The sequence below is a fragment of the Ambystoma mexicanum genome, chromosome 1p (genome assembly GCF_040938575.1).
Source record: "Ambystoma mexicanum isolate Mex_15411 chromosome 1p, UKY_AmexF1_1, whole genome shotgun sequence".
Classification (NCBI taxonomy): domain Eukaryota; kingdom Metazoa; phylum Chordata; class Amphibia; order Caudata; family Ambystomatidae; genus Ambystoma; species Ambystoma mexicanum.
Genome location: NC_090921.1, coordinates 31,065,782 through 31,136,886, shown reverse-complemented (window position 1 = coordinate 31,136,886; position 71,105 = coordinate 31,065,782).

Here is a 71,105-nt window from a genome sequence, read left to right as displayed (position 1 = left end):
TAGGCCTGGCATGGGAGTAATCCAGGTGTGAACTGAGGTAGTAGGCCTGGTATGTGAGTACACCAGGTGTGAACTGAGGTAGTAGGCCTGGCATGGGAGTAAACCAGGTGTGAACTGAGGTAGTAGGCCTGGCATGGGAGTAAACCAGGTGTGAACCTAGGTAGTATGCCTGGAATGGGAGTACACCAGGTGTGAACTGAGGTAGTAGGCCCGGCATGGGAGTACACCAGATGTGAACTGAGGTAGTAGGCCTGGCAAGGGAGTACACCAGGTGTGACCTGAGGTAGTAGGCCTGGCATGGGAGTAAACCAGGTGTGAACTGAGGTAGTAGGCCTGGCATGGGAGTACACCAGATGTGAACTGAGGTAGTAGGCCTGGCATGGGAGTAAACCAGGTGTGAACTGAGGTAGTAGGCCTGGCATGGGAGTACACCAGATGTGAACTGAGGTAGTAGGCCTGGCAAGGGAGTACACCAGGTGTTACCTGAGGTAGTAGGCCTGGCATGGGAGTAAACCAGGTGTGAACTGAGGTAGTAGGCCTGGCATGGGAGTACACCAGATGTGAACTGAGGTAGTAGGCCTGGCATGGGAGTAAACCAGGTGTGAACTGAGGTAGTAGGCCTGGCATGGGAGTACACCAGATGTGAACTGAGGTAGTAGGCCTGGCACGGGAGTACACCAGGTGTGAACTGAGGTAGTAGACCTGGCACGGGAGTACACCAGGTGTGAACTGAGGTAGTAGGCCTGGCACGGGAGTACACCAGGTGTGAACTGAGGTAGTAGGCCTGGCACGGGAGTACACCAGGTGTGAACTGAGGTAGTAGGCCTGGTATGGGAGAAAACCAGGTGTAACTGAGGTATTAGGCCTGGCATGGGAGTAAACCAGGTGTGAACTGAGGTAGTAGGCCTAGCACGGGAGTACACCAGATGTGAACTGAGCTAGTAGGCCTGGCACGGGAGTACACCAGGTGTGAACTGAGGTAGTAGGCCTGGCACGGAAGTACACCAGGTGTGAACTGAGGTAGTAGGCCTGGCATGGGAGTACACCAGGTGTGAACTGAGGTAGTAGGCATGGCATGGGAGTAAACCAGGTGTGACTGAGGCAGTAGGCCTGGCATGGGAATAAACCAGGTGTGACTGAGGCAATAGGCCTAGCATGGGAGTAAACCAGGTGTGACTGAGGCAGTAGGCCTGGCATGGGAGTAAACCAGGTGTGACTGAGGTAGTAGGCCTGGCATGGGAGCAAACCAGGTGTGAACTGAGATAGAAGGCCTGGCATGGAAGTAAACCCAGTGTGACTGAGGTAGTAGGCCTGGCATGGAAGTAAACGCGGTGTGACTGAGGCAGTAGGCCTGGCATGGGAGTAAACCAGGTGTGACTGAGGCTGTAGGCCTGGCATGGGAGTAAACCAGGTGTGAACTGAGGTAGTAGGCCGGGCATGGGAGTACACCAGGTGTGAACTGAGGTAGTAGGCCTGGCATGGGAGTAAACCAGGTGTGAACTAAGGTAGTAGGCCTGGCATGGGAGTGCACCAGGTGTGAACTGAGGTAGTAGGCCTGGCATGGGAGTAAACCAGGTGTGAACTGAGGTAGTAGGCCTGGTATGGGAGTAAACCAGGTGTAACTGAGGTAGTAGGCCTGGCATGGCAGTACACCAGGTGTGAACTGAGGTAGTAGGCCTGGCAGGGGAGTACACCAGGTGTGAACTGAGGTAGTAGGCCTGGCATGGGAATAAACCAGTTGTGAACTGAGGTAGTAGGCCTGGCATGGGAGTAAACCAGGTGTGAACTGAGGTAGTAGGCCTGGCATGGGAGTACACCAGGTGTGAACTGAGGTAGTAGGCCTGGCATGGGAGTAAACCAGGTGTGAATTGAGGTAGTAGGCCTGGCATGGGAGTAAACCAGGTGTGAACCGAGGTAGTAGGCCTGGAATGGGAGTACACCAGGTGTGAACTGAGGTAGTAGGCCTAGCATGGGAGTAAACCAGGTGTGAACTGAGGTAGTAGGCCTGGCATGGGAGTACACCAGGTGTGAACTGAGGCAGTAGGCCTGGCATGGGAGTAAACCAGGTGTGGGCGTGGCATGGAAGTAATCCAGGTGTGAATTTAGGTAGTAGGCCTGGCATGGGAGTACACCAGGTGTGAACGGAGGTAGTAGGTCTGGCATGGAAGTAAAGCAGGTGCACACTGAGGTAGTAGGCCTGGCATGGGAGTACACCAGGTGTGAACTGAGGTAGTAGGCCTGGCATGGGAGTAAACCAGGTGTGAACTGAGGTAGTAGGCCTGGTATGGGAGTAAACCAGGTGTAACTGAGGTAGTAGGCCTGGCATGGCAGTACACCAGGTGTGAACTGAGGTAGTAGGCCTGGCATGGGAATAAACCAGTTGTGAACTGAGGTAGTAGGCCTGGCATGGGAGTACACCATGTGTGGACTGAGGTAGCAGGCCTGGCATGGGAGTAAACCAGGTGTGAACTGAGGTAGTAGGCCTGGCATGGGAGTAATCCAGGTGTGAACTGAGGTAGTAGGCCTGGCATGGGAGTACACCAGGTGTGAACTGAGGTAGTAGGCCTGGCATGGGAGTAAACCAGGTGTGAACCTAGGTAGTAGGCCTGGAATGGGAGTACACCAGGTGTGAACTGAGGTAGTAGGCCTGGCATGGGAGTAAACCAGGCATGAACTGAGGTAGTAGGCCTGGCATGGGAGTACACCAGATGTGAACTGAGGTAGTAGGCCTGGCAAGGGAGTACACCAGGTGTGACCTGAGGTAGTAGGCCTGGCACGGGAGTAAACCAGGTGTGAACTGAGGTAGTAGGCCTGGCATGGGAGTACACCAGATGTGAACTGAGGTAGTAGGCCTGGCATGGGAGTAAACCAGGTGTGAACTGAGGTAGTAGGCCTGGCATGGGAGTACACCAGATGTGAACTGAGGTAGTAGGCCTGGCAAGGGAGTACACCAGGTGTGACCTGAGGTAGTAGGCCTGGCATGGGAGTAAACCAGGTGTGAACTGAGGTAGTAGGCCTGGCATGGGAGTACACCAGATGTGAACTGAGGTAGTAGGCCTGGCATGGGAGTAAACCAGGTGTGAACTGAGGTAGTAGGCCTGGCATGGGAGTACACCAGATGTGAACTGAGGTAGTAGGCCTGGCACGGGAGTACACCAGGTGTGAACTGAGGTAGTAGACCTGGCACGGGAGTACACCAGGTGTGAACTGAGGTAGTAGGCCTGGCACGGGAGTACACCAGATGTGAACTGAGCTAGTAGGCCTGGCACGGGAGTACACCAGGTGTGAACTGAGGTAGTAGGCCTGGCACGGAAGTACACCAGGTGTGAACTGAGGTAGTAGGCCTGGCATGGGAGTACACCAGGTGTGAACTGAGGTAGTAGGCATGGCATGGGAGTAAACCAGGTGTGACTGAGGCAGTAGGCCTGGCATGGGAATAAACCAGGTGTGACTGAGGCAATAGGCCTAGCATGGGAGTAAACCAGGTGTGACTGAGGCAGTAGGCCTGGCATGGGAGTAAACCAGGTGTGACTGAGGCAGTAGGCCTGGCATGGGAGCAAACCAGGTGTGAACTGAGATAGAAGGCCTGGCATGGAAGTAAACCCAGTGTGACTGAGGTAGTAGGCCTGGCATGGAAGTAAACGCGGTGTGACTGAGGCAGTAGGCCTGGCATGGGAGTAAACCAGGTGTGACTGAGGCTGTAGGCCTGGCATGGGAGTAAACCAGGTGTGAACTGAGGTAGTAGGCCGGGCATGGGAGTACACCAGGTGTGAACTGAGGTAGTAGGCCTGGCATGGGAGTAAACCAGGTGTGAACTAAGGTAGTAGGCCTGGTATGGGAGTAAACCAGGTGTAACTGAGGTAGTAGGCCTGGCATGGCAGTACACCAGGTGTGAACTGAGGTAGTAGGCCTGGCAGGGGAGTACACCAGGTGTGAACTGAGGTAGTAGGCCTGGCATGGGAATACACCATTTGTGAACTGAGGTAGTAGGCCTGGCATGGGAGTAAACCAGGTGTGAACTGAGGTAGTAGGCCTGGCATGGGAGTAAACCAGGTGTGAACTGAGGTAGTAGGCCTGGTATGGGAGTAAACCAGGTGTAACTGAGGTAGTAGGCCTGGCATGGCAGTACACCAGGTGTGAACTGAGGTAGTAGGCCTGGCAGGGGAGTACACCAGGTGTGAACTGAGGTAGTAGGCCTGGCATGGGAATAAACCATTTGTGAACTGAGGTAGTAGGCCTGGCATGGGAGTAAACCAGGTGTGAACTGAGGTAGTAGGCCTGGCATGGGAGTACACCAGGTGTGAACTGAGGTAGTAGGCCTGGCATGGGAGTAAACCAGGTGTGAATTGAGGTAGTAGGCCTGGCATGGGAGTAAACCAGGTGTGAACCGAGGTAGTAGGCCTGGAATGGGAGTACACCAGGTGTGAACTGAGGTAGTAGGCCTAGCATGGGAGTAAACCAGGTGTGAACTGAGGTAGTAGGCCTGGCATGGGAGTACACCAGGTGTGAACTGAGGTAGTAGGCCTGGCATGGGAGTAAACCAGGTGTGGGCGTGGCATGGAAGTAATCCAGGTGTGAATTTAGGTAGTAGGCCTGGCATGGGAGTACACCAGGTGTGAACGGAGGTAGTAGGTCTGGCATGTAAGTAAAGCAGGTGCACACTGAGGTAGTAGGCCTGGCATGGGAGTAAACCAGGTGTGAACTGAGGTAGTAGGCCTGGCATGGGAGTAAACCAGATGTGAACTAAGGTAGTAGGCCTGGCATGGGAGTACACCAGGTGTGAACTGAGGTAGTAGGCCTGGCATGGGAGTAAACCAGGTGTGAACTGAGGTAGTAGGCCTGGTATGGGAGTAAACCAGGTGTAACTGAGGTAGTAGGCCTGGCATGGCAGTACACCAGGTGTGAACTGAGGTAGTAGGCCTGGCATGGGAATAAACCAGTTGTGAACTGAGGTAGTAGGCCTGGCATGGGAGTACACCATGTGTGGACTGAGGTAGCAGGCCTGGCATGGGAGTAAACCAGGTGTGAACTGAGGTAGTAGGCCTGGCATGGGAGTAATCCAGGTGTGAACTGAGGTAGTAGGCCTGGCATGGGAGTACACCAGGTGTGAACTGAGGTAGTAGGCCTGGCATGGGAGTAAACCAGGTGTGAACTACTGAGGTAGTAGGCCTGGCATGGGAGTACACCAGATGTGAACTGAGGTAGTAGGCCTGGCAAGGGAGTACACCAGGTGTGACCTGAGGTAGTAGGCCTGGCATGGGAGTAAACCAGGTGTGAACTGAGGTAGTAGGCCTGGCATGGGAGTACACCAGATGTGAACTGAGGTAGTAGGCCTGGCATGGGAGTAAACCAGGTGTGAACTGAGGTAGTAGGCCTGAGATGGGAGTACACCAGATGTGAACTGAGGTAGTAGGCCTGGCAAGGGAGTACACCAGGTGTGACCTGAGGTAGTAGGCCTGGCATGGGAGTAAACCAGGTGTGAACTGAGGTAGTAGGCCTGGCATGGGAGTACACCAGATGTGAACTGAGGTAGTAGGCCTGGCATGGGAGTAAACCAGGTGTGAACTGAGGTAGTAGGCCTGGCATGGGAGTACACCAGATGTGAACTGAGGTAGTAGGCCTGGCACGGGAGTACACCAGGTTGAACTGAGGTTGTAGACCTGGCAAGGGAGTACACCAGGTGTGAACTGAGGTAGTAGGCCTGGCACGGGAGTACACCAGGTGTGAACTGAGGTAGTAGGCCTGGTATGGGAGAAAACCAGGTGTAACTGAGGTATTAGGCCTGGCATGGGAGTAAACCAGGTGTGAACTGAGGTAGTAGGCCTGGCACGGGAGTACACCAGATGTGAACTGAGCTAGTAGGCCTGGCACTGGAGTACACCAGGTGTGAACTGAGGTAGTAGGCCTGGCACGGAAGTACACCAGGTGTGAACTGAGGTAGTAGGCCTGGCATGGGAGTACACCAGGTGTGAACTGAGGTAGTAGGCATGGCATGGGAGTAAACCAGGTGTGACTGAGGCAGTAGGCCTGGCATGGGAATAAACCAGGTGTGACTGAGGCAATAGGCCTAGCATGGGAGTAAACCAGGTGTGACTGAGGCAGTAGGCCTGGCATGGGAGTAAACCAGGTGTGACTGAGGCAGTAGGCCTGGCATGGGAGCAAACCAGGTGTGAACTGAGATAGAAGGCCTGGCATGGAAGTAAACCCAGTGTGACTGAGGTAGTAGGCCTGGCATGGAAGTAAACGCGGTGTGACTGAGGCAGTAGGCCTGGCATGGGAGTAAACCAGGTGTGACTGAGGCTGTAGGCCTGGCATGGGAGTAAACCAGGTGTGAACTGAGGTAGTAGGCCGGGCATGGGAGTACACCAGGTGTGAACTGAGGTAGTAGGCCTGGCATGGGAGTAAACCAGGTGTGAACTGAGGTAGTAGGCCTGGTATGGGAGAAAACCAGGTGTAACTGAGGTAGTAGGCCTGGCATGGGAGTACACCAGGTGTGAACTGAGGTAGTAGGCCTGGAATGGGAGTACACCAGGTGTGAACTGAGTTAGTAGGCCTAGCATGGGAGTAAACCAGGTGTGAACTGAGGTAGTAGGCCTGGCATGGGAGTACACCAGGTGTGAACTGAGGTAGTAGGCCTGGCATGGGAGTAAACCGGGTGTGGGCGTGGCATGGAAGTAATCCAGGTGTGAATTTAGGTAGTAGGCCTGGCATGGGAGTACACCAGGTGTGAACGGAGGTAGTAGGTCTGGCATGGAAGTAAAGCAGGTGCACACTGAGGTAGTAGGCCTGGCATGGGAGTAAACCAGGTGTGAACTGAGGTAGTAGGCCTGGCATGGGAGTAAACCATGTGTCGACTGAGGTAGCAGGCCTGGCATGGGAGTAAACCAGGTGTGAACTGAGGTAGTAGGCCTGGCATGGGAGTAATCCAGGTGTGAACTGAGGTAGTAGGCCTGGTATGTGAGTACACCAGGTGTGAACTGAGGTAGTAGGCCTGGCATGGGAGTAAACCAGGTGTGAACTGAGGTAGTAGGCCTGGCATGGGAGTAAACCAGGTGTGAACCTAGGTAGTATGCCTGGAATGGGAGTACACCAGGTGTGAACTGAGGTAGTAGGCCCGGCATGGGAGTACACCAGATGTGAACTGAGGTAGTAGGCCTGGCAAGGGAGTACACCAGGTGTGACCTGAGGTAGTAGGCCTGGCATGGGAGTAAACCAGGTGTGAACTGAGGTAGTAGGCCTGGCATGGGAGTACACCAGATGTGAACTGAGGTAGTAGGCCTGGCATGGGAGTAAACCAGGTGTGAACTGAGGTAGTAGGCCTGGCATGGGAGTACACCAGATGTGAACTGAGGTAGTAGGCCTGGCAAGGGAGTACACCAGGTGTTACCTGAGGTAGTAGGCCTGGCATGGGAGTAAACCAGGTGTGAACTGAGGTAGTAGGCCTGGCATGGGAGTACACCAGATGTGAACTGAGGTAGTAGGCCTGGCATGGGAGTAAACCAGGTGTGAACTGAGGTAGTAGGCCTGGCATGGGAGTACACCAGATGTGAACTGAGGTAGTAGGCCTGGCACGGGAGTACACCAGGTGTGAACTGAGGTAGTAGACCTGGCACGGGAGTACACCAGGTGTGAACTGAGGTAGTAGGCCTGGCACGGGAGTACACCAGGTGTGAACTGAGGTAGTAGGCCTGGCACGGGAGTACACCAGGTGTGAACTGAGGTAGTAGGCCTGGTATGGGAGAAAACCAGGTGTAACTGAGGTATTAGGCCTGGCATGGGAGTAAACCAGGTGTGAACTGAGGTAGTAGGCCTAGCACGGGAGTACACCAGATGTGAACTGAGCTAGTAGGCCTGGCACGGGAGTACACCAGGTGTGAACTGAGGTAGTAGGCCTGGCACGGAAGTACACCAGGTGTGAACTGAGGTAGTAGGCCTGGCATGGGAGTACACCAGGTGTGAACTGAGGTAGTAGGCATGGCATGGGAGTAAACCAGGTGTGACTGAGGCAGTAGGCCTGGCATGGGAATAAACCAGGTGTGACTGAGGCAATAGGCCTAGCATGGGAGTAAACCAGGTGTGACTGAGGCAGTAGGCCTAGCATGGGAGTAAACCAGGTGTGAACTAAGGTAGTAGGCCTGGCATGGGAGTGCACCAGGTGTGAACTGAGGTAGTAGGCCTGGCATGGGAGTAAACCAGGTGTGAACTGAGGTAGTAGGCCTGGTATGGGAGTAAACCAGGTGTAACTGAGGTAGTAGGCCTGGCATGGCAGTACACCAGGTGTGAACTGAGGTAGTAGGCCTGGCAGGGGAGTACACCAGGTGTGAACTGAGGTAGTAGGCCTGGCATGGGAATAAACCAGTTGTGAACTGAGGTAGTAGGCCTGGCATGGGAGTAAACCAGGTGTGAACTGAGGTAGTAGGCCTGGCATGGGAGTACACCAGGTGTGAACTGAGGTAGTAGGCCTGGCATGGGAGTAAACCAGGTGTGAATTGAGGTAGTAGGCCTGGCATGGGAGTAAACCAGGTGTGAACCGAGGTAGTAGGCCTGGAATGGGAGTACACCAGGTGTGAACTGAGGTAGTAGGCCTAGCATGGGAGTAAACCAGGTGTGAACTGAGGTAGTAGGCCTGGCATGGGAGTACACCAGGTGTGAACTGAGGTAGTAGGCCTGGCATGGGAGTAAACCAGGTGTGGGCGTGGCATGGAAGTAATCCAGGTGTGAATTTAGGTAGTAGGCCTGGCATGGGAGTACACCAGGTGTGAACGGAGGTAGTAGGTCTGGCATGGAAGTAAAGCAGGTGCACACTGAGGTAGTAGGCCTGGCATGGGAGTACACCAGGTGTGAACTGAGGTAGTAGGCCTGGCATGGGAGTAAACCAGGTGTGAACTGAGGTAGTAGGCCTGGTATGGGAGTAAACCAGGTGTAACTGAGGTAGTAGGCCTGGCATGGCAGTACACCAGGTGTGAACTGAGGTAGTAGGCCTGGCATGGGAATAAACCAGTTGTGAACTGAGGTAGTAGGCCTGGCATGGGAGTACACCATGTGTGGACTGAGGTAGCAGGCCTGGCATGGGAGTAAACCAGGTGTGAACTGAGGTAGTAGGCCTGGCATGGGAGTAATCCAGGTGTGAACTGAGGTAGTAGGCCTGGCATGGGAGTACACCAGGTGTGAACTGAGGTAGTAGGCCTGGCATGGGAGTAAACCAGGTGTGAACCTAGGTAGTAGGCCTGGAATGGGAGTACACCAGGTGTGAACTGAGGTAGTAGGCCTGGCATGGGAGTAAACCAGGCGTGAACTGAGGTAGTAGGCCTGGCATGGGAGTACACCAGATGTGAACTGAGGTAGTAGGCCTGGCAAGGGAGTACACAAGGTGTGACCTGAGGTAGTAGGCCTGGCATGGGAGTAAACCAGGTGTGAACTGAGGTAGTAGGCCTGGCATGGGAGTACACCAGATGTGAACTGAGGTAGTAGGCCTGGCATGGGAGTAAACCAGGTGTGAACTGAGGTAGTAGGCCTGGCATGGGAGTACACCAGATGTGAACTGAGGTAGTAGGCCTGGCAAGGGAGTACACCAGGTGTGACCTGAGGTAGTAGGCCTGGCATGGGAGTAAACCAGGTGTGAACTGAGGTAGTAGGCCTGGCATGGGAGTACACCAGATGTGAACTGAGGTAGTAGGCCTGGCATGGGAGTAAACCAGGTGTGAACTGAGGTAGTAGGCCTGGCATGGGAGTACACCAGATGTGAACTGAGGTAGTAGGCCTGGCACGGGAGTACACCAGGTGTGAACTGAGGTAGTAGACCTGGCACGGGAGTACACCAGGTGTGAACTGAGGTAGTAGGCCTGGCACGGGAGTACACCAGGTGTGAACTGAGGTAGTAGGCCTGGTATGGGAGAAAACCAGGTGTAACTGAGGTATTAGGCCTGGCATGGGAGTAAACCAGGTGTGAACTGAGGTAGTAGGCCTGGCACAGGAGTACACCAGATGTGAACTGAGCTAGTAGGCCTGGCACGGGAGTACACCAGGTGTGAACTGAGGTAGTAGGCCTGGCACGGAAGTACACCAGGTGTGAACTGAGGTAGTAGGCCTGGCATGGGAGTACACCAGGTGTGAACTGAGGTAGTAGGCATGGCATGGGAGTAAACCAGGTGTGACTAAGGCAGTAGGCCTGGCATGGGAATAAACCAGGTGTGACTTAGGCAATAGGCCTAGCATGGGAGTAAACCAGGTGTGACTGAGGCAGTAGGCCTGGCATGGGAGTAAACCAGGTGTGACTGAGGCAGTAGGCCTGGCATGGGAGCAAACCAGGTGTGAACTGAGATAGAAGGCCTGGCATGGAAGTAAACCCAGTGTGACTGAGGTAGTAGGCCTGGCATGGAAGTAAACGCGGTGTGACTGAGGCAGTAGGCCTGGCATGGGAGTAAACCAGGTGTGACTGAGGCTGTAGGCCTGGCATGGGAGTAAACCAGGTGTGAACTGAGGTAGTAGGCCGGGCATGGGAGTACACCAGGTGTGAACTGAGGTAGTAGGCCTGGCATGGGAGTAAACCAGGTGTGAACTGAGGTAGTAGGCCTGGTATGGGAGAAAACCAGGTGTAACTGAGGTAGTAGGCCTGGCATGGGAGTACACCAGGTGTGAACTGAGGTAGTAGGCCTGGCATGGGAGTAAACCAGGTGTGAACTGAGGTAGTAGGCCTGGAATGGGAGTACACCAGGTGTGAACTGAGGTAGTAGGCCTTGCATGGGAGTAAACCAGGTGTGAACTGAGGTAGTAGGCCTGGCATGGGAGTAAACCAGATGTGAAGTGAGGTAGTAGGCCTGGCATGGGAGTACACCAGGTGTGAACTGAGGTAGTAGGCCTGGCATGGGAGTAAACCAGGTGTGGGCCTGGCATGGAAGTAATCCAGGTGTGAATTTAGGTAGTAGGCCTGGCATGGGAGTAAACCAGGTGTGAACTGAGGTAGTAGGCCTGGCATGGGAGTAAACCAGGTGTGAACTAAGGTAGTAGGCCTGGCATGGGAGTACACCAGGTGTGAACTGAGGTAGTAGGCCTGGCATGGGAGTAAAGCGGGTGTGAACTGAGGTAGTAGGCCTGGTATGGGAGTAAACCAGGTGTAACTGAGGTAGTAGGCCTGGCATGGCAGTACACCAGGTGTGAACTGAGGTAGTAGGCCTGGCAGGGGAGTACACCAGGTGTGAACTGAGGGAGTAGGCCTGGCATGGGAATAAACCAGTTGTGAACTGAGGTAGTAGGCCTGGCATGGGAGTAAACCAGGTGTGAACTGAGGTAGTAGGCCTGGCATGGGAGTAAACCAGGTGTGAACTAAGGTAGTAGGCCTGGCATGGGAGTACACCAGGTGTGAACTGAGGTAGTAGGCCTGGCATGGGAGTAAACCAGGTGTGAACTGAGGTAGTAGGCCTGGCATGGGAGTAAACCAGGTGTGAACCGAGGTAGAAGGCCTGGAATGGGAGTACACCAGGTGTGAACTGAGGTAGTAGGCCTGGCATGGGAGTAAACCAGGTGTGAACTAAGGTAGTAGGCCTGGCATGGGAGTTCACCAGGTGTGAACTGAGGTAGTAGGCCTGGCATGGGAGTAAAGCGGATGTGAACTGAGGTAGTAGGCCTGGCACGGGAGTACACCAGGTGTAAACTGAGGTAGTAGGCCTGGCATGGCAGTACACCAGGTGTGAACTGAGGTAGTAGGCCTGGCAGGGGAGTACACCAGGTGTGAACTGAGGTAGTAGGCCTGGCATGGGAATAAACCAGTTGTGAACTGAGGTAGTAGGCCTGGCATGGGAGTAAACCAGGTGTGAACTGAGGTAGTAGGCCTGGCATGGGAGTACACCAGGTGTGAACTGAGGTAGTAGGCCTGGCATGGGAGTAAACCAGTTGTGAACTGAGGTAGTAGGCCTGGCATGGGAGTAAACCAGGTGTGAACTGAGGTAGTAGGCCTGGCATGGGAGTAAACCAGGTGTGAACTAAGGTAGTAGGCCTGGCATGGGAGTACACCAGGTGTGAACTGAGGTAGTAGGCCTGGCATGGGAGTAAACCAGGTGTGAACTGAGGTAGTAGGCCTGGCATGGGAGTAAACCAGGTGTGAACCGAGGTAGAAGGCCTGGAATGGGAGTACACCAGGTGTGAACTGAGGTAGTAGGCCTGGCATGGGAGTAAACCAGGTGTGAACTGAGGTAGTAGGCCTGGCATGGGAGTACACCAGATGTGAACTGAGGTAGTAGGCCTGGCACGGGAGTACACCAGGTGTAAACTGAGGTAGTAGGCCTGGCACGGGAGTAAACCAGGTGTGAACTGAGGTAGTAGGCCTGGCACGGGAGTACACCAGGTGTGAACTGAGGTATTAGGCCTGGCACGGGAGTAAACCAGGTGTGAACCGAGGTAGTAGGCCTGGAATGGGAGTACACCAGGTGTGAACTGAGGTAGTAGGCCTGGCACGGGAGTACACCAGGTGTGAACTGAGGTAGTAGGCCTGGCACGGGAGTACACCAGGTGTGAACTGAGGTAGTAGGCCTGGCACGGGAGTACACCAGGTGTGAACTGAGGTAGTAGGCCTGGCACGGGAGTAAACCAGGTGTGAACTGAGGTAGTAGGCCTGGCACGGGAGTACACCAGATGTGAACTGATCTAGTAGGCCTGGCACGGGAGTACACCAGGTGTGAACTGAGGTAGTAGGCATGGCATGGGAGTAAACCAGGTGTGACTGAGGCAGTAGGCCTGGCATGGGAATAAACCAGGTGTGACTGAGGCAATAGGCCTAGCATGGGAGTAAACCAGGTGTGACTGAGGCAGTAGGCCTGGCATTGGAGTAAACCAGGTGTGACTGAGGCAGTAGGCCTGGCATGGGAGCAAACCAGGTGTGAACTGAGATAGAAGGCCTGGCATGGAAGTAAACCCAGTGTGACTGAGGTAGTTGGCCTGGCATGGGAGTAAACCAGGTGTGACTGAGGCTGTAGGCCTGGCATGGGAGTAAACCAGGTGTGGGCCTGGCATGGGAGTAAACCAGGTGTGAACTGAGGTAGTAGGCCGGGCATGGGAGTACACCAGATGTGAACTGAGGTAGTAGGCCTGGCATGGGAGTACACCAGGTGTGACCTGAGGTAGTAGGCCTGGCATGGGAGTACACCAGGTGTGAACTGAGGTAGTAGGCCTGGAATGGGAGTACACCAGGTGTGAACTGAGGTAGTAGGCCTGGCATGGGAGTAAACCAGGTGTTGGCCTGGCATGGAAGTAATCCAGGTGTGAATTTAGGTAGTAGGCCTGGCATGGGACTACACCATGTGTGGACTGAGGCAGTAGGCCTGGCATTGGAGTAAACCAGGTGTGACTGAGGCAGTAGGCCTGGCATGGGAGCAAACCAGGTGTGAACTGAGATAGAAGGCCTGGCATGGAAGTAAACCCAGTGTGACTGAGGTAGTTGGCCTGGCATGGGAGTAAACCAGGTGTGACTGAGGCTGTAGGCCTGGCATGGGAGTAAACCAGGTGTGGGCCTGGCATGGGAGTAAACCAGGTGTGAACTGAGGTAGTAGGCCGGGCATGGGAGTACACCAGGTGTGAACTGAGGTAGTATTCCTGGCATGGGAGTAATCCAGGTGTGAACTGAGCTAGTAGGCCTGGCATGGGAGTAATCCAGGTGTGAACTGAGGTAGTAGGCTTGGCATGGGAGTACACCAGATGTGAACTGAGGTAGTAGGCCTGGCATGGGAGTACACCAGGTGTGACCTGAGGTAGTAGGCCTGGCATGGGAGTACACCAGGTGTGAACTGAGGTAGTAGGCCTGGAATGGGAGTACACCAGGTGTGAACTGAGGTAGTAGGCCTGGCATGGAAGTAATCCAGGTGTGAATTTAGGTAGTAGGCCTGGCATGGGAGTACACCATGTGTGGACTGAGGTAGCAGGCCTGGCATGGGAGTAAACCAGGTGTGAACTGAGGTAGTAGGCCTGGCATGGGAGTAAACCAGGTGTGAACTAAGGTAGTAGGCCTGGCATGGGAGTACACCAGGTGTGAACTGAGGTAGTAGGCCTGGCATGGGAGTAAACCAGGTGTGAACTGAGGTAGTAGGCCTGGCATGGGAGTAAACCAGTTGTAACTGGGGTAGTAGGCCTGGCATGGGAGTACACCAGGTGTGAACTGAGGTAGTAGGCCTGGCATGGGAGTACACCAGATGTGAAGTGAGGTAGTAGGCCTGGCATGGGAGTACACCAGGTGTGAACTGAGGTAGTAGGCCGGGCATGGGAGTACACCAGTTGTGAACTGAGGTAGTAGGCCTGGCATGGGAGTAAACCAGGTGTGAACTGAGGTAGTAGGCCTGGAATGGGAGTACACCAGGTGTGAACTGAGGTAGTAGGCCTGGAATTGGAGTACACCAGGTGTGAAGTGAGGTAGTAGGCCTGGTATGGGAGTACACCAGGTGTGAACCGAGGTAGTAGGCCTGGCATGGGAGTACACCAGATGTGAAGTGAGGTAGAATTATCCTGGCATGGGAGTACACCAGGTGTGAACTGAGGTAGTAGGCCAGGCATGGGAGTAATCCAGGTGTGAACTGAGGTAGTAGGCCTGGCATGGGAGTAAACCAGGTGTGAACTGAGGTAGTAGGCCTGGAATGGGAGTACACCAGGTGTGAACTGAGGTAGTAGGCCTTGCATGGGAGTAAACCAGGTGTGAACTGAGGTAGTAGGCCTGGCATGGGAGTAAACCAGATGTGAAGTGAGGTAGTAGGCCTGGCATGGGAGTACACCAGGTGTGAACTGAGGTAGAAGGCCTGGCATGGGAGTAAACCAGGTGTGGGCCTGGCATGGAAGTAATCCAGGTGTGAATTTAGGTAGTAGGCCTGGCATGGGAGTAAACCAGGTGTGAACTGAGGTAGTAGGCCTGGCATGGGAGTAAACCAGGTGTGAACTAAGGTAGTAGGCCTGGCATGGGAGTACACCAGGTGTGAACTGAGGTAGTAGGCCTGGCATGGGAGTAAAGCGGGTGTGAACTGAGGTAGTAGGCCTGGTATGGGAGTAAACCAGGTGTAACTGAGGTAGTAGGCCTGGCATGGCAGTACACCAGGTGTGAACTGAGGTAGTAGGTCTGGCAGGGGAGTACACCAGGTGTGAACTGAGGGAGTAGGCCTGGCATGGGAATAAACCAGTTGTGAACTGAGGTAGTAGGCCTGGCATGGGAGTAAACCAGGTGTGAACTGAGGTAGTAGGCCTGGCATGGGAGTAAACCAGGTGTGAACTAAGGTAGTAGGCCTGGCATGGGAGTACACCAGGTGTGAACTGAGGTAGTAGGCCTGGCATGGGAGTAAACCAGGTGTGAACTGAGGTAGTAGGCCTGGCATGGGAGTAAACCAGGTGTGAACCGAGGTAGAAGGCCTGGAATGGGAGTACACCATGTGTGAACTGAGGTAGTAGGCCTAGCATGGGAGTAAACCAGGTGTGAACTGAGGTAGTAGGCCTGGCATGGGAGTACACCAGATGTGAACTGAGGTAGTAGGCCTGGCACGGGAGTACACCAGGTGTAAACTGAGGTAGTAGGCCTGGCACGGGAGTAAACCAGGTGTGAACTGAGGTAGTAGGCCTGGCACGGGAGTAAACCAGGTGTGAACTGAGGTAGTAGGCCTGGCATGGGAGTACACCAGGTGTGAACTGAGGTATTAGGCCTGGCATGGGAGTAAACCAGGTGTGAACCGAGGTAGTAGGCCTGGAATGGGAGGCCTGGCACGGGAGTACACCAGGTGTGAACTGAGGTAGTAGGCCTGGCACGGGAGTACACCAGGTGTGAACTGAGGTAGTAGGCCTGGCACGGGAGTAAACCAGGTGTGAACTGAGGTAGTAGGCCTGGCACGGGAGTACACCAGATGTGAACTGAGCTAGTAGGCCTGGCACGGGAGTACACCAGGTGTGAACTGAGGTAGTAGGCATGGCATGGGAGTAAACCAGGTGTGACTGAGGCAGTAGGCCTGGCATGGGAATAAACCAGGTGTGACTGAGGCAATAGGCCTAGCATGGGAGTAAACCAGGTGTGACTGAGGCAGTAGGCCTGGCATTGGAGTAAACCAGGTGTGACTGAGGCAGTAGGCCTGGCATGGGAGCAAACCAGGTGTGAACTGAGATAGAAGGCCTGGCATGGAAGTAAACCCAGTGTGACTGAGGTAGTTGGCCTGGCATGGGAGTAAACCAGGTGTGACTGAGGCTGTAGGCCTGGCATGGGAGTAAACCAGGTGTGGGCCTGGCATGGGAGTAAACCAGGTGTGAACTGAGGTAGTAGGCCGGGCATGGGAGTACACCAGGTGTGAACTGAGGTAGTAGGCCTGGCATGGGAGTAATCCAGGTGTGAACTGAGCTAGTAGGCCTGGCATGGGAGTAATCCAGGTGTGAACTGAGGTAGTAGGCCTGGCATGGGAGTACACCAGATGTGAACTGAGGTAGTAGGCCTGGCATGGGAGTACACCAGGTGTGACCTGAGGTAGTAGGCCTGGCATTGGAGTACACCAGGTGTGAACTGAGGTAGTAGGCCTGGAATGGGAGTACACCAGGTGTGAACTGAGGTAGTAGGCCTGGCATGGGAGTAAACCAGGTGTTGGCCTGGCATGGAAGTAATCCAGGTGTGAATTTAGGTAGTAGGCCTGGCATGGGAGTACACCATGTGTGGACTGAGGCAGTAGGCCTGGCATTGGAGTAAACCAGGTGTGACTGAGGCAGTAGGCCTGGCATGGGAGCAAACCAGGTGTGAACTGAGATAGAAGGCCTGGCATGGAAGTAAACCCAGTGTGACTGAGGTAGTTGGCCTGGCATGGGAGTAAACCAGGTGTGGGCCTGGCATGGGAGTAAACCAGGTGTGAACTGAGGTAGTAGGCCGGGCATGGGAGTACACCAGGTGTGAACTGAGGTAGTATGCCTGGCATGGGAGTAATCCAGGTGTGAACTGAGCTAGTAGGCCTGGCATGGGAGTAATCCAGGTGTGAACTGAGGTAGTAGGCCTGGCATGGGAGTACACCAGATGTGAACTGAGGTAGTAGGCCTGGCATGGGAGTACACCAGGTGTGACCTGAGGTAGTAGGCCTGGCATGGGAGTAAACCAGGTGTGACTGAGGCAGTAGGCCTGGCATGGGAGCAAACCAGGTGTGAACTGAGATAGAAGGCCTGGCATGGAAGTAAACCCAGTGTGACTGAGGCTGTAGGCCTGGCATGGGAGTAAACCAGGTGTGGGCCTGGCATGGGAGTAAACCAGGTGTGAACTGAGGTAGTAGGCCGGGCATGGGAGTACACCAGGTGTGAACTGAGGTAGTATGCCTGGCATGGGAGTAATCCAGGTGTGAACTGAGCTAGTAGGCCTGGCATGGGAGTAATCCAGGTGTGAACTGAGGTAGTAGGCCTGGCATGGGAGTATACCAGATGTGAACTGAGGTAGTAGGCCTGGCATGGGAGTACACCAGGTGTGACCTGAGGTAGTAGGCCTGGCATGGGAGTACACCAGGTGTGAACTGAGGTAGTAGGCCTGGAATGGGAGTACACCAGGTGTGAACTGAGGTAGTAGGCCTGGCATGGGAGTAAACCAGGTGTTGGCCTGGCATGGAAGTAATCCAGGTGTGAATTTAGGTAGTAGGCCTGGCATGGGAGTACACCATGTGTGGACTGAGGTAGCAGGCCTGGCATGGGAGTAAACCAGGTGTGAACTGAGGTAGTAGGCCTGGCATGGGAGTAAACCAGGTGTGAACTAAGGTAGTAGGCCTGGCATGGGAGTACACCAGGTGTGAACTGAGGTAGTAGGCCTGGCATGGGAGTAAACCAGGTGTGAACTGAGGTAGTAGGCCTGGCATGGGAGTAAACCAGTTGTAACTGGGGTAGTAGGCCTGGCATGGGAGTACACCAGGTGTGAACTGAGGTAGTAGGCCTGGCATGGGAGTACACCAGATGTGAAGTGAGGTAGTAGGCCTGGCATGGGAGTACACCAGGTGTGAACTGAGGTAGTAGGCCGGGCATGGGAGTACACCAGTTGTGAACTGAGGTAGTAGGCCTGGCATGGGAGTAAACCAGGTGTGAACTGAGGTAGTAGGCCTGGCATGGGAGTAAACCAGGTGTGAACTGAGGTAGTAGGCCTGGAATGGGAGTACACCAGGTGTGAACTGAGGTAGTAGGCATGGCATGGGAGTAAACCAGGTGTGAACTGAGGTAGTAGGCCTGCCATGGGAGTACACCAGGTGTGAAGTGAGGTAGTAGGCCTGGCATGGGAGTACACCAGGTGTGAACTGAGGTAGTAGGCCTGGCATGGGAGTAAACCAGGTGTGAACCGAGGTAGTAGGCCTGGAATTGGAGTACACCAGGTGTGAAGTGAGGTAGTAGGCCTGGTATGGGAGTACACCAGGTGTGAACCGAGGTAGTAGGCCTGGCATGGGAGTACACCAGATGTGAAGTGAGGTAGTAGGCCTGGCATGGGAGTACACCAGGTGTGAACTGAGGTAGTAGGCCAGGCATGGGAGTAATCCAGGTGTGAACTGAGGTAGTAGGCCTGGCATGGGAGTACACCAGGTGTGAACTGAGGTAGTAGGCCTGGCATGGGAGTACACCAGGTGTGAACTGAGATAGTAGGCCTGGCATGGGAGTACACCAGGTGTGAACTGAGGTAGTAGGCCTGGCATGGGAGTACACCAGGTGTGAACTGAGGTAGTAGGCCCGGCATGGGAGTAAACCAGGTGTGAACTGAGGTAGTAGGCCTGGCATGGGAGTACACCAGGTGTGAACTGAGGTAGTATGCCTTGCATGGGAGTAAACCAGGTGTGAACTGAGGTAGTAGGCCTGGCATGGGAGTAAACCAGATGTGAAGTGAGGTAGTAGGCCTGACATGGGAGTACACCAGATGTGAACTGAGGTAGTAGGCCTGGCATGGGAGTAAACCAGGTGTGGGCCTGGCATGGAAGTAATCCAGGTGTGAATTTAGGTAGTAGGCCTGGCATGGGGGATAAACCAGGTGTGAACTGAGGTAGTAGGCCTGGCATGGGAGTAAACCAGGTGTGAACTAAGGTAGTAGGCCTGGCATGGGAGTACACCAGGTGTGGACTGAGGTAGTAGGCCTGGCATGGGAGTAAACCAAGTGTGAACTGAGGTAGTAGGCCTGGTATGGGAGTAAACCAGGTGTAACTGAGGTAGTAGGCCTGGCATGGCAGTACACCAGGTGTGAACTGAGGTAGTAGGCCTGGCAGGGGAGTACACCAGTTGTGAACTGAGGTAGTAGGCCTGGCATGGGAGTAAACCAGGTGTGAACTGAGGTAGTAGGCCTGGCATGGGAGTAAACCAGGTGTGAACTAAGGTAGTAGGCCTGGCATGGGAGTACACCAGGTGTGAACTGAGGTAGTAGGCCTGGCATGGGAGTAAACCAGGTGTGAACTGAGGTAGTAGGCCTGGCATGGGAGTAAATCAGGTGTGAACCGAGGTAGTAGGCCTGGAATGGGAGTACACCAGGTGTGTACTGAGGTAGTAGGCCTAGCATGGGAGTAAACCAGGTGTGAACTGAGGTAGTAGGCCTGGCATGGGAGTACACCAGATGTGAACTGAGGTAGTAGGCCTGGCACGGGAGTACACCAGGTGTAAACAGAGGTAGTAGGCCTGGCACGGGAGTACACCAAGTGTGAACTGAGGTAGTAGGCCTGGCACGGGAGTACACCAGGTGTGAACTGAGGTAGTAGGCCTGGTATGGGAGAAAACCAGGTGTAACTGAGGTATTAGGCCTCTCATGGGAGTAAACCAGGTGTGAACTGAGGTAGTAGGCCTGGCACGGGAGTACACCAGATGTGAACTGAGCTAGTAGGCCTGGCACGGGAGTACACCAGGTGTGAACTGAGGTAGTAGGCATGGCATGGGAGTAAACCAGGTGTGACTGAGGCAGTAGGCCTGGCATGGGAATAAACCAGGTGTGACTGAGGCAATAGGCCTAGCATGGGAGTAAACCAGGTGTGACTGAGGCAGTAGGCCTGGCATGGGAGTAAACCAGGTGTGACTGAGGCAGTAGGCCTGGCATGGGAGTAAACCAGGTGTGACTGAGGCTGTAGGCCTGGCATGGGAGTAAACCAGGTGTGGGCCTGGCATGGGAGTAAACCAGGTGTGAACTGAGGTAGTAGGCCTGGCATGGAAGTAAACCCAGTGTGACTGAGGTAGTAGGCCTGGCATGGGAGTAAACCAGGTGTGACTGAGGCTGTAGGCCTGGCATGGGAGTAAACCAGGTGTGGGCCTGGCATGGGAGTAAACCAGGTGTGAACTGAGGTAGTAGGCCTGGCATGGGAGTAATCCAGGTGTGAACTGAGCTAGTAGGCCTGGCATGGGAGTAATCCAGGTGTGAACTGAGGTAGTAGGCCTGGCATGGGAGTACACCAGATGTGAACTGAGGTAGTAGGACTGGCATGGGAGTACACCAGGTGTGACCTGAGGTAGTAGGCTTGGCATGGGAGTACACCAGGTGTGAACTGAGGTAGTAGGCCTGGAATGGGAGTACACCAGGTGTGAACTGAGGTAGTAGGCCTGGCATGGGAGTAAACCAGGTGTGGGCCTGGCATGGAAGTAATCCAGGTGTGAATTTAGGTAATAGGCCTGGCATGGGAGTACACCATGTGTGGACTGAGGTAGCAGGCCTGGCATGGGAGTAAACCAGGTGTGAACTGAGGTAGTAGGCCTGGCATGGGAGTAAACCAGGTGTGAACTAAGGTAGTAGGCCTGGCATGGGAGTACACCAGGTGTGAACTGAGGTAGTAGGCCTGGCATGGGAGTAAACCAGGTTTGAACTGAGGTAGTAGGCCTGGTATGGGAGTAAACCAGGTGTAACTGAGGTAGTAGGCCTGGCATGGGAGTACACCAGGTGTGAACTGAGGTAGTAGGCCTGGCATGGGAGTACACCAGATGTGAAGTGAGGTAGTAGGCCTGGCATGGGAGTACACCAGGTGTGAATTGAGGTAGTAGGCCGGGCATGGGAGTACACCAGTTGTGAACTGAGGTAGTAGGCCTGGCATGGGAGTAAACCAGGTGTGAACTGAGGTAGTAGGCCTGGCATGGGAGTAAACCAGGTGTGAACCGAGGTAGTAGGCCTGGAATGGGAGTACACCAGGTGTGAACTGAGGTAGTAGGCCGGGCATGGGAGTACACCAGTTGTGAACTGAGTTAGTAGGCCTGGCATGGGAGTAAACCAGGTGTGAACTGAGGTAGTAGGCCTGGCATGGGAGTAAACCAGGTGTGAACCGAGGTAGTAGGCCTGGAATGGGAGTACACCAGGTGTGAACTGAGGTAGTAGGCCTGGAATGGGAGTACACCAGGTGTGAACTGAGGTAGTAGGCCTGGCATGGGAGTACACCAGGTGTGAACTGAGGTAGTAGGCCTGGCATGGGAGTACACCAGATGTGAAGTGAGGTAGTAGGCCTGGCATGGGAGTACACCAGGTGTGAATTGAGGTAGTAGGCCGGGCATGGGAGTACACCAGTTGTGAACTGAGGTAGTAGGCCTGGCATGGGAGTAAACCAGGTGTGAACTGAGGTAGTAGGCCTGGCATGGGAGTAAACCAGGTGTGAACCGAGGTAGTAGGCCTGGAATGGGAGTACACCAGGTGTGAACTGAGGTAGTAGGCATGGCATGGGAGTAAACCAGGTGTGAACTGAGGTAGTAGGCCTGCCATGGGAGTACACCAGGTGTGAAGTGAGGTAGAAGTTCTGGCATGGGAGTACACCAGGTGTGAACTGAGGTAGTAGGCCTGGCATGGGAGTACACCAGGTGTGAACTGAGGTAGTAGGCCTGGCATGGGAGTAAACCAGGTGTGAATTGAGGTAGTAGGCCTGGCATGGGAGTAAACCAGGTGTGAACCGAGGTAGTAGGCCTGGAATGGGAGTACACCAGGTGTGAACTGAGGTAGTAGGCCTAGCATGGGAGTAAACCAGGTGTGAACTGAGGTAGTAGGCCTGGCATGGGAGTACACCAGGTGTGAACTGAGGTAGTAGGCCTGGCATGGGAGTAAACCAGGTGTGGGCGTGGCATGGAAGTAATCCAGGTGTGAATTTAGGTAGTAGGCCTGGCATGGGAGTACACCAGGTGTGAACGGAGGTAGTAGGTCTGGCATGGAAGTAAAGCAGGTGCACACTGAGGTAGTAGGCCTGGCATGGGAGTAAACCAGGTGTGAACTGAGGTAGTAGGCCTGGCATGGGAGTAAACCAGATGTGAACTAAGGTAGTAGGCCTGGCATGGGAGTACACCAGGTGTGAACTGAGGTAGTAGGCCTGGCATGGGAGTAAACCAGGTGTGAACTGAGGTAGTAGGCCTGGTATGGGAGTAAACCAGGTGTAACTGAGGTAGTAGGCCTGGCATGGCAGTACACCAGGTGTGAACTGAGGTAGTAGGCCTGGCATGGGAATAAGCCAGTTGTGAACTGAGGTAGTAGGCCTGGCATGGGAGTACACCATGTGTGGACTGAGGTAGCAGGCCTGGCATGGGAGTAAACCAGGTGTGAACTGAGGTAGTAGGCCTGGCATGGGAGTAATCCAGGTGTGAACTGAGGTAGTAGGCCTGGCATGGGAGTACACCAGGTGTGAACTGAGGTAGTAGGCCTGGCATGGGAGTAAACCAGGTGTGAACTGAGGTAGTAGGCCTGGCATGGGAGTAAACCAGGTGTGAACCTAGGTAGTAGGCCTGGAATGGGAGTACACCAGGTGTGAACTGAGGTAGTAGGCCTGGCATGGGAGTACACCAGATGTGAACTGAGGTAGTAGGCCTGGCAAGGGAGTACACCAGGTGTGACCTGAGGTAGTAGGCCTGGCATGGGAGTAAACCAGGTGTGAACTGAGGTAGTAGGCCTGGCATGGGAGTACACCAGATGTGAACTGAGGTAGTAGGCCTGGCATGGGAGTAAACCAGGTGTGAACTGAGGTAGTAGGCCTGGCATGGGAGTACACCAGATGTGAACTGAGGTAGTAGGCCTGGAAAGGGAGTACACCAGGTGTGACCTGAGGTAGTAGGCCTGGCATGGGAGTAAACCAGGTGTGAACTGAGGTAGTAGGCCTGGCATGGGAGTACACCAGATGTGAACTGAGGTAGTAGGCTTGGCATGGGAGTAAACCAGGTGTGAACTGAGGTAGTAGGCCTGGCATGGGAGTACACCAGATGTGAACTGAGGTAGTAGGCCTGGCACGGGAGTACACCAGGTGTGAACTGAGGTAGTAGACCTGGCACGGGAGTACACCAGGTGTGAACTGAGGTAGTAGGCCTGGCACGGGAGTACACCAGGTGTGAACTGAGGTAGTAGGCCTGGCACAGGAGTACACCAGGTGTGAACTGAGGTAGTAGGCCTGGTATGGGAGAAAACCAGGTGTAACTGAGGTATTAGGCCTGGCATGGGAGTAAACCAGGTGTGAACTGAGGTAGTAGGCCTGGCACGGGAGTACACCAGATGTGAACTGAGCTAGTAGGCCTGGCACGGGAGTACACCAGGTGTGAACTGAGGTAGTAGGCCTGGCACGGAAGTACACCAGGTGTGAACTGAGGTAGTAGGCCTGGCATGGGAGTACACCAGGTGTGAACTGAGGTAGTAGGCATGGCATGGGAGTAAACCAGGTGTGACTGAGGCAGTAGGCCTGGCATGGGAATAAACCAGGTGTGACTGAGGCAATAGGCCTAGCATGGGAGTAAACCAGGTGTGACTGAGGCAGTAGGCCTGACATGCTAGTAAACCAGGTGTGACTGAGGCAGTAGGCCTGGCATGGGAGCAAGCCAGGTGTGAACTGAGATAGAAGGCCTGGCATGGAAGTAAACCAGGTGTGACTGAGGTAGTAGGCCTGGCATGGAAGTAAACGCGGTGTGACTGAGGCAGTAGGCCTGGCATGGGAGTAAACCAGGTGTGACTGAGGCTGTAGGCCTGGCATGGGAGTAAACCAGGTGTGAACTGAGGTAGTAGGCCGGGCATGGGAGTACACCAGGTGTGAACTGAGGTAGTAGGCCTGGCATGGGAGTAAACCAGGTGTGAACTGAGGTAGTAGGCCTGGTATGGGAGAAAACCAGGTGTAACTGAGGTAGTAGGCCTGGCATGGGAGTACACCAGGTGTGAACTGAGGTAGTAGGCCTGGCATGGGAGTAAACCAGGTGTGAACTGAGGTAGTAGGCCTGGAATGGGAGTACACCAGGTGTGAACTGAGGTAGTAGGCCTTGCATGGGAGTAAACCAGGTGTGAACTGAGGTAGTAGGCCTGGCATGGGAGTAAACCAGATGTGAAGTGAGGTAGTAGGCCTGGCATGGGAGTACACCAGGTGTGAACTGAGGTAGTAGGCCTGGCATGGGAGTAAACCAGGTGTGGGCCTGGCATGGAAGTAATCCAGGTGTGAATTTAGGTAGTAGGCCTGGCATGGGAGTAAACCAGGTGTGAACTGAGGTAGTAGGCCTGGCATGGGAGTAAACCAGGTGTGAACTAAGGTAGTAGGCCTGGCATGGGAGTACACCAGGTGTGAACTGAGGTAGTAGGCCTGGCATGGGAGTAAACCGGGTGTGAACTGAGGTAGTAGGCCTGGTATGGGAGTAAACCAGGTGTAACTGAGGTAGTAGGCCTGGCATGGCAGTACACCAGGTGTGAACTGAGGTAGTAGGCCTGGCAGGGGAGTACACCAGGTGTGAACTGAGGTAGTAGGCCTGGCATGGGAATAAACCAGTTGTGAACTGAGGTAGTAGGCCTGGCATGGGAGTAAACCAGGTGTGAACTGAGGTAGTAGGCCTGGCATGGGAGTAAACCAGGTGTGAACTAAGGTAGTAGGCCTGGCATGGGAGTACACCAGGTGTGAACTGAGGTAGTAGGCCTGGCATGGGAGTAAACCAGGTGTGAACTGAGGTAGTAGGCCTGGCATGGGAGTAAACCAGGTGTGAACCGAGGTAGAAGGCCTGGAATGGGAGTACACCAGGTGTGAACTGAGGTAGTAGGCCTAGCATGGGAGTAAACCAGGTGTGAACCGAGGTAGTAGGCCTGGCATGGGAGTACACCAGATGTGAACTGAGGTAGTAGGCCTGGCACGGGAGTACACCAGGTGTAAACTGAGGTAGTAGGCCTGGCACGGGAGTAAACCAGGAGTGAACTGAGGTAGTAGGCCTGGCACGGGAGTAAACCAGGTGTGAACTGAGGTAGTAGGCCTGGCACGGGAGTACACCAGGTGTGAACTGAGGTAGTAGGCCTGGCACGGGAGTACACCAGGTGTGAACTGAGGTAGTAGGCCTGGCACGGGAGTACACCAGGTGTGAACTGAGGTAGTAGGCCTGGCACGGGAGTAAACCAGGTGTGAACTGAGGTAGTAGGCCTGGCACGGGAGTACACCAGATGTGAACTGAGCTAGTAGGCCTGGCACGGGAGTACACCAGGTGTGAACTGAGGTAGTAGGCATGGCATGGGAGTAAACCAGGTGTGACTGAGGCAGTAGGCCTGGCATGGGAATAAACCAGGTGTGACTGAGGCAATAGGCCTAGCATGGGAGTAAACCAGGTGTGACTGAGGCAGTAGGCCTGGCATTGGAGTAAACCAGGTGTGACTGAGGCAGTAGGCCTGGCATGGAAGTAAACCCAGTGTGACTGAGGTAGTAGGCCTGGCATGGGAGTAAACCAGGTGTGACTGAGGCTGTAGGCCTGGCATGGGAGTAAACCAGGTGTGGGCCTGGCATGGGAGTAAACCAGGTGTGAACTGAGGTAGTAGGCCGGGCATGGGAGTACACCAGGTGTGAACTGAGGTAGTAGGCCTGGCATGGGAGTAATCCAGGTGTGAACTGAGCTAGTAGGCCTGGCATGGGAGTAATCCAGGTGTGAACTGAGGTAGTAGGCCTGGCATGGGAGTACACCAGATGTGAACTGAGGTAGTAGGCCTGGCATGGGAGTACACCAGGTGTGACCTGAGGTAGTAGGCCTGGCATGGGAGTACACCAGGTGTGAATTGAGGTAGTAGGCCTGGAATGGGAGTACACCAGGTGTGAACTGAGGTAGTAGGCCTGGCATGGGAGTAAACCAGGTGTGGGCCTGGCATGGAAGTAATCCATGTGTGAATTTAGGTAGTAGGCCTGGCATGGGAGTACACCATGTGTGGACTGAGGTAGCAGGCCTGGCATGGGAGTAAACCAGGTGTGAACTGAGGTAGTAGGCCTGGCATGGGAGTAAACCAGGTGTGAACTAAGGTAGTAGGCCTGGCATGGGAGTACACCAGGTGTGAACTGAGGTAGTAGGCCTGGCATGGGAGTAAACCAGGTGTGAACTGAGGTAGTAGGCCTGGTATGGGAGTAAACCAGGTGTAACTGGGGTAGTAGGCCTGGCATGGGAGTACACCAGGTGTGAACTGAGGTAGTAGGCCTGGCATGGGAGTACACCAGATGTGAGGTGAGGTAGTAGGCCTGGCATGGGAGTACACCAGGTGTGAACTGAGGTAGTAGGCCGGGCATGGGAGTACACCAGTTGTGAACTGAGGTAGTAGGCCTGGCATGGGAGTAAACCAGGTGTGAATTGAGGTAGTAGGCCTGGCATGGGAGTAAACCAGGTGTGAACTGAGGTAGTAGGCCTGGAATGGGAGTACACCAGGTGTGAACTGAGGTAGTAGGCATGGCATGGGAGTAAACCAGGTGTGAACTGAGGTAGTAGGCCTGCCATGGGAGTACACCAGGTGTGAAGTGAGGTAGTAGGCCTGGCATGGGAGTACACCAGGTGTGAACTGAGGTAGTAGGCCTGGCATGGGAGTAAACCAGGTGTGAACTGAGGTAGTAGGCCTGGAATTGGAGTACACCAGGTGTGAAGTGAGGTAGTAGGCCTGGCATGGGAGTACACCAGGTGTGAACCGAGGTAGTAGGCCTGGCATGGGAGTACACCAGATGTGAAGTGAGGTAGTAGGCCTGGCATGGGAGTACACCAGGTGTGAACTGAGGTAGTAGGCCAGGCATGGGAGTAATCCAGGTGTGAACTGAGGTAGTAGGCCTGGCATGGGAGTACACCAGGTGTGAACTGAGGTAGTAGGCCTGGCATGGGAGTACACCAGGTGTGAACTGAGATAGTAGGCCTGGCATGGGAGTACACCAGGTGTGAACTGAGGTAGTAGGCCTGGCATGGGAGTACACCAGGTGTGAACTGAGGTAGTAGGCCCGGCATGGGAGTAAACCAGGTGTGAACTGAGGTAGTAGGCCTGGCATGGGAGTACACCAGGTGTGAACTGAGGTAGTATGCCTTGCATGGGAGTAAACCAGGTGTGAACTGAGGTAGTAGGCCTGGCATGGGAGTAAACCAGATGTGAAGTGAGGTAGTAGGCCTGGCATGGGAGTACACCAGATGTGAACTGAGGTAGTAGGCCTGGCATGGGAGTAAACCAGGTGTGGGCCTGGCATGGAAGTAATCCAGGTGTGAATTTAGGTAGTAGGCCTGGCATGGGAGTAAACCAGGTGTGAACTGAGGTAGTAGGCCTGGCATGGGAGTAAACCAGGTGTGAACTAAGGTAGTAGGCCTGGCCTGGGAGTACACCAGGTGTGGACTGAGGTAGTAGGCCTGGCATGGGAGTAAACCAAGTGTGAACTGAGGTAGTAGGCCTGGTATGGGAGTAAACCAGGTGTAACTGAGGTAGTAGGCCTGGCATGGCAGTACACCAGGTGTGAACTGAGGTAGTAGGCCTGGCAGGGGAGTACACCAGGTGTGAACTGAGGTAGTAGGCCTGGCATGGGAATAAACCAGTTGTGAACTGAGGTAGTAGGCCTGGCATGGGAGTAAACCAGGTGTGAACTGAGGTAGTAGGCCTGGCATGGGAGTAAACCAGGTGTGAACTTAGGTAGTAGGCCTGGCATGGGAGTACACCAGGTGTGAACTGAGGTAGTAGGCCTGGCATGGGAGTAAACCAGGTGTGAACTGAGGTAGTAGGCCTGGCATGGGAATAAATCAGGTGTGAACCGAGGTAGTAGGCCTGGAATGGGAGTACACCAGGTGTGTACTGAGGTAGAAGGCCTAGCATGGGAGTAAACCAGGTGTGAACTGAGGTAGTAGGCCTGGCATGGGAGTACACCAGATGTGAACTGAGGTAGTAGGCCTGGCACGGGAGTACACCAGGTGTAAACTGAGGTAGTAGGCCTGGCACGGGAGTACACCAAGTGTGAACTGAGGTAGTAGGCCTGGCACGGGAGTACACCAGGTGTGAACTGAGGTAGTAGGCCTGGTATGGGAGAAAACCAGGTGTAACTGAGGTATTAGGCCTGGCATGGGAGTAAACCAGGTGTGAACTGAGGTAGTAGGCCTGGCACGGGAGTACACCAGATGTGAACTGAGCTAGTAGGCCTGGCACGGGAGTACACCAGGTGTGAACTGAGGTAGTAGGCATGCCATGGGAGTAAACCAGGTGTGACTGAGGCAGTAGGCCTGGCATGGGAATAAACCAGGTGTGACTGAGGCAATAGGCCTAGCATGGGAGTAAACCAGGTGTGACTGAGGCAGTAGGCCTGGCATGGGAGTAAACCATGTGTGACTGAGGCAGTAGGCCTGGAATGGGAGTACACCAGGTGTGAACTGAGGTAGTAGGCCTTGCATGGGAGTAAACCAGGTGTGAACTGAGGTAGTAGGCCTGGCATGGGAGTAAACCAGATGTGAAGTGAGGTAGTAGGCCTGGCATGGGAGTACACCAGGTGTGAACTGAGGTAGTAGGCCTGGCATGGGAGTAAACCAGGTGTGGGCCTGGCATGGAAGTAATCCAGGTGTGAATTTAGGTAGTAGGCCTGGCATGGGAGTAAACCAGGTGTGAACTGAGGTAGTAGGCCTGGCATGGGAGTAAACCAGGTGTGAACTAAGGTAGTAGGCCTGGCATGGGAGTACACCAGGTGTGAACTGAGGTAGTAGGCCTGGCATGGGAGTAAACCGGGTGTGAACTGAGGTAGTAGGCCTGGTATGGGAGTAAACCAGGTGTAACTGAGGTAGTAGGCCTGGCATGGCAGTACACCAGGTGTGAACTGAGGTAGTAGGCCTGGCAGGGGAGTACACCAGGTGTGAACTGAGGTAGTAGGCCTGGCATGGGAATAAACCAGTTGTGAACTGAGGTAGTAGGCCTGGCATGGGAGTAAACCAGGTGTGAACTGAGGTAGTAGGCCTGGCATGGGAGTAAACCAGGTGTGAACTAAGGTAGTAGGCCTGGCATGGGAGTACACCAGGTGTGAACTGAGGTAGTAGGCCTGGCATGGGAGTAAACCAGGTGTGAACTGAGGTAGTAGGCCTGGCATGGGAGTAAACCAGGTGTGAACCGAGGTAGAAGGCCTGGAATGGGAGTACACCAGGTGTGAACTGAGGTAGTAGGCCTAGCATGGGAGTAAACCAGGTGTGAACCGAGGTAGTAGGCCTGGCATGGGAGTACACCAGATGTGAACTGAGGTAGTAGGCCTGGCACGGGAGTACACCAGGTGTAAACTGAGGTAGTAGGCCTGGCACGGGAGTAAACCAGGAGTGAACTGAGGTAGTAGGCCTGGCACGGGAGTAAACCAGGTGTGAACTGAGGTAGTAGGCCTGGCACGGGAGTACACCAGGTGTGAACTGAGGTAGTAGGCCTGGCACGGGAGTACACCAGGTGTGAACTGAGGTAGTAGGCCTGGCACGGGAGTACACCAGGTGTGAACTGAGGTAGTAGGCCTGGCACGGGAGTAAACCAGGTGTGAACTGAGGTAGTAGGCCTGGCACGGGAGTACACCAGATGTGAACTGAGCTAGTAGGCCTGGCACGGGAGTACACCAGGTGTGAACTGAGGTAGTAGGCATGGCATGGGAGTAAACCAGGTGTGACTGAGGCAGTAGGCCTGGCATGGGAATAAACCAGGTGTGACTGAGGCAATAGGCCTAGCATGGGAGTAAACCAGGTGTGACTGAGGCAGTAGGCCTGGCATTGGAGTAAACCAGGTGTGACTGAGGCAGTAGGCCTGGCATGGAAGTAAACCCAGTGTGACTGAGGTAGTAGGCCTGGCATGGGAGTAAACCAGGTGTGACTGAGGCTGTAGGCCTGGCATGGGAGTAAACCAGGTGTGGGCCTGGCATGGGAGTAAACCAGGTGTGAACTGAGGTAGTAGGCCGGGCATGGGAGTACACCAGGTGTGAACTGAGGTAGTAGGCCTGGCATGGGAGTAATCCAGGTGTGAACTGAGCTAGTAGGCCTGGCATGGGAGTAATCCAGGTGTGAACTGAGGTAGTAGGCCTGGCATGGGAGTACACCAGATGTGAACTGAGGTAGTAGGCCTGGCATGGGAGTACACCAGGTGTGACCTGAGGTAGTAGGCCTGGCATGGGAGTACACCAGGTGTGAATTGAGGTAGTAGGCCTGGAATGGGAGTACACCAGGTGTGAACTGAGGTAGTAGGCCTGGCATGGGAGTAAACCAGGTGTGGGCCTGGCATGGAAGTAATCCAGGTGTGAATTTAGGTAGTAGGCCTGGCATGGGAGTACACCATGTGTGGACTGAGGTAGCAGGCCTGGCATGGGAGTAAACCAGGTGTGAACTGAGGTAGTAGGCCTGGCATGGGAGTAAACCAGGTGTGAACTAAGGTAGTAGGCCTGGCATGGGAGTACACCAGGTGTGAACTGAGGTAGTAGGCCTGGCATGGGAGTAAACCAGGTGTGAACTGAGGTAGTAGGCCTGGTATGGGAGTAAACCAGGTGTAACTGGGGTAGTAGGCCTGGCATGGGAGTACACCAGGTGTGAACTGAGGTAGTAGGCCTGGCATGGGAGTACACCAGATGTGAGGTGAGGTAGTAGGCCTGGCATGGGAGTACACCAGGTGTGAACTGAGGTAGTAGGCCGGGCATGGGAGTACACCAGTTGTGAACTGAGGTAGTAGGCCTGGCATGGGAGTAAACCAGGTGTGAATTGAGGTAGTAGGCCTGGCATGGGAGTAAACCAGGTGTGAACTGAGGTAGTAGGCCTGGAATGGGAGTACACCAGGTGTGAACTGAGGTAGTAGGCATGGCATGGGAGTAAACCAGGTGTGAACTGAGGTAGTAGGCCTGCCATGGGAGTACACCAGGTGTGAAGTGAGGTAGTAGGCCTGGCATGGGAGTACACCAGGTGTGAACTGAGGTAGTAGGCCTGGCATGGGAGTAAACCAGGTGTGAACTGAGGTAGTAGGCCTGGAATTGGAGTACACCAGGTGTGAAGTGAGGTAGTAGGCCTGGCATGGGAGTACACCAGGTGTGAACCGAGGTAGTAGGCCTGGCATGGGAGTACACCAGATGTGAAGTGAGGTAGTAGGCCTGGCATGGGAGTACACCAGGTGTGAACTGAGGTAGTAGGCCAGGCATGGGAGTAATCCAGGTGTGAACTGAGGTAGTAGGCCTGGCATGGGAGTACACCAGGTGTGAACTGAGGTAGTAGGCCTGGCATGGGAGTACACCAGGTGTGAACTGAGATAGTAGGCCTGGCATGGGAGTACACCAGGTGTGAACTGAGGTAGTAGGCCTGGCATGGGAGTACACCAGGTGTGAACTGAGGTAGTAGGCCCGGCATGGGAGTAAACCAGGTGTGAACTGAGGTAGTAGGCCTGGCATGGGAGTACACCAGGTGTGAACTGAGGTAGTATGCCTTGCATGGGAGTAAACCAGGTGTGAACTGAGGTAGTAGGCCTGGCATGGGAGTAAACCAGATGTGAAGTGAGGTAGTAGGCCTGGCATGGGAGTACACCAGATGTGAACTGAGGTAGTAGGCCTGGCATGGGAGTAAACCAGGTGTGGGCCTGGCATGGAAGTAATCCAGGTGTGAATTTAGGTAGTAGGCCTGGCATGGGAGTAAACCAGGTGTGAACTGAGGTAGTAGGCCTGGCATGGGAGTAAACCAGGTGTGAACTAAGGTAGTAGGCCTGGCCTGGGAGTACACCAGGTGTGGACTGAGGTAGTAGGCCTGGCATGGGAGTAAACCAAGTGTGAACTGAGGTAGTAGGCCTGGTATGGGAGTAAACCAGGTGTAACTGAGGTAGTAGGCCTGGCATGGCAGTACACCAGGTGTGAACTGAGGTAGTAGGCCTGGCAGGGGAGTACACCAGGTGTGAACTGAGGTAGTAGGCCTGGCATGGGAATAAACCAGTTGTGAACTGAGGTAGTAGGCCTGGCATGGGAGTAAACCAGGTGTGAACTGAGGTAGTAGGCCTGGCATGGGAGTAAACCAGGTGTGAACTTAGGTAGTAGGCCTGGCATGGGAGTACACCAGGTGTGAACTGAGGTAGTAGGCCTGGCATGGGAGTAAACCAGGTGTGAACTGAGGTAGTAGGCCTGGCATGGGAATAAATCAGGTGTGAACCGAGGTAGTAGGCCTGGAATGGGAGTACACCAGGTGTGTACTGAGGTAGTAGGCCTAGCATGGGAGTAAACCAGGTGTGAACTGAGGTAGTAGGCCTGGCATGGGAGTACACCAGATGTGAACTGAGGTAGTAGGCCTGGCACGGGAGTACACCAGGTGTAAACTGAGGTAGTAGGCCTGGCACGGGAGTACACCAAGTGTGAACTGAGGTAGTAGGCCTGGCACGGGAGTACACCAGGTGTGAACTGAGGTAGTAGGCCTGGTATGGGAGAAAACCAGGTGTAACTGAGGTATTAGGCCTGGCATGGGAGTAAACCAGGTGTGAACTGAGGTAGTAGGCCTGGCACGGGAGTACACCAGATGTGAACTGAGCTAGTAGGCCTGGCACGGGAGTACACCAGGTGTGAACTGAGGTAGTAGGCATGCCATGGGAGTAAACCAGGTGTGACTGAGGCAGTAGGCCTGGCATGGGAATAAACCAGGTGTGACTGAGGCAATAGGCCTAGCATGGGAGTAAACCAGGTGTGACTGAGGCAGTAGGCCTGGCATGGGAGTAAACCATGTGTGACTGAGGCAGTAGGCCTGGCATGGGAGCAAACCAGGTGTGAACTGAGATAGAAGGCCTGGCATGGAAGTAAACCCAGTGTGACTGAGGTAGTAGGCCTGGCATGGGAGTAAACCAGGTGTGACTGAGGCTGTAGGCCTGGCATGGGAGTAAACCAGGTGTGGGCCTGGCATGGGAGTAAACCAGGTGTGAACTGAGGTAGTAGGCCGGGCATGGGAGTACACCAGGTGTGAACTGAGGTAGTAGGCCTGGCATGGGAGTAATCCAGGTGTGAACTGAGCTAGTAGGCCCTGCATGGGAGTAATCCAGGTGTGAACTGAGGTAGTAGGCCTGGCATGGGAGTACACCAGATGTGAACTGAGGTAGTAGGACTGGCATGGGAGTACACCAGGTGTGACCTGAGGTAGTAGGCTTGGCATGGGAGTACACCAGGTGTGAACTGAGGTAGTAGGCCTGGAATGGGAGTACACCAGGTGTGAACTGAGGTAGTAGGCCTGGCATGGGAGTAAACCAGGTGTGGGCCTGGCATGGGAGTACACCAGGTGTGAACTGAGGTAGAAGGCCTGGCATGGGAGTAAACCAGGTGTGAACTGAGGTAGTAGGCCTGGCATGGGAGTAAACCAGGTGTGAACTGAGGTAGTAGGCCTGGCATGGGAGTAAACCAGGTGTGAACCGAGGTAGTAGGCCTGGCATGGGAGTAAACCAGGTGTGAACCGAGGTAGTAGGCCTGGAATGGGAGTACACCAGGTGTGAACTGAGGTAGTAGGCATGGCATGGGAGTAAACCAGGTGTGAACTGAGATAGAAGGCCTGGCATGGAAGTAAACCCAGTGTGACTGAGGTAGTAGGCCTGGCATGGGAGTAAACCAGGTGTGACTGAGGCTGTAGGCCTGGCATGGGAGTAAACCAGGTGTGGGCCTGGCATGGGAGTAAACCAGGTGTGAACTGAGGTAGTAGGCCGGGCATGGGAGTACACCAGGTGTGAACTGAGGTAGTAGGCCTGGCATGGGAGTAATCCAGGTGTGAACTGAGCTAGTAGGCCCTGCATGGGAGTAATCCAGGTGTGAACTGAGGTAGTAGGCCTGGCATGGGAGTACACCAGATGTGAACTGAGGTAGTAGGACTGGCATGGGAGTACACCAGGTGTGACCTGAGGTAGTAGGCTTGGCATGGGAGTACACCAGGTGTGAACTGAGGTAGTAGGCCTGGAATGGGAGTACACCAGGTGTGAACTGAGGTAGTAGGCCTGGCATGGGAGTAAACCAGGTGTGGGCCTGGCATGGGAGTACACCAGGTGTGAACTGAGGTAGTAGGCCTGGCATGGGAGTAAACCAGGTGTGAACTGAGGTAGTAGGCCTGGCATGGGAGTAAACCAGGTGTGAACCGAGGTAGTAGGCCTGGAATGGGAGTACACCAGGTGTGAACTGAGGTAGTAGGCATGGCATGGGAGTAAACCAGGTGTGAACTGAGGTAGTAGGCCTGCCATGGGAGTACACCAGGTGTGAAGTGAGGTAGAAGGTCTGGCATGGGAGTACACCAGGTGTGAACTGAGGTAGTAGGCCTGGCATGGGAGTAAACCAGGTGTGAGCCGAGGTAGTAGGCCTGGAATTGGAGTACACCAGGTGTGAAGTGAGGTAGTAGGCCTGGCATGGGAGTACACCAGGTGTGAACTGAGGTAGTAGGCCTGGCATGGGAGTACACCAGATGTGAAGTGAGGTAGTAGGCCTGGCATGGGAGTACACCAGGTGTGAACTGAGGTAGTAGGCCAGGCATGGGAGTAATCCAGGTGTGAACTGAGGTAGTAGACCTGGCATGGGAGTACACCAGGTGTGAACTGAGGTAGTAGGCCTGGCATGGGAGTACACCAGGTGTGAACTGAGGTAGTAGGCCTGGCATGGGAGTACACCAAGTGTGAACTGAGGTAGTAGGCCTGGCATGGGAGTACACCAGGTGTGAACTGAGGTAGTAGGCCCGACATGGGAGTAAACCAGGTGTGAACTGAGGTAGTAGGCCTGGAATGGGAGTACACCAGGTGTGAACTGAGGTAGTAGGCCTTGCATGGGAGTAAACCAGGTGTGAACTGAGGTAGTAGGCCTGGCATGGGAGTAAACCAGATGTGAAGTGAGGTAGTAGGCCTGGCATGGGAGTACACCAGGTGTGAACTGAGGTAGTAGGCCTGGCATGGGAGTAAACCAGGTGTGAACTGAGGTAGTAGGCCTGGCATGGGAGTAAACCAGGTGTGAACTGAGGTAGTAGGCCTGGCATGGGAGTACACCAGGTATGAACTGAGGTAGTAGGCCTGGCATGGGAGTAAACCAGGTGTGAACTGAGGTAGTAGGCCTGGCATGGGAGTACACCAGATGTGAACTGAGGTAGTAGGCCTGGCATGGGAGTACACCAGGTGTGACCTGAGGTAGTAGGCCTGGCATGGGAGTAAACCAGGTGTGGGCCTGGCATGGGAGTAAACCAGGTGTGAACTGAGGTAGTAGGCCGGGCATGGGAGTACACCAGGTGTAAACTGAGGTAGTAGGCCTGGCATGGGAGTACACCAGGTGTGAACTGAGATAGTAGGCCTGGCATGGGAGTACACCAGGTGTGAACTGAGGTAGTAGGCCTGGCATGGGAGTACACCAGGTGTGAACTGAGGTAGTAGGCCTGTCATGGGAGTAAACCAGGTGTGAACTGAGGTAGTAGGCCTGGCATGGGAGTACACCAGGTGTGAACTGAGGTAGTATGCCTTGCATGGGAGTAAACCAGGTGTGAACTGAGGTAGTAGGCCTGGCATGGGAGTAAACCAGATGTGAAGTGAGGTAGTAGGCCTGGCATGGGAGTACACCAGATGTGAACTGAGGTAGTAGGCCTGGCATGGGAGTAAACCAGGTGTGGGCCTGGCATGGAAGTAATCCAGGTGTGAATTTAGGTAGTAGGCCTGGCATGGGAGTAAACCAGGTGTGAACTGAGGTAGTAGGCCTGGCATGGGAGTAAACCAGGTGTGAACTAAGGTAGTAGGCCTGGCCTGGGAGTACACCAGGTGTGGACTGAGGTAGTAGGCCTGGCATGGGAGTAAACCAAGTGTGAACTGAGGTAGTAGGCCTGGTATGGGAGTAAACCAGGTGTAACTGAGGTAGTAGGCCTGGCATGGCAGTACACCAGGTGTGAACTGAGGTAGTAGGCCTGGCAGGGGAGTACACCAGGTGTGAACTGAGGTAGTAGGCCTGGCATGGGAATAAACCAGTTGTGAACTGAGGTAGTAGGCCTGGCATGGGAGTAAACCAGGTGTGAACTGAGGTAGTAGGCCTGGCATGGGAGTAAACCAGGTGTGAACTTAGGTAGTAGGCCTGGCATGGGAGTACACCAGGTGTGAACTGAGGTAGTAGGCCTGGCATGGGAGTAAACCAGGTGTGAACTGAGGAAGTAGGCCTGGCATGGGAGTAAATCAGGTGTGAACCGAGGTAGTAGGCCTGGAATGGGAGTACACCAGGTGTGTACTGAGGTAGTAGGCCTGGCATGGGAGTACACCAGGTGTGAACTGAGGTAGTAGGCATGGCATGGGAGTAAACCAGGTGTGACTGAGGCAGTAGGCCTGGCATGGGAATAAACCAGGTGTGACTGAGGCAATAGGCCTAGCATGGGAGTAAACCAGGTGTGACTGAGGCAGTAGGCCTGGCATGGGAGTAAACCAGGTGTGACTGAGGCAGTAGGCCTGGCATGGGAGCAAACCAGGTGTGAACTGAGATAGAAGGCCTGGCATGGAAGTAAACCCAGTGTGACTGAGGTAGTAGGCCTGGCATGGGAGTAAACCAGGTGTGACTGAGGCTGTAGGCCTGGCATGGGAGTAAACCAGGTGTGGGCCTGGCATGGGAGTAAACCAGGTGTGAACTGAGGTAGTAGGCCGGGCATGGGAGTACACCAGGTGTGAACTGAGGTAGTAGGCCTGGCATGGGAGTAATCCAGGTGTGAACTGAGCTAGTAGGCCTGGCATGGGAGTAATCCAGGTGTGAACTGAGGTAGTAGGCCTGGCATGGGAGTACACCAGATGTGAACTGAGGTAGTAGGACTGGCATGGGAGTACACCAGGTGTGACCTGAGGTAGTAGGCTTGGCATGGGAGTACACCAGGTGTGAACTGAGGTAGTAGGCCTGGAATGGGAGTACACCAGGTGTGAACTGAGGTAGTAGGCCTGGCATGGGAGTAAACCAGGTGTGGGCCTGGCATGGGAGTAAACCAGGTGTGAACTGAGGTAGTAGGCCGGGCATGGGAGTACACCAGGTGTGAACTGAGGTAGTAGGCCTGGCATGGGAGTAAACCAGGTGTGAACTGAGGTAGTAGGCCTGGCATGGGAGTAAACCAGGTGTGAACCGAGGTAGTAGGCCTGGAATGGGAGTACACCAGGTGTGAACTGAGGTAGTAGGCATGGCATGGGAGTAAACCAGGTGTGAACTGAGGTAGTAGGCCTGCCATGGGAGTACACCAGGTGTGAAGTGATGTAGAAGGTCTGGCATGGGAGTACACCAGGTGTGAACTGAGGTAGTAGGCCTGGCATGGGAGTAAACCAGGTGTGAGCCGAGGTAGTAGGCCTGGAATTGGAGTACACCAGGTGTGAAGTGAGGTAGTAGGCCTGGCATGGGAGTACACCAGGTGTGAACTGAGGTAGTAGGCCTGGCATGGGAGTACACCAGATGTGAAGTGAGGTAGTAGGTCTGGCATGGGAGTACACCAGGTGTGAACTGAGGTAGTAGGCCAGGCATGGGAGTAATCCAGGTGTGAACTGAGGTAGTAGGCCTGGCATGGGAGTACACCAGGTGTGAACTGAGGTAGTAGGCCTGGCATGGGAGTACACCAGGTGTGAACTGAGGTAGTAGGCCTGGCATGGGAGTACACCAAGTGTGAACTGAGGTAGTAGGCCTGGCATGGGAGTACACCAGGTGTGAACTGAGGTAGTAGGCCCGACATGGGAGTAAACCAGGTGTGAACTGAGGTAGTAGGCCTGGAATGGGAGTACACCAGGTGTGAACTGAGGTAGTAGGCCTTGCATGGGAGTAAACCAGGTGTGAACTGAGGTAGTAGGCCTGGCATGGGAGTAAACCAGATGTGAAGTGAGGTAGTAGGCCTGGCATGGGAGTACACCAGGTGTGAACTGAGGTAGTAGGCCTGGCATGGGAGTAAACCAGGTGTGGGCCTGGCATGGAAGTAATCCAGGTGTGAATTTAGGTAGTAGGCCTGGCATGGGAGTAAACCAGGTGTGAACTGAGGTAGTAGGCCTGGCATGGGAGTAAACCAGTTGTGAACTAAGGTAGTAGGCCTGGCATGGGAGTGCACCAGGTGTGAACTGAGGTAGTAGGCTTGGCATGGGAGTAAACCAGGTGTGAACTGAGGTAGTAGGCCTGGTATGGGAGTAAACCAGGTGTAACTGAGGTAGTAGGCCTGGCATGGCAGTACACCAGGTGTGAACTGAGGTAGTAGGCCTGGCAGGGGAGTACACCAGGTGTGAACTGAGGTAGTAGGCCTGGTATGGGAATAAACCAGTTGTGAACTGAGGTAGTAGGCCTGGCATGGGAGTAAACCAGGTGTGAACTGAGGTAGTAGGCCTGGCATGGGAGTAAACCAGGTGTGAACTGAGGTAGTAGGCCTGGCATGGGAGTACACCAGGTATGAACTGAGGTAGTAGGCCTGGCATGGGAGTAAACCAGGTGTGAACTGAGGTAGTAGGACTGGCATGGGAGTAAACCAGGTGTGAACTGAGGTAGTAGGCCGGGCATGGGAGTACACCAGGTGTGAGCTGAGGTAGTAGGCCTGGCATGGGAGCAATCCAGGTGTGAACTGAGCTAGTAGGCCTGGCATGGGAGTAATCCAGGTGTGAACTGAGGTAGTAGGCCTGGCATGGGAGTACACCAGATGTGAACTGAGGTAGTAGGCCTGGCATGGGAGTACACCAGGTGTGACCTGAGGTAGTAGGCCTGGCATGGGAGTAAACCAGGTGTGAACTGAGATTGTAGGCCGGGCATGGGAGTACACCAGGTGTAAACTGAGGTAGTAGGCCTGGCATGGGAGTACACCAGTTGTGAACTGAGGTAGTAGGCCTGGCACGGGAGTACACCAGATGTGAACTGAGCTAGTAGGCCTGGCACGGGAGTACACCAGGTGTGAACTGAGGTAGTAGGCATGGCATGGGAGTAAACCAGGTGTGACTGAGGCAGTAGGCCTGGCATGGGAATAAACCAGGTGTGACTGAGGCAATAGGCCTAGCATGGGAGTAAACCAGGTGTGACTGAGGCAGTAGGCCTGGCATGGGAGTAAACCAGGTGTGACTGAGGCAGTAGGCCTGGCATGGGAGCAAACCAGGTGTGAACTGAGATAGAAGGCCTGGCATGGGAGTAAACCAGGTGTGACTGAGGCTGTAGGCCTGGCATGGGAGTAAACCAGGTGTGGGCCTGGCATGGGAGTAAACCAGGTGTGAACTGAGGTAGTAGGCCGGGCATGGGAGTACACCAGGTGTGAACTGAGGTAGTAGGCCTGGCATGGGAGTAATCCAGGTGTGAACTGAGGTAGTAGGCCTGGCATGGGAGTACACCAGATGTGAACTGAGGTAGTAGGCCTGGAATGGGAGTACACCAGGTGTGACCTGAGGTAGTAGGCCTGGCATGGGAGTAAACCAGGTGTGGGCCTGGCATGGGAGTAAACCAGGTGTGAACTGAGGTAGTAGGCCGGGCATGGGAGTACACCAGGTGTGAACTGAGGTAGTAGGCCTGGCATGGGAGTAATCCAGGTGTGAATTGAGCTAGTAGGCCTGGCATGGGAGTAATCCAGGTGTGAACTGAGGTAGTAGGCCTGGCATGGGAGTACACCAGATGTGAACTGAGGTAGTAGGCCTGGCATGGGAGTACACCAGGTGTGAACTGAGATAGTAGGCCTGGAATGGGAGTACACCAGGTGTGAACTGAGGTAGTAGGCCTGGCATGGGAGTAAACCAGGTGTGGGCCTGGCATGGAAGTAATCCAGGTGTGAATTTAGGTAGTAGGCCTGGCATGGGAGTACACCATGTGTGGACTGAGGTAGTAGGCCTGGCATGGGAGTAAACCAGGTGTGAACCGAGGTAGTAGGCCTGGAATGGGAGTACACCAGGTTGAAGTGAGGTAGTAGGCATGGCATGGGAGTAAACCAGGTGTAAACTGAGGTAGTAGGCCTGGCATGGGAGTAAACCAGGTGTGAACCGAGGTAGTAGGCCTGGAATGGGAGTACACCAGGTGTGAACTGAGGTAGTAGGCATGGCATGGGAGTAAACCAGGTGTAAACTGAGGTAGTAGGCCTGGCACAGGAGTACACCAGGTGTGAACTGAGGTAGTAGGCCTGGCACGGGAGTACACCAGGTGTGAACTGAGGTAGTAGGCCTGGCAGGGGAGTACACCAGGTGTGAACTGAGGTAGTAGGCCTGGTATGGGAATAAACCAGTTGTGAACTGAGGTAGTAGGCCTGGCATGGGAGTAAACCAGGTGTGAACTGAGGTAGTAGGCCTGGCATGGGAGTAAACCAGGTGTGAACTGAGGTAGTAGGCCTGGCATGGGAGTACACCAGGTATGAACTGAGGTAGTAGGCCTGGCATGGGAGTAAACCAGGTGTGAACTGAGGTAGTAGGACTGGCATGGGAGTAAACCAGGTGTGAACTGAGGTAGTAGGCCGGGCATTGGAGTACACCAGGTGTGAACTGAGGTAGTAGGCCTGGCATGGGAGCAATCCAGGTGTGAACTGAGCTAGTAGGCCTGGCATGGGAGTAATCCAGGTGTGAACTGAGGTAGTAGGCCTGGCATGGGAGTACACCAGGTGTGAACTGAGGTAGTAGGCCTGGCATGGGAGTACACCAGGTGTGACCTGAGGTAGTAGGCCTGGCATGGGAGTAAACCAGGTGTGGGCCTGGCATGGGAGTAAACCAGGTGTGAACTGAGGTAGTAGGCCGGGCATGGGAGTACACCAGGTGTAAACTGAGGTAGTAGGCCTGGCATGGGAGTACACCAGGTGTGAACTGAGGTAGTAGGCCTGGCACGCGAGTACACCAGATGTGAACTGAGCTAGTAGGCCTGGCACGGGAGTACACCAGGTGTGAACTGAGGTAGTAGGCATGGCATGGGAGTAAACCAGGTGTGACTGAGGCAGTAGGCCTGGCATGGGAATAAACCAGGTGTGACTGAGGCAATAGGCCTAGCATGGGAGTAAACCAGGTGTGACTGAGGCAGTAGGCCTGGCATGGGAGTAAACCAGGTGTGACTGAGGCAGTAGGCCTGGCATGGGAGCAAACCACGTGTGAACTGAGATAGAAGGCCTGGCATGGGAGTAAACCAGGTGTGACTGAGGCTGTAGGCCTGGCATGGGAGTAAACCAGGTGTGGGCCTGGCATGGGAGTAAACCAGGTGTGAACTGAGGTAGTAGGCCGGGCATGGGAGTACACCAGGTGTGAACTGAGGTAGTAGGCCTGGCATGGGAGTAATCCAGGTGTGAACTGAGCTAGTAGGCCTGGTGTTAGGCAGAAACCTGTGCAGTTCCCTTGGGGAACACTGCAAAAGATTTAAGACTACAGGTAGAGCAGTAAACCCCTTTGGTAGCAGTCTGCACCACCCAGATTTACCTGGTAGCTGTGGCTGAGCAGTCAGACTTCTCTCAAGAAGAGTTAGGCAGTATGTAAAGTATACACAATATGTACCAAAACACAATAGCACAAGCAAACACTGACCAGAGCTTGGTTTCAAAAGTATATAGTTATTTATTTAAAATACACATAAGTTAAAAAAACACTCTAGCAAAAAATATAGTAAAAGCACTTCAACACAGTTATACTGAAAGTAAATTCAATCCTTTCTCCTATCTAGACAACTCTAGGTTAACACCACTTAATTAAAACAGAGGTGAGTGCTTAACGTTAGATGACACTCTAGTAGTTTCCAAGAAAGGGAGAGAAACAGCAGAAATAGGTTAGACACACCACTCTAAGGTCCAGAACACTTGCAATAGGCTTAAAGAAGAATAAAGTCACAGGTGAGCAAAAGTCACTAGGCAGGGCCCACTCTTAGAGTAGCCGGAGCGAAAATGTGCCCAAGATCACACTGTTAGTTAGAGATTCAAAGTCTTGCAAAGAGTCAAAAAGAGTTTAGAGTGGCTCAGAAAGTTTAGCCAAAGTGTCCCAGGCACTCCCAGGTTCGAAAGCCGGGGACTAAATCTACCCCGTACAGTCGGTGGCAAGGGAAGCCAGGCGGAACACAGTACCTTAAGCGGAAAGGATCCTCCAGCGGTGGCAGTTGTTCCAGGCAGTGACAGCAGGGCTCGACGTCGGTCAGGGGAGAAGAAGTTCTCGCTGAAGAGCAGAAGAAGAGGGTCGTTGCACTGCCCGGGAAGAACCCAGCCGCGGAGTCCTCCGGTTAAAGGGTTGGTACCGACTTTCGCGGTATGGGGGTAAAGTGTGGTATTCCGGTTGCCGGGGTGCTTGGCACAGGCAAGGCGGCCACGAGATACCTCAAAGAACGGAAAGAAGGCGAAAACTGGTTGTCCCCACCAGTCAAGGGAAGGAGCCACTCCGTTAAGAGTTCTCCTCGGTCGTCGGGAAAAAGTGGTGAGACGGTTCAGCAGGGCTCCACCGGGTGGTGTCGTCGAAGCAGGTCGGCTCAGCTCTTCCCTCGTCGGATTCTTGGTCCTGTGGCGACTTCTGAAGTCCCAGTCCCCAAAGCCCTGCTTTTATGCAGCAAACCCCCATTCACCCAGCCTAGCTGTCACTCAAACATGCTAAGTGGTGAGCCGGGCGGCTCACCACTTGGGCCAATCAGGACGGAGTGCGACTTGAGTTACCAAGGTAACTCAGTCCAGGGTGCCTAAATCCCCCTCCACCCCTCCTAAGTATCCCAGACAGAGTGGCACCACTTTGGAGGGCTTCTGTGGAGAAGCCCGCCAAAAGTGGAACAAAGGGCTCCACTTTGGGTCAGAGTTACAGAGGCGAACACCAACGCCATTTTAGAATCAAGTTTTGGCAAAAAATCCCAACCGGAGTTATAAAAATAAATATATAAACCGGCGGTATGTTTAAGGCTACCGTAAATAAATAATTAAATGTGTTAGCCTAAAACAATGGGAAATCCCATAGGGAAATATTCGCGGTCGAATATAAAAAGTAGTTTCCACTGCCACCAGCCAAAACTCGATCAGGGGGGACGGAGACGTGCCCCCTCGACTAACAGACCCTGGGGCAATCGAATTGCCCCAGCCAGTACGTCCACAATATGATGGTTTGTACTGGTTCTGTTCAGGATTCAAGACTAGCAAAGTCTTTGGTGACTTTACATGCCCTGGGAGACAGTAGTCAGTCCCAGGGTATGGAGTCTATGTTGGGGAGTCCCTAGGACACCCCTGGGTCACGGCACAGAGGGTGCTGTGTGACCCACATCACAAAAATACATGAGGCCCTATGGAGTAAAAGACCCCATAGCCCATTCAACACAAGGTTTAACCAAGAAAACACACTTCAACATGTCCAAGAGTGAGGGTAAAAGAGTCTCACTCTTGGCAGGAGAAAAAAATTAAACCCCAGAAATCCAGCAAAGCTGCTGGGGGACTCACTAGGTAGGGAAATTCAGCCTAAACAGAGAATTCTCCCTAACACTCGCCCCCCCCAGACTAAGGGACAGGAGGATTTAATCCACTCCTGGATGAACCTCATACCTCTAGTCGATGATATACATCCTAGAGAGTCCATCAGCATTTTGATGGTGACACCCTGACCTGTGCTCAATGGTGAAATCAAACCCTTGCAGGCAGATTGACCATCTCAATAGTTTTGGATTTTCCCCTTTCATTTGCATTAACCATCTCAAGGGTTGGTGGTCAGTCTGAATAACAAAAGTAGAACCATACAAGTATGGCCTAAACTTCTTCAGTGCCCACACAATAGCAAAGCATTCTCTTTCGATAGTTGCCCACCTTGTCTCAGGATCCTTCAGTTTCCTACTGATGAAGCAAATGGGGTGCTCCCTACCCTTCTCATCCAGTTGGCTTAGAACTGCACCTATACCTACATTGGAAGCATCAGTTTGTACAATGAAAGGTTGGTGGTAGTCAGGAGCTCTCAATACTGGAGCCTGGCAAAGAGCTCTCTTCAGTTTTTCAAAGGCCTGATTGCACTCCTCATTCCATTTTACCTTCTTAGGGAATTTGGGAGAGGAGATTACATTCAGTGGAGAAGCTATGGTCCCATAGTTCTCAATGAAATTCCTGTAATACCCAGTGAGGCCTAGAAAAGCTCTCACTTGGGTTTGAGTAGTTGGTGTTGTCCAATTTTGCACAGCTTCAATCTTGCTGGGCAAAGGCCTTATTTCTCCACCTCCTACCTCATGTCCAAGGTAGACCACTTTACTTTGACCAATCTGGCACTTACTGGCTTTGATTGTCAAATGGGCCTGTTTCAGAGCCTGCAACACATGTCCTAGGTGGTTCACATGTTCTTCCCAGGAGTGGCTGAAGACTGCAATGTCATCCAAGTATGCCATGCAGAAATCTTCCATCCCAGCCAGAACTTGGTTCACCATCCTTTGGAATGTGGCAGGTGCATTTTTCAGTCCAAAAGGCATGACCTTAAACTGGTACAAGCCAACTGGGGTTGAAAATGCAGTTTTCTCCTTGGCATGGTCTGTCAGGGCTATTTGCCAATAGCCTGACGTCAGGTCAAATGTGCTGAGGTACTTGGCTGCACCAAGTTTATCCACCAACTCATCTGTCCTGGGCAAAGGGTGGGCATCAGTCTTGGTGACTGCATTTAGAGCTCTATAGTCCACACAGAATCTCAAGTCTTTGGATCCTGCCTTTGGTACTAACACAACTGGGCTAGACCATGGACTAGTAGAGGGTTCTATTACCCCGAGATCAAGCATCTTCTTGACCTCTCCTTTGATGTGGGCTCTGATATGTTCTGACATTCTGTATCCTCTGCTTTTGACTGGCAGACAGTCACCAGTGAGTATCTCATGCTGGCCCCAAGGGGTCAAGCCTGGTGACAGTGAGAACAGGGAGGCAAACTGATTTAACATAGATTTGCACTCCTCTTGTTGCTCAGGTGTCAGGTCTGAAGAGAGATTGACTCCTTCAACTTTTTCATCTAAAGGTACACCTCTGAGGAGATCAGGGAGAGATTCACTCTCTTCCTCCTCTGCAGCTGAAGCTAGAAGCAAGGCTCCTACATCAGGTCTGGAGATGTATGCTTTTAGTCGGTTGGTGTGGAAGACTCTAGGAGCTTCCCTGGGTCTGCCCAGATCCACCAGATAGTTGACCTCTCCAAGTTTTCCCACAACCTTGAAGGGTCCCATCCATTTGTCTTGCAAGGCCCTCTGCCTTGTTGGGAGCATAACTAGAACTAGCTGGTCTTGAGTAAACTCAACCATGTTAGCCTTCTGGTCGTGCCAATGTTTGACCAGGGCTTGACCAGCTTTCAAGTTGTCACTTGCTTCTGCCATCATGTGTGACATTCTCCTCCGGAGACCTATCACATAGTCAGTCACTCTGACTGGCTTGAGGGGAGGAGCACCTTCCAACCCCTCCTTAATCAGGGCCAATGGACCTCTGACTGGATGGCCATAGAGAAGCTCAAAGGGAGAATAACCTACTCCCTCCTGAGGGACTTCTCTATAAGCAAAGAGAAGGCATGGCAGTAGAAGGTCCCACTTTTTCTTAAGGGGTTCTTCCAAAGCACCTATCATGCTCTTCATGGTTCTGTTAAACCTTTCAACCAACCCGTTTGTCTGAGGGTGGTAGGCGGTTGAGAACTTGTAGGTAACTCCACAGGTTTTCCACATGGCCTTCATGTAGTGGGACATAAAGTTTGACCCCCTGTCAGAGATTACCTCCTTAGGAAACCCAACCCTGGTAAAAATACCAAGGAGGGCCTTAGCCACAGCCGGAGCTGTAACAGTCCTCATAGGAATGGCCTCAGGGTATCTAGTAGCATGGTCTACTACAACAAGGATAAACCTGTTGCCTGAGGAGGTTGGAGGATCAAGGGGACCAACAATGTCAATCCCTACCCTCTCAAATGGGACTCCCACAACTGGGAGAGGCACTAAAGGTGCCACATTCTTGGAACCAACCTTACCAGAAGTCTGGCAGGTATGGCAGCTCTTACAATATCTATCTACTTCAGCCCCCATCTTTGGCCAATAAAAGTAGAGTGAGAGCCTTTCCTTGGTCTTCTTGAAACTCAAGTGGCCAGCCAAAGGTATCTCATGGGCTAGTTGTAAGAACTGTTGTCTGTTTTCTTGTGGGACTACAAGGCGTTTGTAGTCTCCAGGTTCAGACTCAGTGGGTTCACTGTAGAAGAGGCCATCTTCCCAGTGCAACCTATACTTCCCAGGCTCTTGCCCATCAGCTTGAGAAGCTGCCTGGTGGCGGAGACCCTCCAGAGTTGGACATTCTCTTTGCCCCTTACGAAAAGCTGCCCTGCTAGGCCCACCTTCTGCCAGTAAAGACTGCAGCTCAGGATGGTCCTCAGGGTCCAAATCTCCAATAAGGTTGGGGCCTCCTTCTAGCTCTTCCTCAGAGTCTAGCTCAACCACACAGGGTTGTACCTCTCTCTCAGCCTCAGCTGGAGGGGGAGTTACAGGTGTAACTTTGGACAACCTAGGGGAAGTCCTTGTTGGAAGCACTGGAGTGCTTGCTGCTGGCTTTTTCCTAGGAGTCTTGGGTTGCCCCTTTGCTCCTGATCTGGTAGTTACTGCAGTAAGTTGCTCCAGTGGTAGAGGAGTGATTTCTGTCATCATCTCCTGAGATAACCCTCTCAGGGTTTTCTCCCTTGCAGGTTTTGTGAGTTCCTGAAACCTTTTGCTAGGAGGTCTGGGGGTATGAGATACAACTCCAAGAGCTTTGAGGTCATTACCCAACAGAACCCTACCTGGCACTTCACATTGTACACTGACAGGTATTTTTACAGCCATATCATTACATTGGATGAGAACTGGTAACTGGGGACACATCTGCACAGGCCCACCAGCTAACTTGGTGAGGCATTTGGGTGCCTTAGCAACATCCTCTGCCTTGAAAAATGATTCATCCACCACAGTTATGCTGGCTCCAGTGTCCCTAATGGCAGGAGTCTCCTGACCATTCACCTGGACACTGTCCTTATAATACTCTTTAGTATTATCTGGAATAGAGTTATAGACATCTAAATTCTGTTGCTCCCACAACCCCAGAGAGACTAAAGAAACACTAGCTGAGACTCCAGTGGGTTCAACAGCTAGTAATAGAAAGTTTCCACTTGCCATAGGTACTTCCTCTTCTGGAGCGAAGGCTAAGGAGGCAAGCTGGACCCCTGAAGGTTTACCCTTACATCTGGGATCTCCTTTCACATGGTCAGTAGCCTTACAAACAAAGCATGAGCCAAAGGCTCGCTGGAATGGAGGCTTGTTCTGACCTCCTTCTGGTCTGGGACCAGAAGGTACACTAGCCTGATTTGGTTTCCCTTGTGGCTTACCCTTATAGTTTTGTTTGGGGCCCTCTTTGGAATTTGTAGTATTAGAATTCTCTTTGGAGTCCTTCTTAGACTGTTTTTCCCCATCCTTCTTCTGAGTTACCCCAGAATCCTTGTGAGTGGCCCTGTTGGCAACCCACAAGTCAGCAGCCTTAGCTAGCTTCCGGGAATCTAATTCCCTGGAATCAGCCAAGTGTTGTCTGAGCTCAGGAGAGCAGGCATCATAAATAGTCTCCAACATAAACAAATTCTTCATACCTTCATAAGTGTTCACCTTGTAACCCTTAATCCATCCCTCTAAGTTTTTCAAACATTCATTCACCCAGGTAGCCCAAGGGGTACCATCATGCTTTTTGAGGCTCCTAAACCTCTTAAGATACTGGGAAGGGGTCTTCCCAAACCTAGCTATCAAAGCTAGTTTCACACATTCATAGTCCTTCCTATCCTCCTCCCCCATCTCCATTACCACATCAGTTGCAACAGGGGGAAGCCTAGAGAACAACCAGGTGAGTAAGTCATTTCCTGTGATGTTCTGGAGCCCATGATTATATTCAAACAGAGACAACCAATCCAACACATCCAACTTAGGCTCATACATACCAACCAATTCTTTAGGCATCCGGGGTCTTTTAGGACTGGAACTTCTAGAGGAGCCAGAGAGAGAAACATTCTCAACAGATAATTTCTTCATTTCTAAGTCATACTTGAGCTCCATTTCCCTTAGCCTTAGTTCTTTGTCAGTTTGAGCATTAAGTTTCTTATACTCCAATTCTAGCTTCATTTTCTCCAGTTCAAAGTACTGAGGACTAAATGTGGGACCTGGTAAAGGTCCAGTAGGCACAGCAGGTAGAGCAGGCAGAGGCCTAGGGGGGGCAGTTACAACAGCCTCACCCTCCTCTTCTGACTCTTCCTCAGAAACATCAACATTTTGCTCCATGTTAACTTCAACACTGTCATCTACAGTTGCTGGAGTGGTAGGTTCCTCTGAACCATCACCCAGACTTTGGTTAGCTAACAATCTTTCAATCAGCTCCATTTTCTTGCCCTTAGTCAGGAGATCCTTATGTTTACAGAGCACTCTTAAACAATCAGCAGTTTTGGCTGCAAGGGACTCTTGACTATAGCTTTCTATAACTGACATGTTAGAGGTTTTACTTTTTCAGTGCTAAGCTTTGTGGTTAGTTGCACTAAGGTATCTAAAGCACAATAAAATGTATACTCAATACAAATCCCACCGCTGTACACCAGTGTTAGGCAGAAACCTGTGCAGTTCCCTTGGGGAACACTGCAAAAGATTTAAGACTACAGGTAGAGCAGTAAACCCCTTTGGTAGCAGTCTGCACCACCCAGATTTACCTGGTAGCTGTGGCTGAGCAGTCAGACTTCTCTCAAGAAGAGTTAGGCAGTATGTAAAGTATACACAATATGTACCAAAACACAATAGCACAAGCAAACACTGACCAGAGCTTGGTTTCAAAAGTATATAGTTATTTATTTAAAATACACATAAGTTAAAAAAACACTCTAGCAAAAAATATAGTAAAAGCACTTCAACACAGTTATACTGAAAGTAAATTCAATCCTTTCTCCTATCTAGACAACTCTAGGTTAACACCACTTAATTAAAACAGAGGTGAGTGCTTAACGTTAGATGACACTCTAGTAGTTTCCAAGAAAGGGAGAGAAACAGCAGAAATAGGTTAGACACACCACTCTAAGGTCCAGAACACTTGCAATAGGCTTAAAGAAGAATAAAGTCACAGGTGAGCAAAAGTCACTAGGCAGGGCCCACTCTTAGAGTAGCCGGAGCGAAAATGTGCCCAAGATCACACTGTTAGTTAGAGATTCAAAGTCTTGCAAAGAGTCAAAAAGAGTTTAGAGTGGCTCAGAAAGTTTAGCCAAAGTGTCCCAGGCACTCCCAGGTTCGAAAGCCGGGGACTAAATCTACCCCGTACAGTCGGTGGCAAGGGAAGCCAGGCGGAACACAGTACCTTAAGCGGAAAGGATCCTCCAGCGGTGGCAGTTGTTCCAGGCAGTGACAGCAGGGCTCGACGTCGGTCAGGGGAGAAGAAGTTCTCGCTGAAGAGCAGAAGAAGAGGGTCGTTGCACTGCCCGGGAAGAACCCAGCCGCGGAGTCCTCCGGTTAAAGGGTTGGTACCGACTTTCGCGGTATGGGGGTAAAGTGTGGTATTCCGGTTGCCGGGGTGCTTGGCACAGGCAAGGCGGCCACGAGATACCTCAAAGAACGGAAAGAAGGCGAAAACTGGTTGTCCCCACCAGTCAAGGGAAGGAGCCACTCCGTTAAGAGTTCTCCTCGGTCGTCGGGAAAAAGTGGTGAGACGGTTCAGCAGGGCTCCACCGGGTGGTGTCGTCGAAGCAGGTCGGCTCAGCTCTTCCCTCGTCGGATTCTTGGTCCTGTGGCGACTTCTGAAGTCCCAGTCCCCAAAGCCCTGCTTTTATGCAGCAAACCCCCATTCACCCAGCCTAGCTGTCACTCAAACATGCTAAGTGGTGAGCCGGGCGGCTCACCACTTGGGCCAATCAGGACGGAGTGCGACTTGAGTTACCAAGGTAACTCAGTCCAGGGTGCCTAAATCCCCCTCCACCCCTCCTAAGTATCCCAGACAGAGTGGCACCACTTTGGAGGGCTTCTGTGGAGAAGCCCGCCAAAAGTGGAACAAAGGGCTCCACTTTGGGTCAGAGTTACAGAGGCGAACACCAACGCCATTTTAGAATCAAGTTTTGGCAAAAAATCCCAACCGGAGTTATAAAAATAAATATATAAACCGGCGGTATGTTTAAGGCTACCGTAAATAAATAATTAAATGTGTTAGCCTAAAACAATGGGAAATCCCATAGGGAAATATTCGCGGTCGAATATAAAAAGTAGTTTCCACTGCCACCAGCCAAAACTCGATCAGGGGGGACGGAGACGTGCCCCCTCGACTAACAGACCCTGGGGCAATCGAATTGCCCCAGCCAGTACGTCCACAATATGATGGTTTGTACTGGTTCTGTTCAGGATTCAAGACTAGCAAAGTCTTTGGTGACTTTACATGCCCTGGGAGACAGTAGTCAGTCCCAGGGTATGGAGTCTATGTTGGGGAGTCCCTAGGACACCCCTGGGTCACGGCACAGAGGGTGCTGTGTGACCCACATCACAAAAATACATGAGGCCCTATGGAGTAAAAGACCCCATAGCCCATTCAACACAAGGTTTAACCAAGAAAACACACTTCAACATGTCCAAGAGTGAGGGTAAAAGAGTCTCACTCTTGGCAGGAGAAAAAAATTAAACCCCAGAAATCCAGCAAAGCTGCTGGGGGACTCACTAGGTAGGGAAATTCAGCCTAAACAGAGAATTCTCCCTAACACCTGGCATGGGAGTAATCCAGGTGTGAACTGAGGTAGTAGGCCTGGCATGGGAGTACACCAGATGTGAACTGAGGTAGTAGGCCTGGAATGGGAGTACACCAGGTGTGACCTGAGGTAGTAGGCCTGGCATGGCAGTAAACCAGGTGTGGGCCTGGCATGGGAGTAAACCAGGTGTGAACTGAGGTAGTAGGCCGGGCATGGGAGTACACCAGGTGTGAACTGAGGTAGTAGGCCTGGCACGCGAGTACACCAGATGTGAACTGAGCTAGTAGGCCTGGCACGGGAGTACACCAGGTGTGAACTGAGGCAGTAGGCATGGCATGGGAGTAAACCAGGTGTGACTGAGGCAGTAGGCCTGGCATGGGAATAAACCAGGTGTGACTGAGGCAATAGGCCTAGCATGGGAGTAAACCAGGTGTGACTGAGGCAGTAGGCCTGGCATGGGAGTAAACCAGGTGTGACTGAGGCAGTAGGCCTGGCATGGGAGCAAACCATGTGTGAACTGAGATAGAAGGCCTGGCATGGGAGTAAACCAGGTGTGACTGAGGCTGTAGGCCTGGCATGGGAGTAAACCAGGTGTGGGCCTGGCATGGGAGTAAACCAGGTGTGAACTGAGGTAGTAGGCCGGGCATGGGAGTACACCAGGTGTGAACTGAGGTAGTAGGCCTGGCATGGGAGTAATCCAGGTGTGAACTGAGCTAGTAGGCCTGGCATGGGAGTAATCCAGGTGTGAACTGAGGTAGTAGGCCTGGCATGGGAGTACACCAGATGTGAACTGAGGTAGTAGGCCTGGAATGGGAGTACACCAGGTGTGACCTGAGGTAGTAGGCCTGGCATGGGAGTAAACCAGGTGTGGGCCTGGCATGGGAGTAAACCAGGTGTGAACTGAGGTAGTAGGCCGGGCATGGGAGTACACCAGGTGTGAACTGAGGTAGTTGGCCTGGCATGGGAGTAATCCAGGTGTGAACTGAGCTAGTAGGCCTGGCATGGGAGTAATCCAGGTGTGAACTGAGGTAGTAGGCCTGGCATGGGAGTACACCAGATGTGAACTGAGGTAGTAGGCCTGGCATGGGAGTACACCAGGTGTGAACTGAGATAGTAGGCCTGGAATGGGAGTACACCAGGTGTGAACGGAGGTAGTAGGCCTGGCATGGGAGTAAACCAGGTGTGGGCCTGGCATGGAAGTAATCCAGGTGTGAATTTAGGTAGTAGGCCTGGCATGGGAGTACACCATGTGTGGACTGAGGTAGTAGGCCTGGCATGGGAGTAAACCAGGTGTGAACCGAGGTAGTAGGCCTGGAATGGGAGTACACCAGGTTGAAGTGAGGTAGTAGGCATGGCATGGGAGTAAACCAGGTGTAAACTGAGGTAGTAGGCCTGGCATGGGAGTAAACCAGGTGTGAACCGAGGTAGTAGGCCTGGAATGGGAGTACACCAGGTGTGAACTGAGGTAGTAGGCATGGCATGGGAGTAAACCAGGTGTAAACTGAGGTAGTAGGCCTGGCACAGGAGTACACCAGGTGTGAACTGAGGTAGTAGGCCTGGCACGGGAGTACACCAGGTGTGAACTGAGGTAGTAGGCCTGGCACGGGAGTACACCAGATGTGAACTGAGCTAGTAGGGCTGGCACGGGAGTACACCAGGTGTGAACTGAGGTAGTAGGCATGGCATGGGAGTAAACCAGGTGTGACTGAGGCAGTAGGCCTGGCATGGGAATAAACCAGGTGTGACTGAGGCAATAGGCCTAGCATGGGAGTAAACCAGGTGTGACTGAGGCAGTAGGCCTGGCATGGGAGTAAACCAGGTGTGACTGAGGAAGTAGGCCTGGCATGGGAGCAAACCAGGTGTGAACTGAGATAGAAGGCCTGGCATGGAAGTAAACCCAGTGTGACTGAGGTAGTAGGCCTGGCATGGGAGTAAACCAGGTGTGACTGAGGCTGTAGGCCTGGCATGGGAGTAAACCAGGTGTGGGCCTGGCATGGGAGTAAACCAGGTGTGAACTGAGGTAGTAGGCCGGGCATGGGAGTACACCAGGTGTGAACTGAGGTAGTAGGCCTGGCATGGGAGTAATCCAGGTGTGAACTGAGCTAGTAGGCCTGGCATGGGAGTAATCCAGGTGTGAACTGAGGTAGTAGGCCTGGCATGGGAGTACACCAGATGTGAACTGAGGTAGTAGGCCTGGCAAGGGAGTACACCAGGTGTGACCTGAGGTAGTAGGCTTGGCATGGGAGTACACCAGGTGTGAACTGAGGTAGTAGGCCTGGAATGGGAGTACACCAGGTGTGAACTGAGGTAGTAGGCCTGGCATGGGAGTAAACCAGGTGTGGGCCTGGCATGGGAGTAAACCAGGTGTGAACTGAGGTAGTAGGCCGGGCATGGGAGTACACCAGGTGTGAACTGAGGTAGTAGGCCTGGCATGGGAGTAAACCAGGTGTGAACTGAGGTAGTAGGCCTGGCATGGGAGTAAACCAGGTGTGAACCGAGGTAGTAGGCCTGGAATGGGAGTACACCAGGTGTGAACTGAGGTAGTAGGCATGGCATGGGAGTAAACCAGGTGTGAACTGAGGTAGTAGGCCTGCCATGGGAGTACACCAGGTGTGAAGTGATGTAGAAGGTCTGGCATGGGAGTACACCAGGTGTGAACTGAGGTAGTAGGCCTGGCATGGGAGTAAACCAGGTGTGAGCCGAGGTAGTAGGCCTGGAATTGGAGTACACCAGGTGTGAAGTGAGGTAGTAGGCCTGGCATGGGAGTACACCAGGTGTGAACTGAGGTAGTAGGCCTGGCATGGGAGTACACCAGATGTGAAGTGAGGTAGTAGGTCTGGCATGGGAGTACACCAGGTGTGAACTGAGGTAGTAGGCCAGGCATGGGAGTAATCCAGGTGTGAACTGAGGTAGTAGGCCTGGCATGGGAGTACACCAGGTGTGAACTGAGGTAGTAGGCCTGGCATGGGAGTACACCAGGTGTGAACTGAGGTAGTAGGCCTGGCATGGGAGTACACCAAGTGTGAACTGAGGTAGTAGGCCTGGCATGGGAGTACACCAGGTGTGAACTGAGGTAGTAGGCCCGACATGGGAGTAAACCAGGTGTGAACTGAGGTAGTAGGCCTGGAATGGGAGTACACCAGGTGTGAACTGAGGTAGTAGGCCTTGCATGGGAGTAAACCAGGTGTGAACTGAGGTAGTAGGCCTGGCATGGGAGTAAACCAGATGTGAAGTGAGGTAGTAGGCCTGGCATGGGAGTACACCAGGTGTGAACTGAGGTAGTAGGCCTGGCATGGGAGTAAACCAGGTGTGGGCCTGGCATGGAAGTAATCCAGGTGTGAATTTAGGTAGTAGGCCTGGCATGGGAGTAAACCAGGTGTGAACTGAGGTAGTAGGCCTGGCATGGGAGTAAACCAGTTGTGAACTAAGGTAGTAGGCCTGGCATGGGAGTGCACCAGGTGTGAACTGAGGTAGTAGGCTTGGCATGGGAGTAAACCAGGTGTGAACTGAGGTAGTAGGCCTGGTATGGGAGTAAACCAGGTGTAACTGAGGTAGTAGGCCTGGCATGGCAGTACACCAGGTGTGAACTGAGGTAGTAGGCCTGGCAGGGGAGTACACCAGGTGTGAACTGAGGTAGTAGGCCTGGTATGGGAATAAACCAGTTGTGAACTGAGGTAGTAGGCCTGGCATGGGAGTAAACCAGGTGTGAACTGAGGTAGTAGGCCTGGCATGGGAGTAAACCAGGTGTGAACTGAGGTAGTAGGCCTGGCATGGGAGTACACCAGGTATGAACTGAGGTAGTAGGCCTGGCATGGGAGTAAACCAGGTGTGAACTGAGGTAGTAGGACTGGCATGGGAGTAAACCAGGTGTGAACTGAGGTAGTAGGCCGGGCATGGGAGTACACCAGGTGTGAGCTGAGGTAGTAGGCCTGGCATGGGAGCAATCCAGGTGTGAACTGAGCTAGTAGGCCTGGCATGGGAGTAATCCAGGTGTGAACTGAGGTAGTAGGCCTGGCATGGGAGTACACCAGATGTGAACTGAGGTAGTAGGCCTGGCATGGGAGTACACCAGGTGTGACCTGAGGTAGTAGGCCTGGCATGGGAGTAAACCAGGTGTGAACTGAGATTGTAGGCCGGGCATGGGAGTACACCAGGTGTAAACTGAGGTAGTAGGCCTGGCATGGGAGTACACCAGTTGTGAACTGAGGTAGTAGGCCTGGCACGGGAGTACACCAGATGTGAACTGAGCTAGTAGGCCTGGCACGGGAGTACACCAGGTGTGAACTGAGGTAGTAGGCATGGCATGGGAGTAAACCAGGTGTGACTGAGGCAGTAGGCCTGGCATGGGAATAAACCAGGTGTGACTGAGGCAATAGGCCTAGCATGGGAGTAAACCAGGTGTGACTGAGGCAGTAGGCCTGGCATGGGAGTAAACCAGGTGTGACTGAGGCAGTAGGCCTGGCATGGGAGCAAACCAGGTGTGAACTGAGATAGAAGGCCTGGCATGGGAGTAAACCAGGTGTGACTGAGGCTGTAGGCCTGGCATGGGAGTAAACCAGGTGTGGGCCTGGCATGGGAGTAAACCAGGTGTGAACTGAGGTAGTAGGCCGGGCATGGGAGTACACCAGGTGTGAACTGAGGTAGTAGGCCTGGCATGGGAGTAATCCAGGTGTGAACTGAGGTAGTAGGCCTGGCATGGGAGTACACCAGATGTGAACTGAGGTAGTAGGCCTGGAATGGGAGTACACCAGGTGTGACCTGAGGTAGTAGGCCTGGCATGGGAGTAAACCAGGTGTGGGCCTGGCATGGGAGTAAACCAGGTGTGAACTGAGGTAGTAGGCCGGGCATGGGAGTACACCAGGTGTGAACTGAGGTAGTAGGCCTTGTTAGGCAGAAACCTGTGCAGTTCCCTTGGGGAACACTGCAAAAGATTTAAGACTACAGGTAGAGCAGTAAACCCCTTTGGTAGCAGTCTGTACCACCCAGATTTACCTGGTAGCTGTGGCTGAGCAGTCAGACTTCTCTCAAGAAGAGTTAGGCAGTATGTAAAGTATACACAATATGTACCAAAACACAATAGCACAAGCAAACACTGACCAGAGCTTGGTTTCAAAAGTATATAGTTATTTATTTAAAATACACATAAGTTAAAAACACTCTAGCAAAAATATAGTAAAAGCACTTCAACACAGTTATAATGAAAGTAGATTCAATCCTTTCTCCTATCTAGACAACTCTAAGTAAACACCACTTAATTAAAACAGAGGTGAGTGCTTAACGTTAGATGACACTCTAGTAGTTTCCAAGAAAGGGAGAGAAAAAGCAGAAATGGGTTAGACACACCACTCTAAGGTCCAGAGCACTTGCAATAGGCTTAAAGAAGAATAAAGTCACAGGTGAGCAAAAGTCACTAGGCAGGGCCCACTCTTAGAGTAGCCGGAGCGAAAATGTGCCCAAGATCACACTGTTAGTTAGAGATTCAAAGTCTTGCAAAGAGTCAAAAAGAGGTTAGAGTGGCTCAGAAAGTTTAGCCAAAGTGTCCCAGGCACTCCCAGGTTCGAAAGCCGGGGACTAAATCTACCCCGTACAGTCGGTAGCAAGGGAAGCCAGGCAGAACACAGTACCTTAAGCGGAAAGGATCCTCCAGCGGTGGCAGTTGTTCCAGGCAGTGGCAGCAGGGCTCGACGTCGGTCAGGGGAGAAGAAGTTCTCGCTGAAGAGCAGAAGAAGAGGGTCGTTGCACTGCCCGGGAAGAAACCAGCCGCGGAGTCCTCCGGTTAAAGGGTTGGTACCGACTTTCGCGGTATGGGGGTAAAGTGTGGTATTCCGGTTGCCGGGGTGCTTGGCACAGGCAAGGCGGCCACGAGATACCTCAAAGAACGGAAAGAAGGCGAAAACTGGTTGTCCCCACCAGTCAAGGGAAGGAGCCACTCCGTTAAGAGTTCTCCTCGGTCGTCGGGAAAAAGTGGTGAGACGGTTCAGCAGGGCTCCACCGGGTGGTGTCGTCGAAGCAGGTCGGCTCAGCTCTTCCCTCGTCGGATTCTTGGTCCTGTGGCGACTTCCGAAGTCCCAGTCCCCAAAGCCCTGCTTTTATGCAGCAAACCCCCATTCACCCAGCCTAGCTGTCACTCAACCATGCTAAGTGGTGAGCCGGGCGGCTCACCACTTGGGCCAATCAGGACGGAGTGCGACTTGAGTTACCAAGGTAACTCAGTCCAGGGTGCCTAAATCCCCCTCCACCCCTCCTAAGTACCCCAGACAGAGTGGCACCACTTTGGAGGGCTTCTGTGGAGAAGCCCGCCAAAAGTGGAACAAAGGGCTCCACTTTGGGTCAGAGTTACAGAGGTGAACACCAACGCCATTTTAGAATCAAGTTTTGGCAAAAAGTCCCAACCGGAGTTATAAAAATAAATATATAAACCGGCGGTATGTTTAAGGCTACCGTAAATAAATAATTAAATGTGTTAGCCTAAAACAATGGGAAATCCCATAGGGAAATATTCGCGGTCGAATATAAAAAGTAGTTTCCACTGCCACCAGCCAAAACTCGATCAGGGGGGACGGAGACGTGCCCCCTCGACTAACAGACCCTGGGGCAATCGAATTGCCCCAGCCAGTACGTCCACAATATGATGGTTTGTACTGGTTCTGTTCAGGATTCAAGACTAGCAAAGTCTTTGGTGACTTTACATGCCCTGGGAGACAGTAGTCAGTCCCAGGGTATGGAGTCTATGTTGGGGAGTCCCTAGGACACCCCTGGGTCACGGCACAGAGGGTGCTGTGTGACCCACATCACAAAAATACATGAGGCCCTATGGAGTAAAAGACCCCATCGCCCATTCAACACAAGGTTTGTCCAAGATAACACACTTCAACATGTCCAAGAGTGAGGGTAAAAGAGTCTCACTCTTGGCAGGAGAAAAAAATTAAACCCCAGAAATCCAGCAAAGCTGCTGGGGGACTCACTAGGTAGGGAAATTCAGCCTAAACAGAGAATTCTCCCTAACACTCGCCCCCCCCAGACTAAGGGACAGGAGGATTTAATCCACTCCTGGATGAACCTCATACCTCTAGTCGATGATATACATCCTAGAGAGTCCATCAGCATTTTGATGGTGACACCTTGACCTATGCTTAAGGGAGGACTCAAAGGTTTTCTTTTGCAAGCTAAAGGACCTACAAACCCTTTGAGGAACATCAGTCTTTTTGTTATAGGGGATCTGGTTGACCAGTCCCTCAGAAGTTGGTACAACTCCTGAACCTATGTTAGGCTTTTTGAAGGGGTCCTTATAAAGGATTCCCCTAGATCTAGAGGGGCCTCCAAGGTTCCTCACCACCTCTCTTGTGGGAGCAGGTTGGGTCTTAGGCCTCTTGGTTGGAGGGGTTGGGGTTAGGCAATGTACCTGCTTCCCCTTCCTCTTAGATCTACCCTTACCTATTTTAGGAGTTTCCCCCCTAATATTAGGATTTGAGTTGGGGTCTTCAGTAGAAGGTCCAACAGTCTGAAGGTTTTTGGCCTTAGACTTTTCTTTTCTGGTTTTCCACCAGCACTGAGAATTACCAGTTCTCTCAGGTCCAGATAGGGGCCTAGTTGGTCTATCCACCTCTTCCTCAGAAGCAGGGGGAGTCAGAGACTCTGAGACTAGGGGAACAATGATGGAGCTTGGTTGGGGCGCCCATGTTCCTAGCATACTATCCTGAAATGTGCCTGGGTTAGAGGTCAACTTACTAACACCAGGGCTTGTAGTGGGGTTCTCAGTAGAGGGTCCCACAGGCTTAGAAGGGTCCTTCAAGGTAGCCTGTCTAGCCAATTTGGTTAAGTTCTGCTTCTCCATACTGGGAGGCCTGGGGGTATGTGACACTACTCCTAGAGTTCTTAGGTCATTCCCTAACAGGACCTTCCCAGGTACCTCAGTCTGAACACTGACAGGGATCCTCACTGTCATGTTGTTACACTGAATGAGGGCTGGTAGAATAGGAACCATTTGGACAGGGCCTCCAGACATCTTAGTGGGACCTTTGGGTGCTTTGGCCACATCCTCAGGTTGAAAGAAGCTTTCATCCACTACTGTTCTGCTGGCCCCAGTGTCTCTCCTGGCAGGAGTATCCTGGCCATTGACAAGAACACTGTCCACATAATACACCTTAGAGTTAACAGGTAGGGAGTTATACACAACCCTATTCTGGGGACTAACCAGACCCATAGGCTCTAAGTTTACAGTGGCTTGAAGACCCAAGGGTTCTTCAGCAAAGAGTTCAAAGTGGGCACTAGCCATCTGTACTTCATCCTCAGGAGTGAAGGCTAAGGAGACTGTGCTGATCCCTGCAGGTTTACCCTTGCACTTGGGATCTCCTTTGATATGGTCAGTACCCTGACAGACATAGCATTGTCCAAATGCTCTCTGGAAGGGTGGCTTGTTCTGACCTCCTTCTGGCTTGTGGCCAGAAGGTACAGTAGCCTGACTAGGTTTCCCATGTGGCTTACCCTGGTTATTTTGTGGTTTGGGGCCCTCTTTGGGATAGGAATTATTAGAATTCTCTTTGGAGTCCTTTTTAGACTGTTTCTCCCCATCCTTCTTCTGAGTTACCCCAGAATCCTTGTGAGTGGCCCTGTTGGCAACCCACAAGTCAGCAGCCTTAGCTAGTTTCCGGGAATCTAATTCCCTGGAATCAGCCAAGTGTTGTCTGAGCTCAGGAGAGCAGGCATCATAAATAGTCTCCAACATAAACAAATTCTTCATACCTTCATAAGTGTTCACCTTGTAACCCTTAATCCATCCCTCTAAGTTTTTCAAACATTCACTCACCCAGGTAGCCCAAGGGGTACCATCATGCTTTTTGAGGCTCCTAAACCTCTTAAGATACTGGGAAGGGGTCTTCCCAAACCTAGCTATCAAAGCTAGTTTCACACATTCATAGTCCTTCCTATCCTCCTCCCCCATCTCCATTACCACATCAGTTGCAACAGGGGGAAGCCTAGAGAACAACCAGGTGAGTAAGTCATTTCCTGTGATGTTCTGGAGCCCATGATTATATTCAAACAGAGACAACCAATCCAACACATCCAACTTAGGCTCATACATACCAACCAATTCTTTAGGCATCCGGGGTCTTTTAGGACTGGAACTTCTAGAGGAGCCAGAGAGAGAAACATTCTCAACAGATAATTTCTTCATTTCTAAGTCATACTTGAGCTCCATTTCCCTTAGCCTTAGTTCTTTGTCAGTTTGAGCATTAAGTTTCTTATACTCCAATTCTAGCTTCATTTTCTCCAGTTCAAAGTACTGAGGACTAAATGTGGGACCTGGTAAAGGTCCAGTAGGCACAGCAGGTAGAGCAGGCAGAGGCCTAGGGGGGACAGTTACAACAGCCTCACCCTCCTCTTCTGACTCTTCCTCAGAAACATCAACATTTTGCTCCATGTTAACTTCAACACTGTCATCTACAGTTGCTGGAGTGGTAGGTTCCTCTGAACCATCACCCAGACTTTGGTTAGCTAACAATCTTTCAATCAGCTCCATTTTCTTGCCCTTAGTCAGGAGATCCTTATGTTTACAGAGCACTCTTAAACAATCAGCAGTTTTGGCTGCAAGGGACTCTTGACTATAGCTTTCTATAACTGACATGTTAGAGGTTTTACTTTTTCAGTGCTAAGCTTTGTGGTTAGTTGCACTAAGGTATCTAAAGCACAATAAAATGTATACTCAATACAAATCCCACCGCTGTACACCAGTGTTAGGCAGAAACCTGTGCAGTTCCCTTGGGGAACACTGCAAAAGATTTAAGACTACAGGTAGAGCAGTAAACCCCTTTGGTAGCAGTCTGTACCACCCAGATTTACCTGGTAGCTGTGGCTGAGCAGTCAGACTTCTCTCAAGAAGAGTTAGGCAGTATGTAAAGTATACACAATATGTACCAAAACACAATAGCACAAGCAAACACTGACCAGAGCTTGGTTTCAAAAGTATATAGTTATTTATTTAAAATACACATAAGTTAAAAACACTCTAGCAAAAATATAGTAAAAGCACTTCAACACAGTTATAATGAAAGTAGATTCAATCCTTTCTCCTATCTAGACAACTCTAAGTAAACACCACTTAATTAAAACAGAGGTGAGTGCTTAACGTTAGATGACACTCTAGTAGTTTCCAAGAAAGGGAGAGAAAAAGCAGAAATGGGTTAGACACACCACTCTAAGGTCCAGAGCACTTGCAATAGGCTTAAAGAAGAATAAAGTCACAGGTGAGCAAAAGTCACTAGGCAGGGCCCACTCTTAGAGTAGCCGGAGCGAAAATGTGCCCAAGATCACACTGTTAGTTAGAGATTCAAAGTCTTGCAAAGAGTCAAAAAGAGGTTAGAGTGGCTCAGAAAGTTTAGCCAAAGTGTCCCAGGCACTCCCAGGTTCGAAAGCCGGGGACTAAATCTACCCCGTACAGTCGGTAGCAAGGGAAGCCAGGCAGAACACAGTACCTTAAGCGGAAAGGATCCTCCAGCGGTGGCAGTTGTTCCAGGCAGTGGCAGCAGGGCTCGACGTCGGTCAGGGGAGAAGAAGTTCTCGCTGAAGAGCAGAAGAAGAGGGTCGTTGCACTGCCCGGGAAGAAACCAGCCGCGGAGTCCTCCGGTTAAAGGGTTGGTACCGACTTTCGCGGTATGGGGGTAAAGTGTGGTATTCCGGTTGCCGGGGTGCTTGGCACAGGCAAGGCGGCCACGAGATACCTCAAAGAACGGAAAGAAGGCGAAAACTGGTTGTCCCCACCAGTCAAGGGAAGGAGCCACTCCGTTAAGAGTTCTCCTCGGTCGTCGGGAAAAAGTGGTGAGACGGTTCAGCAGGGCTCCACCGGGTGGTGTCGTCGAAGCAGGTCGGCTCAGCTCTTCCCTCGTCGGATTCTTGGTCCTGTGGCGACTTCCGAAGTCCCAGTCCCCAAAGCCCTGCTTTTATGCAGCAAACCCCCATTCACCCAGCCTAGCTGTCACTCAACCATGCTAAGTGGTGAGCCGGGCGGCTCACCACTTGGGCCAATCAGGACGGAGTGCGACTTGAGTTACCAAGGTAACTCAGTCCAGGGTGCCTAAATCCCCCTCCACCCCTCCTAAGTACCCCAGACAGAGTGGCACCACTTTGGAGGGCTTCTGTGGAGAAGCCCGCCAAAAGTGGAACAAAGGGCTCCACTTTGGGTCAGAGTTACAGAGGTGAACACCAACGCCATTTTAGAATCAAGTTTTGGCAAAAAGTCCCAACCGGAGTTATAAAAATAAATATATAAACCGGCGGTATGTTTAAGGCTACCGTAAATAAATAATTAAATGTGTTAGCCTAAAACAATGGGAAATCCCATAGGGAAATATTCGCGGTCGAATATAAAAAGTAGTTTCCACTGCCACCAGCCAAAACTCGATCAGGGGGGACGGAGACGTGCCCCCTCGACTAACAGACCCTGGGGCAATCGAATTGCCCCAGCCAGTACGTCCACAATATGATGGTTTGTACTGGTTCTGTTCAGGATTCAAGACTAGCAAAGTCTTTGGTGACTTTACATGCCCTGGGAGACAGTAGTCAGTCCCAGGGTATGGAGTCTATGTTGGGGAGTCCCTAGGACACCCCTGGGTCACGGCACAGAGGGTGCTGTGTGACCCACATCACAAAAATACATGAGGCCCTATGGAGTAAAAGACCCCATCGCCCATTCAACACAAGGTTTGTCCAAGATAACACACTTCAACATGTCCAAGAGTGAGGGTAAAAGAGTCTCACTCTTGGCAGGAGAAAAAAATTAAACCCCAGAAATCCAGCAAAGCTGCTGGGGGACTCACTAGGTAGGGAAATTCAGCCTAAACAGAGAATTCTCCCTAACAGGCCTGGCATGGGAGTAATCCAGGTGTGAATTGAGCTAGTAGGCCTGGCATGGGAGTAATCCAGGTGTGAACTGAGGTAGTAGGCCTGGCATGGGAGTACACCAGATGTGAACTGAGGTAGTAGGCCTGGCATGGGAGTACACCAGGTGTGAACTGAGATAGTAGGCCTGGAATGGGAGTACACCAGGTGTGAACTGAGGTAGTAGGCCTGGCATGGGAGTAAACCAGGTGTGGGCCTGGCATGGAAGTAATCCAGGTGTGAATTTAGGTAGTAGGCCTGGCATGGGAGTACACCATGTGTGGACTGAGGTAGTAGGCCTGGCATGGGAGTAAACCAGGTGTGAACCGAGGTAGTAGGCCTGGAATGGGAGTACACCAGGTTGAAGTGAGGTAGTAGGCATGGCATGGGAGTAAACCAGGTGTAAACTGAGGTAGTAGGCCTGGCATGGGAGTAAACCAGGTGTGAACCGAGGTAGTAGGCCTGGAATGGGAGTACACCAGGTGTGAACTGAGGTAGTAGGCATGGCATGGGAGTAAACCAGGTGTAAACTGAGGTAGTAGGCCTGGCACAGGAGTACACCAGGTGTGAACTGAGGTAGTAGGCCTGGCACGGGAGTACACCAGGTGTGAACTGAGGTAGTAGGCCTGGCAGGGGAGTACACCAGGTGTGAACTGAGGTAGTAGGCCTGGTATGGGAATAAACCAGTTGTGAACTGAGGTAGTAGGCCTGGCATGGGAGTAAACCAGGTGTGAACTGAGGTAGTAGGCCTGGCATGGGAGTAAACCAGGTGTGAACTGAGGTAGTAGGCCTGGCATGGGAGTACACCAGGTATGAACTGAGGTAGTAGGCCTGGCATGGGAGTAAACCAGGTGTGAACTGAGGTAGTAGGACTGGCATGGGAGTAAACCAGGTGTGAACTGAGGTAGTAGGCCGGGCATTGGAGTACACCAGGTGTGAACTGAGGTAGTAGGCCTGGCATGGGAGCAATCCAGGTGTGAACTGAGCTAGTAGGCCTGGCATGGGAGTAATCCAGGTGTGAACTGAGGTAGTAGGCCTGGCATGGGAGTACACCAGGTGTGAACTGAGGTAGTAGGCCTGGCATGGGAGTACACCAGGTGTGACCTGAGGTAGTAGGCCTGGCATGGGAGTAAACCAGGTGTGGGCCTGGCATGGGAGTAAACCAGGTGTGAACTGAGGTAGTAGGCCGGGCATGGGAGTACACCAGGTGTAAACTGAGGTAGTAGGCCTGGCATGGGAGTACACCAGGTGTGAACTGAGGTAGTAGGCCTGGCACGCGAGTACACCAGATGTGAACTGAGCTAGTAGGCCTGGCACGGGAGTACACCAGGTGTGAACTGAGGTAGTAGGCATGGCATGGGAGTAAACCAGGTGTGACTGAGGCAGTAGGCCTGGCATGGGAATAAACCAGGTGTGACTGAGGCAATAGGCCTAGCATGGGAGTAAACCAGGTGTGACTGAGGCAGTAGGCCTGGCATGGGAGTAAACCAGGTGTGACTGAGGCAGTAGGCCTGGCATGGGAGCAAACCACGTGTGAACTGAGATAGAAGGCCTGGCATGGGAGTAAACCAGGTGTGACTGAGGCTGTAGGCCTGGCATGGGAGTAAACCAGGTGTGGGCCTGGCATGGGAGTAAACCAGGTGTGAACTGAGGTAGTAGGCCGGGCATGGGAGTACACCAGGTGTGAACTGAGGTAGTAGGCCTGGCATGGGAGTAATCCAGGTGTGAACTGAGCTAGTAGGCCTGGTGTTAGGCAGAAACCTGTGCAGTTCCCTTGGGGAACACTGCAAAAGATTTAAGACTACAGGTAGAGCAGTAAACCCCTTTGGTAGCAGTCTGCACCACCCAGATTTACCTGGTAGCTGTGGCTGAGCAGTCAGACTTCTCTCAAGAAGAGTTAGGCAGTATGTAAAGTATACACAATATGTACCAAAACACAATAGCACAAGCAAACACTGACCAGAGCTTGGTTTCAAAAGTATATAGTTATTTATTTAAAATACACATAAGTTAAAAAAACACTCTAGCAAAAAATATAGTAAAAGCACTTCAACACAGTTATACTGAAAGTAAATTCAATCCTTTCTCCTATCTAGACAACTCTAGGTTAACACCACTTAATTAAAACAGAGGTGAGTGCTTAACGTTAGATGACACTCTAGTAGTTTCCAAGAAAGGGAGAGAAACAGCAGAAATAGGTTAGACACACCACTCTAAGGTCCAGAACACTTGCAATAGGCTTAAAGAAGAATAAAGTCACAGGTGAGCAAAAGTCACTAGGCAGGGCCCACTCTTAGAGTAGCCGGAGCGAAAATGTGCCCAAGATCACACTGTTAGTTAGAGATTCAAAGTCTTGCAAAGAGTCAAAAAGAGTTTAGAGTGGCTCAGAAAGTTTAGCCAAAGTGTCCCAGGCACTCCCAGGTTCGAAAGCCGGGGACTAAATCTACCCCGTACAGTCGGTGGCAAGGGAAGCCAGGCGGAACACAGTACCTTAAGCGGAAAGGATCCTCCAGCGGTGGCAGTTGTTCCAGGCAGTGACAGCAGGGCTCGACGTCGGTCAGGGGAGAAGAAGTTCTCGCTGAAGAGCAGAAGAAGAGGGTCGTTGCACTGCCCGGGAAGAACCCAGCCGCGGAGTCCTCCGGTTAAAGGGTTGGTACCGACTTTCGCGGTATGGGGGTAAAGTGTGGTATTCCGGTTGCCGGGGTGCTTGGCACAGGCAAGGCGGCCACGAGATACCTCAAAGAACGGAAAGAAGGCGAAAACTGGTTGTCCCCACCAGTCAAGGGAAGGAGCCACTCCGTTAAGAGTTCTCCTCGGTCGTCGGGAAAAAGTGGTGAGACGGTTCAGCAGGGCTCCACCGGGTGGTGTCGTCGAAGCAGGTCGGCTCAGCTCTTCCCTCGTCGGATTCTTGGTCCTGTGGCGACTTCTGAAGTCCCAGTCCCCAAAGCCCTGCTTTTATGCAGCAAACCCCCATTCACCCAGCCTAGCTGTCACTCAAACATGCTAAGTGGTGAGCCGGGCGGCTCACCACTTGGGCCAATCAGGACGGAGTGCGACTTGAGTTACCAAGGTAACTCAGTCCAGGGTGCCTAAATCCCCCTCCACCCCTCCTAAGTATCCCAGACAGAGTGGCACCACTTTGGAGGGCTTCTGTGGAGAAGCCCGCCAAAAGTGGAACAAAGGGCTCCACTTTGGGTCAGAGTTACAGAGGCGAACACCAACGCCATTTTAGAATCAAGTTTTGGCAAAAAATCCCAACCGGAGTTATAAAAATAAATATATAAACCGGCGGTATGTTTAAGGCTACCGTAAATAAATAATTAAATGTGTTAGCCTAAAACAATGGGAAATCCCATAGGGAAATATTCGCGGTCGAATATAAAAAGTAGTTTCCACTGCCACCAGCCAAAACTCGATCAGGGGGGACGGAGACGTGCCCCCTCGACTAACAGACCCTGGGGCAATCGAATTGCCCCAGCCAGTACGTCCACAATATGATGGTTTGTACTGGTTCTGTTCAGGATTCAAGACTAGCAAAGTCTTTGGTGACTTTACATGCCCTGGGAGACAGTAGTCAGTCCCAGGGTATGGAGTCTATGTTGGGGAGTCCCTAGGACACCCCTGGGTCACGGCACAGAGGGTGCTGTGTGACCCACATCACAAAAATACATGAGGCCCTATGGAGTAAAAGACCCCATAGCCCATTCAACACAAGGTTTAACCAAGAAAACACACTTCAACATGTCCAAGAGTGAGGGTAAAAGAGTCTCACTCTTGGCAGGAGAAAAAAATTAAACCCCAGAAATCCAGCAAAGCTGCTGGGGGACTCACTAGGTAGGGAAATTCAGCCTAAACAGAGAATTCTCCCTAACACTCGCCCCCCCCAGACTAAGGGACAGGAGGATTTAATCCACTCCTGGATGAACCTCATACCTCTAGTCGATGATATACATCCTAGAGAGTCCATCAGCATTTTGATGGTGACACCCTGACCTGTGCTCAATGGTGAAATCAAACCCTTGCAGGCAGATTGACCATCTCAATAGTTTTGGATTTTCCCCTTTCATTTGCATTAACCATCTCAAGGGTTGGTGGTCAGTCTGAATAACAAAAGTAGAACCATACAAGTATGGCCTAAACTTCTTCAGTGCCCACACAATAGCAAAGCATTCTCTTTCGATAGTTGCCCACCTTGTCTCAGGATCCTTCAGTTTCCTACTGATGAAGCAAATGGGGTGCTCCCTACCCTTCTCATCCAGTTGGCTTAGAACTGCACCTATACCTACATTGGAAGCATCAGTTTGTACAATGAAAGGTTGGTGGTAGTCAGGAGCTCTCAATACTGGAGCCTGGCAAAGAGCTCTCTTCAGTTTTTCAAAGGCCTGATTGCACTCCTCATTCCATTTTACCTTCTTAGGGAATTTGGGAGAGGAGATTACATTCAGTGGAGAAGCTATGGTCCCATAGTTCTCAATGAAATTCCTGTAATACCCAGTGAGGCCTAGAAAAGCTCTCACTTGGGTTTGAGTAGTTGGTGTTGTCCAATTTTGCACAGCTTCAATCTTGCTGGGCAAAGGCCTTATTTCTCCACCTCCTACCTCATGTCCAAGGTAGACCACTTTACTTTGACCAATCTGGCACTTACTGGCTTTGATTGTCAAATGGGCCTGTTTCAGAGCCTGCAACACATGTCCTAGGTGGTTCACATGTTCTTCCCAGGAGTGGCTGAAGACTGCAATGTCATCCAAGTATGCCATGCAGAAATCTTCCATCCCAGCCAGAACTTGGTTCACCATCCTTTGGAATGTGGCAGGTGCATTTTTCAGTCCAAAAGGCATGACCTTAAACTGGTACAAGCCAACTGGGGTTGAAAATGCAGTTTTCTCCTTGGCATGGTCTGTCAGGGCTATTTGCCAATAGCCTGACGTCAGGTCAAATGTGCTGAGGTACTTGGCTGCACCAAGTTTATCCACCAACTCATCTGTCCTGGGCAAAGGGTGGGCATCAGTCTTGGTGACTGCATTTAGAGCTCTATAGTCCACACAGAATCTCAAGTCTTTGGATCCTGCCTTTGGTACTAACACAACTGGGCTAGACCATGGACTAGTAGAGGGTTCTATTACCCCGAGATCAAGCATCTTCTTGACCTCTCCTTTGATGTGGGCTCTGATATGTTCTGACATTCTGTATCCTCTGCTTTTGACTGGCAGACAGTCACCAGTGAGTATCTCATGCTGGCCCCAAGGGGTCAAGCCTGGTGACAGTGAGAACAGGGAGGCAAACTGATTTAACATAGATTTGCACTCCTCTTGTTGCTCAGGTGTCAGGTCTGAAGAGAGATTGACTCCTTCAACTTTTTCATCTAAAGGTACACCTCTGAGGAGATCAGGGAGAGATTCACTCTCTTCCTCCTCTGCAGCTGAAGCTAGAAGCAAGGCTCCTACATCAGGTCTGGAGATGTATGCTTTTAGTCGGTTGGTGTGGAAGACTCTAGGAGCTTCCCTGGGTCTGCCCAGATCCACCAGATAGTTGACCTCTCCAAGTTTTCCCACAACCTTGAAGGGTCCCATCCATTTGTCTTGCAAGGCCCTCTGCCTTGTTGGGAGCATAACTAGAACTAGCTGGTCTTGAGTAAACTCAACCATGTTAGCCTTCTGGTCGTGCCAATGTTTGACCAGGGCTTGACCAGCTTTCAAGTTGTCACTTGCTTCTGCCATCATGTGTGACATTCTCCTCCGGAGACCTATCACATAGTCAGTCACTCTGACTGGCTTGAGGGGAGGAGCACCTTCCAACCCCTCCTTAATCAGGGCCAATGGACCTCTGACTGGATGGCCATAGAGAAGCTCAAAGGGAGAATAACCTACTCCCTCCTGAGGGACTTCTCTATAAGCAAAGAGAAGGCATGGCAGTAGAAGGTCCCACTTTTTCTTAAGGGGTTCTTCCAAAGCACCTATCATGCTCTTCATGGTTCTGTTAAACCTTTCAACCAACCCGTTTGTCTGAGGGTGGTAGGCGGTTGAGAACTTGTAGGTAACTCCACAGGTTTTCCACATGGCCTTCATGTAGTGGGACATAAAGTTTGACCCCCTGTCAGAGATTACCTCCTTAGGAAACCCAACCCTGGTAAAAATACCAAGGAGGGCCTTAGCCACAGCCGGAGCTGTAACAGTCCTCATAGGAATGGCCTCAGGGTATCTAGTAGCATGGTCTACTACAACAAGGATAAACCTGTTGCCTGAGGAGGTTGGAGGATCAAGGGGACCAACAATGTCAATCCCTACCCTCTCAAATGGGACTCCCACAACTGGGAGAGGCACTAAAGGTGCCACATTCTTGGAACCAACCTTACCAGAAGTCTGGCAGGTATGGCAGCTCTTACAATATCTATCTACTTCAGCCCCCATCTTTGGCCAATAAAAGTAGAGTGAGAGCCTTTCCTTGGTCTTCTTGAAACTCAAGTGGCCAGCCAAAGGTATCTCATGGGCTAGTTGTAAGAACTGTTGTCTGTTTTCTTGTGGGACTACAAGGCGTTTGTAGTCTCCAGGTTCAGACTCAGTGGGTTCACTGTAGAAGAGGCCATCTTCCCAGTGCAACCTATACTTCCCAGGCTCTTGCCCATCAGCTTGAGAAGCTGCCTGGTGGCGGAGACCCTCCAGAGTTGGACATTCTCTTTGCCCCTTACGAAAAGCTGCCCTGCTAGGCCCACCTTCTGCCAGTAAAGACTGCAGCTCAGGATGGTCCTCAGGGTCCAAATCTCCAATAAGGTTGGGGCCTCCTTCTAGCTCTTCCTCAGAGTCTAGCTCAACCACACAGGGTTGTACCTCTCTCTCAGCCTCAGCTGGAGGGGGAGTTACAGGTGTAACTTTGGACAACCTAGGGGAAGTCCTTGTTGGAAGCACTGGAGTGCTTGCTGCTGGCTTTTTCCTAGGAGTCTTGGGTTGCCCCTTTGCTCCTGATCTGGTAGTTACTGCAGTAAGTTGCTCCAGTGGTAGAGGAGTGATTTCTGTCATCATCTCCTGAGATAACCCTCTCAGGGTTTTCTCCCTTGCAGGTTTTGTGAGTTCCTGAAACCTTTTGCTAGGAGGTCTGGGGGTATGAGATACAACTCCAAGAGCTTTGAGGTCATTACCCAACAGAACCCTACCTGGCACTTCACATTGTACACTGACAGGTATTTTTACAGCCATATCATTACATTGGATGAGAACTGGTAACTGGGGACACATCTGCACAGGCCCACCAGCTAACTTGGTGAGGCATTTGGGTGCCTTAGCAACATCCTCTGCCTTGAAAAATGATTCATCCACCACAGTTATGCTGGCTCCAGTGTCCCTAATGGCAGGAGTCTCCTGACCATTCACCTGGACACTGTCCTTATAATACTCTTTAGTATTATCTGGAATAGAGTTATAGACATCTAAATTCTGTTGCTCCCACAACCCCAGAGAGACTAAAGAAACACTAGCTGAGACTCCAGTGGGTTCAACAGCTAGTAATAGAAAGTTTCCACTTGCCATAGGTACTTCCTCTTCTGGAGCGAAGGCTAAGGAGGCAAGCTGGACCCCTGAAGGTTTACCCTTACATCTGGGATCTCCTTTCACATGGTCAGTAGCCTTACAAACAAAGCATGAGCCAAAGGCTCGCTGGAATGGAGGCTTGTTCTGACCTCCTTCTGGTCTGGGACCAGAAGGTACACTAGCCTGATTTGGTTTCCCTTGTGGCTTACCCTTATAGTTTTGTTTGGGGCCCTCTTTGGAATTTGTAGTATTAGAATTCTCTTTGGAGTCCTTCTTAGACTGTTTTTCCCCATCCTTCTTCTGAGTTACCCCAGAATCCTTGTGAGTGGCCCTGTTGGCAACCCACAAGTCAGCAGCCTTAGCTAGCTTCCGGGAATCTAATTCCCTGGAATCAGCCAAGTGTTGTCTGAGCTCAGGAGAGCAGGCATCATAAATAGTCTCCAACATAAACAAATTCTTCATACCTTCATAAGTGTTCACCTTGTAACCCTTAATCCATCCCTCTAAGTTTTTCAAACATTCATTCACCCAGGTAGCCCAAGGGGTACCATCATGCTTTTTGAGGCTCCTAAACCTCTTAAGATACTGGGAAGGGGTCTTCCCAAACCTAGCTATCAAAGCTAGTTTCACACATTCATAGTCCTTCCTATCCTCCTCCCCCATCTCCATTACCACATCAGTTGCAACAGGGGGAAGCCTAGAGAACAACCAGGTGAGTAAGTCATTTCCTGTGATGTTCTGGAGCCCATGATTATATTCAAACAGAGACAACCAATCCAACACATCCAACTTAGGCTCATACATACCAACCAATTCTTTAGGCATCCGGGGTCTTTTAGGACTGGAACTTCTAGAGGAGCCAGAGAGAGAAACATTCTCAACAGATAATTTCTTCATTTCTAAGTCATACTTGAGCTCCATTTCCCTTAGCCTTAGTTCTTTGTCAGTTTGAGCATTAAGTTTCTTATACTCCAATTCTAGCTTCATTTTCTCCAGTTCAAAGTACTGAGGACTAAATGTGGGACCTGGTA